We start from the raw sequence: 51,365 nt of genomic DNA, 5'->3' as shown, positions 1-51,365 counted from the left end.
AATTGCATTATGGTCTGCTGAAGCTACTGTAAGGGGAGAAATTCCTCTGTGCTGAATGTATGATGTCTTGACAGGTCATGTCGTCCCTGATTGGCCGTGTATTCACAGGGATAACACGGAATGCACTAAACAGCAGGATGATGTGGTTTTTTTAAGGGTGGATTTTTCCTTTAAAGGTAGAATGTTTTTTGTTTTTTTTTGTTTGTTTTTTTAAGAGTGACATCCAGCCCAGCTGTTGTGTTGATGACTTTTGGGGTGTCCTGTTGGATTCGAGAGCAGAGGAGTTAGCCATATTGCACACAGCATTTCTTTAGCTTTAAAGAGAAACGTGATCGGTTCAGGACCAGGAGTCTCCGCTTTGATACTCCGTTCACTTTCAAACACTCAACTGGAAATAAAGCAGCTCAATATTAAAGCGATTTCAAATGTTTAGAGTCAACACTGTAAATAGTCTACACAGACGACATATATCTAACCCACCCAATTACTTACTCTTAACTATTTATAATACAATAAATCTGTATAGAAGGAGTAGAGTATCATAGTCCAATAATTAAAAAAATATGCCTACTGATAAAAGCAGCCACCTGCTCACGATGCTTCAAACACTCTCCATGTGTGCACTGCCCCCACAATCACAGCTGGAGAACGAATGAAGGCTAAAGTCTAAAGATTTTGGGGAATAAAGTCACAATGTTCGTCATTATAAGTAAATAAAGTTGGAATTTTACATGATTAGTCATATTAGAAAAACGATACAAAAGGAAGTTATAGTACAAGATGAAGTTGTAATTGTACAAGGAAACTTGAGGGGTTTATGACCTATACTGCAGCCAGCCACCGGGGGGGGGGGTTGAGATGTTTTGGCTTCACTTTTGGAGAGCTGTCACGTCGTCCCATCTTTATATACGGTCTATGGTACACATATACTCCAGCCACAGCTTTGTGAATCAAATTCCCGTTGTAATTGCAAAAGCCGCCGGGGTCAGAGCAACCTCAGGTATTTACTTAATGAAGAATATTTATATTTCTTAGCCAAAAACCATCCTGCCAGACCTGGGTCAAAGTACTTCGTGTCCTGGGTGACCCCTTTAAACATTATCAAAGTGCCATATTAGTGGGCCAAAGGGGTGTTTTTTTTGTTTTGTTTGCTTGTTTGTTCTGTTGTTTTTTTTTTGTTTGACAGTTTCTCAGTTTGGAACTCTTCGCATCTTTTGCTCTCCGTCCCCTTTGATGTCTTTTGGTATAAATAACCACAGATAGCACAGGCTGACGATTATGAGCACGTTTCTTTTAAACACAACACGCCGCCAGGGTTGCTAAATTGTTTAGAGAGCAGCTTTCAAGACCAATTAATTAAGTGTGAGTTGTCGCTCATTTCCTGCGTTCCTGTCACGTTCTGTTTTTAGATGTCTGTAGATTCTTTTCACAAAGTGTCTGCCACACCGGGGCAGTTTTTAGTGTGGCTTTGGCCCGTCCCGGATCAAAGTCAGTCTACCGCGAGAGAAATCTGCGGTTGTTCATCCAAACCGTGGTCCTGGATTTCACTGTGAGACACGTCCGCTGGCAACGGATTTTAGAACTCCGGAGACCAAAGGCGGGACAGAAATTTAGGAGCAAATTCTCACAATGTGACTGTCTACAAACAGATCAATCAGAAAACAACGTGTGACGTGAGACAGAAAACGCCGTCTAAACTGATATGGTTGCATTAACTTCACTTTGGAAAAGAAAGAAAAAAACGGGGGAAATAGCAGGAAAACGAAAGAGTGTCATGATCAACAGCTCCTCATCGGTGAGGGATTATCGTTGTTTTATATGGCTTTTTAGAATTGAGTGGGAGTGAATGAGCCTCAATAGGTTTGGCAGAATGGTTTAGACTTTGCTCCCGTGGAAGTGCCTGAATGTAAACAAAACAACGGAAAACGTCTCAGAATGAAAGCCCACGATACACAAATTTTGTCCTTTAGTACTTTGAGCCAGGTACTAGCGAAACATTGCTGTACAGAGTTGTAAAACGTAGATTAGATAAATACGGTGGCGTGATGAGGAATCAACACAACGAGAATGAAGGTTACAGCCTGACTGCACTTGTCTGCAGCTCGTTCCTTTACTACTGTTCTTTGTTTCGTTTCGTACATTTTGTAAATGAAGCAAATCTCCTCAATGATTATTTCTGTCCTGTGATTTATAATGCAAAGCGAAAAAAAAAATTGACTGTATAACCTTTACGAGAACATGTTGGGTGAAGAACTTTTTGATTTGACATAATGAAGTCTCCTGGGTCCGTCCTGCCTCTGTCACTGTCTGAATGATGGATTGTATTTAATAATGAGCAGAATCTTTTCTCTTGAATGTTTTCTACCATTGGTTGCCAGTACAGGAGCATTGTTGACATATTTTGTGTAAATTCTGTCTCTCAACAGATTCAAGTTCAAAGTTTTCGAGCCTGTTATGTCACAGGCCACAGCTTCCTGTGGTTTTAGTTATAATCCGAAAAGTACCTCTCCATCTGATTTCTTTTTTTAGTCTTCCTCTATACTGTTGGGAGTTGGTCAAAGTGGTATGTTTGTGGTTCAGTTCAGTCAGTATACATTCTCAAATACATTTGTGATTGTACATGAGCCCAAGATGTCTGGCGAACAGAGCAATAAATGAAAGCCAACGAGAAAAAAACAAAACAAAAACAATGCTAGGTGTTGTATCACAAGAAGCACATTTAAACCATGTAACAGAGTTTTACAAAGTGAAGGTAAAGGGGTAATGGTATATGTATAACGTAGCTAGAAACAGACCCAAACAGACTGTCGTATAACTAAAAAAAGACAACCAGTTTGAGGCAGCGTCTGTAGAATGAAACTGACATGCTGGACGCAAACTAAATCGACGTATTTTAGCAACCTGCTTTCAGAATTTAGTGCAATCTGAGGCCTCAACCATTACAACAACTCGACTTGAGTCGACATGACTTGGACTCAAGGCAGACTGCAGACTAAATTTGCAACATGTGACTTGTTACTTCACTCGGACATTTTTTTAGCCTTTTGACTTGGAATGACTCAATGTCCTCCCCAAGCTCATAAGATGAACAATGATGTATTCTGGAACCTAACTGTTCATTTTCCTGCCAAACAGATGTACTTTAAATCAGTCTTGACAGTACAGTATGCAAAACGTGTGGTAGTAATTGCGTTTGTGGGAATAACACGCCGAGACACACGTGATCAGTTTGCTTTGGATATATTTTGGACTTTTGTTTGAAAGTAATAAATCACAATTTCCAAAAAGCATGAATTATGTCTGTAAATGTACCATAGTGGCGTAAAATGTAATGTTGGCATTCAATTTGTTTGCCATTTTCACACACACACACACACACACACACACACACACACACACACACACACACACACACACACTATAGACAAAAACTATACATTGTTGGACACAGAACTTGCAACACGTACAATCAATAATAATGATACAACAAATCCTACTTTTATGAAGCTCAAGAGGTGTTGATTGAACTCTGTGGTCATTTTGTGGGTCTGTAGTTAGTGGTGTGTGTGTGTGTGTGTGTGTGTGTGTGTGTGTGTGTTTTATTGGAATGGATTACATTGTCAGGTGTTCCCGTTACTTTGTCAACATCTTTTCGGTGCAGGAATGTACATGCTGGATTGCATTATATGGCAGAAGTCTAAAATAGATGACTAACTAACCGTGAACATATAATAATAATAACAGTTAATAATAGTTAATAGCATCACTATTATAGGGATAAAATGCAGAAGCAGAAGCAGAGTCATTTGAATGACAACCGTTAGCCAGCGGCAAAGGGAATTTGAATAGTTTATGCCTTCAGGCGCCTCTTTTTATGAATAGGCCACTTCCTCTGGTTGAACAGGTAATTTAAAGGTTGGACCGCTTTAATGCCAGAGGGCATATTCAAAACCACTAAATATTCTGAGACGATTCTCGCTATGTATACAAGGACATGTGCTCCACTTAATTTCGTCACACATGATTATCCCAGAGGGGCCTTATAGGAAAAAGGTGTGCATCATATATACGTTAGACTGAGGGCGTTAAACCAATACACTGTGATACTGTTGATTCCTTAGATTTCCTCAGTGTAGTTTGTATGACTTATTACAAAGCTGTGAACCCACCTCCTTGTTCCCAAAGGTGGTTGAAATGCATTACTGGATAACATAAACAATGAAGTCAAGGGGAATGACTTCAGATAATTAACAGTGATTGAGACGGGTGTGTTGCAAAACCAAACATATTTTTTTTATTAAATCGTGAACCCAGTAAGCTGCTGTTGTACTGCCATCATTTTCTAACCCTTATTAGTTTGAGTAACATAAATGCTTCAGTAACGTCAATATTGTTGGTAGTCAGTGGAAAAAATAAGTAATTAAAAAATATGTAGGATAATTCAATGTGAAACTTCAAATGTTGTACCTAAGTATAATGAGCTTTTCCAAACAAAAAAATCAGTACACATTATATTAGTGAGAGAATTCAATTATTAAGTATTATTAAACATAAAAAGTCACTCCACTTGCTGAATCGACCCGAATCGAATCTGCGGTTCCTGAAAAGGTCAGAAACTACTGACGTAAACTGTCTGCTAGTGACAGACAGTTTACGTCTTAGGGGAATGTAGTTTTCTTGTCCTCAAGAGTCTTTAAAGGCAAATATTTTCCGCGTTTGACTAAGACTTCATATCCCAGAGGTCAACGCGGGTAGCACGTCGACTGACGGGACGCATTAACTCACGCGGACTGTCTCTGGGAGTGCTGAGTCGAATATCCTCTCTGGCGTCTCACCGAGAGAAACCGGCCGCTTTATTTCACCTGAATCGGAGACAAACCATTACACTTCGAGTTGGGACGCTCTCAATTACTCCAAGGGGTGACCTTATCATCGGGTTTTGGGCGGACACTTACGTAGACCAAGAACTGCGTAGCTCAAATCTCAGAGTAGTGAAAATCCAAGACCCACGATGGACCCGAGAGACACTGCCCCTGATTCCTGGGAACAAGAGGACGATGTGGAGGCCATAATCGACGGACAACTTGAACAAGGATTCACAAACCTAAATGTGAATGCTAAACCGTTTGTGCCCAATGTAAACGCCGCCGAATTTGTTCCGTCTTTTTCCGTGAAAGCACACTCGGAAAATGTCGATTCTGCTGGTAAGTTCACAGTCACGTTGGGAAGCTAGGCTAGCTAGCTCGTTGCTAACATGAGCTTGGGCTGGGTAGTTGCTAGCTCACTAGCCACTGTAAAGACACGCGTTCCTCGAAGCGCGACAAACTAGCTAGCGGCTAGTGCTGTGTGATTTAGCAGTACTTTTAGATGGTATGCCTGACACTGTATAATTTCAACTACAACACCACTATCATGCTATTGTTACTCAGGCTTTCGGCTATAGAGCGGCGTTAGAGCTTGTTGAGCACTCCCATAACTGCCTTTTTAAAGTCACCAACCCAGCCGGCATTAGCTTGTTACAACTAACCGGCGGTAGCTAGCTAGCATTTTGGTTAGCTGGAGTGGTGTGGGAAACTGTTAAGTGTTTAGTTGATGCGTTTTAGCCAAGTAACTGCTTATTGTAAACAGTAAATGGAACCAAGCAAAGTGTGCTGCTGGTATACACGCCTGTTACTGTGGAAAAAAAACACACAAAAATGATGTCCTGATGATAAGGGCTAACTTAAGCTCGTCATTGGAAAGAAATTAGTGGGAACGTGAGTGTTTGTGTGACGTGGATGTACTGACGCACTGCTGGTCAAGAGTAGAGCAAAATGTGTCACTAGAAACCGCGTGAAGGCAGTCTAGACCTGGACGATGCTGAATGCTGGAATAATACGACAGTTCTCCCACAGGAAACATTCTTATTTTACATTAGCATGTCCCATATCCACAGAATTCCAATAAATTGTTTGACATTCACCTTGTTGCTCACACTCAGCATGTCGCTTCCACTTTTGTCCCCATATATGTCTCTATACACGTCTATGTGGAACTTGCGTTGTGCCCCTGTATGTTCTCTTTCCTCCTGCTCTCTCTTTCTCTGGTCGAGGGGCCAACCAGAGCCTGGTTCTGTTCAAGGTGTCTGCCTGTTTTTTTTAAAAGGGATTTTTCCCCCCTTGCCACTGTCGCCATGTGCTTGCTCATGGTGGGAACTGTTTGGTCTCTGTAAATAATATTATTAAGAGTACGGTCTAGACCTGCTCTACGAAAAGTGCTCACTATATAAATGAAATTGAATGGACAATATTGTCAAGTGGAAGTTTGTTCTCCAATGTATGAAGGTGCATATGCCCTGCACATGTACCAGGACCTTATGTCCTTCTCCAGCCTTGAAGGCATAATGAAATCTGTTTGTTTTCCATTTCACCCACTTTCAGTTAAGAATATCCCACACCCCCTGAGTTTGGCCTGTAGCTAGTGGAACAGGTTTTCAAATTACTTAACTTAAACATTAACTTAACCTTTTCGTTTGTTTTTCAGTTGCTGATGAAAAGATATCCACCATGGAGGTGTCGGAAAGTACTGGTATGTATAGTCTGTGTTGAAGCAGGACTCCCTTTGCGCCGCGTGTTGCATAAATGCCGCTACTGCTCGCCTCATTGTCCTGACACGTGCAGGCCCACAGCGAACGGGTAGCATAAACAAAGCCTATAGTGACTCTTGCATCATGACTTACTGAGAACCAATTGCAGAAGTTGAGTTTGCCTGAAAGCTCCACTCCCCCCTTTCCGTAGTCTTTTCGTATTGGCTTTGTGTATCTATATCTGCCACAGGATGCCTTTCTGCAAAACAAAATTTTGAGTTCACAGCGTTTGACCACAAACTAGCTGAATAGTGAGTTTCTTTGTAGATTAGCATCAGTTTGTCCTTTGTTTTGTCTCAGGCTGTCTGGATCTCGCTCCGTCACATTCACTGGGACTCTGTTTCATTATCACTTTAAACAGACATGGCCGTGTTTCAGCAGAAGATAACGACACAAAATGTGCAGGAACATCTTTAGAGTTGCTTGCAGTGAGCCCGCCATTCAACAAAGTGGGATTATTAGGAAATGCTTGTGGTTATTGCAGTGAGATATCGAATATGTAGTAATGTGCAGCTACATTGGGTATTTTGTCCCATTCATAATGTTAACGGTAAAAATAGTGAAATACAAAAAAAAATTTAACATTACATCAAAATTCAGCATCAAGTCCAATGATGCACACTGCAGCTCTGCTAGCATTGTTATTGGGTCATTCAAATTAAAGTGCTGGGACACTTTAAGCAGCTGCAGTATTTAACACTTTAGTGGAAACAGTATCACAGGGTCAGATCGTCCTGTATTGATTTTGAGTAGTGGTGTGACATTTACATGTAACAGCTCTGACAGCTCGGAGGATATATTGATGCCAAAATATTTTGATATTGCCTGTGTGGAGGTGATAAGGTGATGCCAGGGTGCCACGTCCCTTTCATACACACCAAATTTTTATAACCATAAAGTATTCTTGCGCAGATGGGTGAGGGTCCTGAAGGAGTAATAACATATCTGCATGAAGTTGCTAACATGTGGACGTCAGAATGCCTTTTTGATGTTGCCGTTTTGCTGTAGTGCAACTGCTAGACGTTAAATGAATATAGCAAAGACAATTTTGTGAAATTAAATTCATAAATGACTCCGTACCGTTCCTTTTTAATAAATCCTTCTGATCAGGATGTACGAGAAATGGGACGACTCCTTCTATTCTGGATACTACGGCCTTATTTTTCTGTGGGTATTGATAAGGGACAGTAGATGATAGTTGGAGGGGCTTTTTTTGGAGGCGATTGTCAGTTCAATGGGGGAAATGGTCGTCCACAAGTGTTTGTGGAACTCAGCAGGGAAGCTGTCCGGTCCAGGCAAGGTGTTATCGGGCATGACATTGAGTGCACTGTAAACTTCTTCAGGAGATAAGGGTTTGTCTAGAGAATTAACGTGTTCTCGTGTAAGATGTGGTAGGTTTATGGATTGATTTTTTTGGATATCATCGATATTTATGTGAGGTGTACATTTTCTTTCTCCTAAATATATCATTTATAGCTTACCGGTGACAAAGCAGAAGGCTACAAGTCATTTTCAATGGAAGCTACGCCTGACACTTGTCGCTGCATGAGGGGCTACAAATCAAAGTTGATCTGGCCTCCAATGATGCTATAAAACGTCAACCAATCATATGTTTTTGTTTCACCATCTGCAGTCCCCTTCTCTCTTTCCACAATTCCTGTTGTGTCTAAAACAAAAATGTATTCTTGCTGTTAACCAGTTCCCAGTGCTATTTAACCCTAAACCTTTTTTTTTTTTTTTTTTTTTTTTTTTACGACACTTCAAAAAAAAAAATTGGTTTAATGGTGGTGTAACCTCCAACTACTACCAAGGCCGTAGTCCATGCCAAGATCTAATATAATCTGCAGTTCTTGATCTATCTATTAACCGGTCCCAAAGTCGCCTCCTGTGATTAATTCTGAGCTGGGGAGGTTGTTGAGTAGACAGAATAGTTTGTGAAAGAGGGATGGGTCGTCTTTATTGGGGCCCATATAAATTATCAATTGTAAGTAAATTGTTGAGAACAGAGACAGTGACACACGACAACTGTCCTTCTGTGTTTGTATGGTCAAGCTGTGTTTTTAAGTTCATCTGGCTGTGTAGGTGGAACCTTGGGACACTGATTCAACAAGCGAAAATCCTCGCATCCAGAGCAGAAAGTTTATGGTCTAAAGTTTAACATCTGGGAGGCAGTTAGAAGTTTCCGTTTGGGTGAACGAGGGCGTTTGGCTGATGGAGTAGAGAACGTTGTTGATTCCATTTTTAGCCTTTTTTTGTGCCCCGCTGGTCCAAAAACGCTTGTCAATGTAATGTTCCAGGTCTTCCGTGGTTGTCGGTTGTAGACTATTAAACAGGGAAGAATTGTCCTTTAGGTCTTGGCGATATGGCCAAAATCTTTTATCATGGTTTATGTAATTTTATATCACGGAAACGATGTATATCATGATACAATAATTGTTCTGTAAATTCAGGAGAAATGGTTTAAAATAACCACACCATACTAAATGCTCTGTATTTACAATTCCACCCTCCTCCTCCTCTGTGTTTTCTTGTCACTCTCCTCCTGCGGCGGGTCTGACACCACCGTCACACTTGCGTCAACTGAGAACGTGGTGAGCAGTTCGGCTGTCCAAATCACGTTACCTTGCGAGGCACGTGGAGTCGCAGGATTATGAGAATCCAGCCCCGAACATATAGCAGACAGGTCTTTGTATTCTATCAGCTATTTGTCAAACTTTAATTTCATAGATTAAAAATGGCATCGAAATTACGTAAAAGTAAACTGGCAATAGAAAAGCTCCTCTTCCCTTTAAAACACTGTCAAGTACTTAAATAATTGGTTTGTCTAAAATTATTCAAGTGAAACAATCTGAAATGGGAACATCACTTTTAACTGTTCACAACTCATAGGCATATGCAACCTGCAGTGAGGGGTCATGAGTAGAAATTGCATCCATTCCAAATGGTCACAAGCCAAAAAAAGCAGGACTGCAAAATATGTGGAATGACGGGTCGATCCTGGTGGAAAGCCCCAGCAAGAGGCCAGTAGGTCTGGGAGAAGCAGGTGTATATGCAGCAGTTGGTTTCTCTTTGTGATCTGCTCAAAGCAGGAAAACGTGTCATGTAGTGCACACGTTCACCTCATCGAGTCCAAGTTGCCCCTCCTGGGACGACGCGCCACTCTGTTGTTTTTCATTCAGGAGCTTATTCTGACCAAGCGGTTGAAACACAGCTGAAAACAAATCGTCTTTGTTGCTTGTCGTGTAGTTAGATTTACTGTTGTTGGCGTCTGCACATGTCAATATTTTAAATGTTTTTAAAAAAAATCAGATTTAAATTGATTTGTAAGGAACCAGAACTGGCAACACTGAACCAGCCTTACCTGCAGTACTGCTGAACCGTGTAGGTGGTTTTATGTCATCGTTTCCTAATTTGTCGCCTCCTTCATCGCTGTGCTGTCAGAGCACCGTATTTCATCTAAAATCACAGCATGCCACAGTGGCCACCGCCGCTGATGCTGTCTGATATAATGGCCGCGTGAACTGTATATCAAGCTGCAGTCACAGAACTCATAAATCGGTTCCTGATTGGATGAAGGTTACATAAATGGGAATGTGGAAGGCCTCCGTTGGCAGAGGTTGCAACTGCAACACAATGTTGGTTGTTTAGCAGTCATCTGTTTGCTAATGAAAGTTTATGTACTGTGAAATCTAGTCAAATCTGGAAATCAAGCCCCCCCCCCCCCCCCCCCCCCCCTTACAAACCGGCAGACCAGATCATTAAAGATAATGAAAATAATGCTGTATTTCACCCAGTTGAGTTGTTTTGTAAGTAGCTTGTCAAAAGCAAGAAAAGGGCTGTGAATGACGACTGCCATGTTGTGTGGCTGTGCAGCACCAGTGGAGAATGGCGACGCAGAGATGAGCACCGAGGAGCCGTGGGACCAGAAAGAGGCCGAGCCGAACGAGGAGGAGCCAGGAGGCGTGGACCGGGGGCCGGCGGCACTGGTGGCGGCGGCCACAACGGAGGAGGCGGCCCCAGAAACGATGGAGGAAGAAGAGGAAGTGCCAGCGCCCAAGGTTCCGCCCACGCAGCCAGATGCCCCCAAGAAGGAACACATCAACGTTGTGTTCATCGGACACGTAGGTCAGTGCATGCACCTGTCTATTGTAGGTCATTTGCGTGGGTGTTTCAAGAAATAAATACGTGGCTCTGAAGTAATTGCACTTGATGACATTGCAGTTAAGGGAACTGGAGCACAAACAGCAATTTGAGCCTTTTTGTGCCTCTCTGATTGCTCGCATGTGCAAATCATAGCGAAGAACAGAGGGTGTAAAACAAATGCACTGTCAGTCCCTCTTCTTCCAGCTGTCCGTTGTTGTTGGTTTACTTGGCTGTCCTGTGCGCACACCTTGGCTGAGAGATTACACTCCACCTTCACACTATCGTCAGTAATGTACCCCCCTAACAACATTTACACTACGGCCTGTTATTATATGTATCGGAAACCGCCTACTATACTGGCAGTATGTACTGATTGGGCCAAAATGTAAGCAAAGCAAATATGCAGTATGTCAGAAACACCTGGATGTCGCACTGATTCTGAAAAAAATCTCCAGTATGCATCGGATCAGTCTACCTCTCCTACTGTGTACCACACTGCAAAGTGGTGGCGGGGGTATGTAGTAGGCGGTTTCCGAATACAGCCAATGTAATGGTGTTAGCATGGTACCCACTGTCGTGCAACATGAGTGTCACTCAGTGAGTCAAAGCCTGCTTCGTGAATTAAATACCATATGTGTGTCAACCTGTCAGTAGCTGGCTGCACCGCACCAGTGTCATGTAACACACGCAGCACAGCCAGTCCCATCACCACTACAGCCGAGATGTGACGGTTTTTAAACAAAGGACAAACGGAGTGATGGCGAGGAGATGACCTGTTCCAGTGGTTCCACACACCGTTAGGACAGAAAGCTCACATCTCCCGCTGAATTACTGAATTAGACAAGTAAAGGGAGTTGTGACCCAAAAAGTTTGAGCACCCCCTGCACGTCTGGTAGCACAGAATAAAGCTTAACATGAGTAATTTTTTTTACTCCCCCCTGATCTCAACCCACTCTGTGTGCTTCTCCAGATGCTGGCAAGTCCACCATTGGCGGACAAATCATGTGAGTAGCAGTCTCCAGTTTGTTTGTTTTGTTGTTGTTGTTTTTTGGTAAAGTGACATTCACCACCTCAGGTCTTTTTGACACGTCTCTGTTATGTCCTTCCTCTCCAACAGGTATCTAACAGGCATGGTAGACAAGAGGACCTTAGAGAAATATGAGAGAGAAGCCAAGGAGAAGAACCGAGAAACCTGGTGGGTGCACCGCCGTGCCTGAAGTAACGGCTCTTTTACTGCAACTAGAACATGGAAAGATGCTGTAGGGTTGTGAGATTTATATAAAAAAAAAATATGGTCAGGAACTAAGTGTGGCAGTGTTTTCAGCCGGGCAAATATAAGCTTCATCATCAGCGTAGATACTGTATATCAGGTATTGGTCTATGTCAACCCTGTAGAAACTCTCAACTCGTGAACAAATCAACAATAGAATATCACTATTCTGTCCCCCAGGTATCTGTCTTGGGCTTTAGACACCAACCAAGAGGAGAGGGACAAAGGCAAGACGGTGGAGGTGGGCCGAGCGTACTTTGAGACAGACAAAAAGCACTTTACCATCCTAGACGCTCCAGGCCACAAAAGCTTCGTGCCCAACATGATCGGAGGTGCATCACAAGCAGACTTGGCTGTTCTGGTAAGTCCAGAAATTGACTTTGACCAGTGTTGTTAAACTGTCGAAGTTTCCCCCAGATGTTCCAATTGAGCTTAACTAGTCACCTGCACCTCATGTAACAACCAGGTTGTAATTTCTTTAGTTTTTTTACCTGACAAACACACCTCAGGTATGGGGGACCCTACTCTGTTCCTCCACAGTTGGACCCTTCACAATAAAGTACCTAGAAAAAGTACCTTTTTTTGATCTGTCTGTCAATTTCTATCACCTATTAAATCGAATGGCTTCAAACAACGTTGTTTATTTAACCTCTCTATAGGTCAAGGAACATCGTTTTCCTTTTTATTTAGAATCGTTAACTTGTAGACAAAACCACTGACTGAACGTGTCGACCCTCAGGTGATCTCCGCCAGGAAAGGCGAGTTTGAAACTGGTTTTGAGAAGGGTGGACAGACGCGGGAGCACGCCATGTTGGCCAAAACAGCTGGTGTGAAGCACCTGATAGTCCTGGTGAATAAAATGGACGATCCCACAGTCAGCTGGAGCCTGGAGAGGTGGGTAGATGGATAATGCCATGGGTCACCGTTGTACAATATCAACGAGTAATGAAAGTAAAAGTATGTCACTGTGCTTCAACTTAATTGCAAAACAATTTGCATGTGATGGAACATTTTAACATGCTGGACTTCCGTGGTCCTCCACAACCGCCGGGACTACAGTGATGAAACATAACTTATTTAACTTTTTTATTTACAAGACAACTCCACTGGGCACTTTCCAAAGCTTCCCAGAGGGCCAGAGCAAATGACCAAACAATCCCAATGTGTGTCTTTTTATAAACACAAACATGCGCTCAATAGAAATCCATTCTATACTGGAACAAAGATCACCAACTCTGAAGCCAAATGCATATCATACCAGACCCTCTACACTGGTAGACTTATTCAGTATCATGTCCTCTGTATACATAGGAAATGTCTGCTGCCACTTTTGCATTCACTCCTCTTTGTGGAGGGTGACGTCTCTCTGGTGTTGAACCCTCAGGTACGAAGAGTGTAAGGAGAAACTAGTGCCATTTTTGAAGAAGGTGGGCTTCAACCCGAAGAAAGACATTCACTTCATGCCGTGCTCCGGACTGACGGGGGCGAACCTGAAGGAGCCCACCGACATGTGCTCCTGGTATACGTAAGTCTCTGTCAACTCTGCTGTCATGGCTACCGTGCAGACGGAAATGATTTTCCTTGTTCGCCCAATCCCTGCTAACTGCTGTCCACGTGTCGTGTTATTTCAGAGGTCTACCTTTCATTCCACACTTGGACAGTTTGCCAAATTTCAACAGATCAAGTGACGGCCCCGTCAGATTGCCCATCGTAGACAAATACAAGGTGAGGATCTGTGGTTTTCTACATTTACATAAAGATTGTTCGTTTCCGCTGCCTGCCACCCAGCAAAAAAAAAAAACATCAACTTTCTTTAAGCGCAGTATTGTCTAAAGTCTGCATTCAAAAAGCGTAGAGCTGTAGACGTGGATAACTGTTGCCTCTGAAACGCTGGGGGTTCGAACTCGATTAGTACACAGGGTTAGCTTCTAAAATTAGCGCGTAGGCGTCCTCAGCTGGCTCACTGTCTGTGTTTTGATGCTCGGCTTTAATTGTGTTTAAATGACTGCGATTATCCAACATGCTTTACATCATATCCAAGTCTGTACAAAGTCTTTAAATTGGTCTTCGGTCCGAACTGACACTCTCACTTTGCATTCACACTGGCTGTAGTTGCTCTCAGATATGAAGCTGAATCACCGCATCTCCACCCGACATGGGTTGAGTTTCTCCCGGCGGCTGATCTCAGAGTGTCTTCGGATTGTTGCTCTCTCACCTGCTCTGTCTCAATCTCTCTCATCAGGACATGGGCACTGTGATTCTGGGCAAACTGGAGTCAGGCTCCATCAGTAAAGCACAGCAGCTGGTCATGATGCCAAACAGGGTAAAAGGGTTGTTCTTTGTTGTAAATGCAAAAATCCAAATGCCTCACAATGGCCATCAATATGTAATTATTGACCATTTTAGAATAAGCACGCTTTGTCATGCATCATTTGTGAGAAACGCTGTGTTCCTCGTGGCTCACTCCACACGTTTTCTCCACCCGCAGCATGTGGTGGAGGTGTTGAGTCTCCTGTCAGACGACGTGGAGACGGACGACGCCGGGCCGGGCGAAAACCTCAAGCTGCGGCTGAAGGGCATCGAGGAGGAGGAGATCCTGCCCGGCTTCATCCTGTGCAACGCCGAGAACCTCTGCCACTCGGGGCGCACCTTCGACGCCCAGGTCAGGAATGAATATTGTAATAACCTGCATACAATGGAGTAATGCTCAGTGCGTAATGTAAGAACCTTTTGCACCCAAGTTATTGCATGTTGCGTCGGTCATTACAAGATCTTAAACTAATAACTGCGTCCCAAACTTCGTACCACGAGGTCCACATACTGTATTAAATGGTGATCAAATACTGTGAAGACCTGGGGTTCACTTCCCAGCAACATCTGCATCTGGTTCAGTCGGGTGATTCCAACCACCAATCACATGTGGCGTGACAGTGGCTGTATTGGAAACCGCCTACTGTGCTAGCAGCACGTACTGATTTGGCCAAAATGAAGCATGTAAGCATGTCAAAAACGCCCGGATGTCCTGATGATGTCCTAACCCTCTGAAAAATCTCCAGTCCACCTCACACACTGTGTCCCACAATGCAAAGCGCTGGTTTGCCATTAATGTTCACTTAGTCCAGCTGGTTTGTCGGGTTCAGCCCCTCCCCCCTTTTTATCACTGTCTGAATACCTTTCGAGTGGACAGGGGGGGGAAATCCGCTGGTGCATCGGGAGTGCTCATTAAAGTGACAATGTTGTTGTTTTTTTTCCCTCCCAGATCGTCATCATTGAACACAAATCCATCATCTGTCCAGGTTACAACGCAGTCCTCCACATTCACACCTGCATTGAAGAAGTGCAAATTACGGTAAGACCCTAACCTTCAGTGTCTGCACTGTAACGCTCTTGGTTTAACACGTGCTTGACGCTCCGTCGCCCTCTGCTCCGCCCGCAGGCCTTAATCTGTCTGGTAGACAAGAAGTCAGGAGAAAAGAGTAAGACACGACCACGATTTGTCAAGCAGGACCAGGTGTGCATCGCCCGCCTGCGCACGGCAGGAACCATTTGCCTCGAGACCTTTAAAGACTTTCCTCAGATGGGACGGTTTACCTTACGGGACGAAGGTAAAGCTTCTTCTGAAACTACGCACAAGACACCTGTCGCAAAAAATTCGACAGAGCCCAATGTGATGTCTTCAAATGTCTCGTCTTGTTTTTCCCTCACCACCTTCTAATATCTGGCCATCACTTCTGCTAATCGTTTTAGCTCCACTGCTAACGAATACTCGGCACCATAATCATTCTCCATTCAATTTTATTTATATAGCGCCAAATCACAACGAAAGTCATTTTACATTTTACAAATAGAGCAGGTCTAGACCGACTCTTTATAATGTTATTAGAGAGACCCAACAGTTCCCACCATGAGCAAGCACTTTGGAGACAGCGGCAAGGAAAAACTTCCTTTTAAGAGGCAGAAACCTCGAGCAGAACCAGACTCTAGGTGGGGGGGTCATCTGCTTTGACCGGTTGGGTTTGAGAGAGAGAGAGAGGGAGAGAGAGAGAGAGAGAGACATAGAAAGGGAGGGAGAAAGAGAGAGGGGGACAGACAGACAGACAGAAAGACAGAAAGAGACAGAGAGAGAGATAGACGTAGAGACACAGATAGACAGACCAACAGACAGACAGGCAGAGATGTATGGCAGCACTAGCAGTAGAAATAGCAGCTATAATTATTATAATAATGGAAATTTGACTGATAATAGTAGTTACAGCTGTAATAATAGCTGAGATTAATTAATTCTCCTGCTGCTGCTGTTAGAAAATAATCTTCAAAATGCCAAAGAATACGTCTGTCATCAAACAAATAATAAAATAGCATAGTATAGACTAAATAGTGTGTGTATAGTATAGAATAAAATATTTTTATTGCACTCTCACACTCAAACGTAGCACCTCATTCACTTCCATGTTGCGCTGCATTCCTGCTAATGTGCAAATCTTTGCATCGAAATAAGGCCGCTCCTTATTCACAAGTCATGAATACAGTTCTACCCAAACTCTTTATGGTGACGCACCGCACGCCGCCGCTGTCTGAGTTGACGCTGGACAAGGACGGCCGTTGGTTTAGGAAGCGCTCGACGTGATGCGCAGCTTCGTGATGAATATTTGATTACCTGTGCAGCCCTAATGCATACGAAAACAAAATAAAAGTGGAGATGGATACATCATAAAGGGAGGTAATTACAAGCAATGAATAAACTGCACAGAAAGATGTCTCTACATAATTCCTTTAGATTGCTCTCTCACTTGTGTTTTTACATTCATTGTAATTTCAGACATGGCCTATCCAACAACATTCCTTGACAGACGGCAAATGAATACTTTCGTTCAAGCTCAGATGCTAACGAACCTCTCCTCCAAACCCTTTTGTCTCCCCCCGCGCCTCATTAGCAAAACAGTGATGTCCAGAACATTCAGGCAGCAGCTGTAGCCATTAACGTTCATTCGGTTCATTCTGTTCATTCTGCTACAACGACAGGCTTGTCAGTCCTGCAGCTGCCGTCTGTGTTCGGACAAAGATAGTTTGTGAGCGACAAGACACATCACTCTGTGACACCGTGACATGTTTTTTTGTTGTTTGTTTCATCTTTGGCACTTTAGATACAGGATTCAAAAGGATGTGTTTTTGATACGAGATTAGATGACGGATAAAATGCCGTCGAACCCCATCCCTAGTTGAGCATTAATCACCAGTTGTAGTGAGGAGGAGACAGAAATGTGACGGTTGGTTTTGTTTGTTTGTTTGCACGTGTCTCAGGTAAGACCATCGCCATCGGTAAGGTGCTGAAGCTGGTTGCCGAGCGGGACTGAAGAGGCTGCTTGAGAGTCCTGGCGAGAAGGAAACGGGTGGAGCTCGGTCATAACCCGCCCCCCTCCCCCTCCCCCCTCCCACACTGTTGTCAGCGGCGATGGCACCTCCCGGTCGCCGCCCCACTTCTGAGCGCAGAAGATCAGCTTCAGAAAAAAGAAAAAAAAAAACTCATGTGAAAAAGAACCTGTTTTTAAGCAAAATGACAAACCAAGACGAAGTCCACACGAGTCAGCTTTCTCATATTGAGAGCTCAGCTATGCCATTTCTGGGTTAGCCCCCCCTCTTCCCTCCCCCCCACCCACCCACCTCCCTACTCTGGTCAACTCATCATTACATGATTTTTTTTTTTCTTTTCCTTTTCTTCCAGATATATTTTTTTCTTTCTTGCTTTCATAAATGACAATGACAAATGGCAGAAGTTATATCTGTAAACAGATGTGGACCAGGGGTTTGCTTGGAATATAGAAAATGATTTTCTGAAGTAAATTGCAAAAGAAATTGTTTTGAAAGAACTAAAACCAGTTGAAACCAAAATGTTTATCTTGGGTGTACATGTCTCCCTTTTTTTTTCTTTTTTTTTTGCTTTTACCCAGTTTTTGGTTTCTCATGTGGCGTTCTGGCAGTGTGCTCGAGCGTGTTCAAATGTTATTAAAACAAACAACTATGACAATAAATAATAAATTGGGACAACAAAGAGTATTCATTTTCAGCGCGCATTCCAGTGGCTGCTTTCATATTTCACTGCATTTTTATTTTTTTTGTTGTTTTTTTTTAAACTGGCTAACTTACATTTGTGGTGTTGAGTTCACAAAGCACCGATTGGTTACATGATGTTCCTGACAAATGGTTGCTTTAAAATAAATGCAGTTTTGTTGGTGAACAATTATAAATACTGTTTTTAAAATATGAAATTATGATTTTATGGAACTGTATGAAGTTTTGTTATTATTAAAATACAGTTATTCTGAATTTTCATTTTCACCAGACTTTATAATGAGTCGATATGGGCTTATCCACTCGGGACGTCTGTCTGCCTGTAGGTGACACGTTTCAGTTCAGAAATGCCAAAGTTGTGTTGGGGATATTGCATGAGCAGTTACATAGTTTGTCCACCAGAGGGCACTAACAAGGTCAGCTCAATACATGTACATGTCCACAATTCTTTGCTTCACATTTAAAGGCAACTTGGATGTTTGTGTTGATGCAAAAAAAAAGTGTTTTTTGTTCGTTTTTTTTTTAACTTCTAGTATCACCCCCAAGAATCCAGTATTTGGTATGGCTTTGCTTTCAGCATGTGGTGTTACTTGCACGTTAGGCTGACTGAATTGTATTTTATTGTGCCTAAATTCTCCTGTATTTACAGGTCAGTGTTGATGTTTTGAAAGAAAGGAAGAAGCAGACATGTCTGGAATTGGCCAACTGACTGGTGTCAGGCTAAACTAGCGAATGCATGTGAATGTTTACAGCTGCAGTACATTTAAAAGTGTTGCTGGAAATGCTAGAAATGTGAAATGACGCATTGCATTGCACTGCAGATGTGTCGCATGCTCTAACCGCTCTGCCGCTGCACAGCAGGGTTGGAAAAAGGCTATGGGAAGCCGCTTGAGCCTTTATTCCATATCCTTGATGACAGATGTCAGTTTCCTACACTCGTTGGACAGAAACTCTTGCTAATCAGTCTTTTTCAGCAACTAGTGGCAACAGTTAATGCCGGGCGCCGCACGTGTAGCACCAACTAGTTAACTAGTGAGGTCCAAAATGTTCACTAGTTAGACTTGTCAAAGCCTAAATGTTCACCAGTCACACTATCCATCCATCCATTTTCCTCTGCTTATGCGGTGGCAGCAGGCTGAGCAAGGTAGTCTAGACGTCCCTCCCCCAGCAATGCATTCCAGCTCCTCCTGGGAGGAGCCTGAGGTGTTCAGATGAGATATGTAATCCCTCCAGCATGTTCTGGGTCTACCCTGGGGTCAGCCTACCTGTTGGATGTGCCCGGGAGGCATCCTGGTCAGATGCCTGAACCACCTCAACTGGCTCCTTTTGACGCAAAGGAGCAGCAGCTCCACTCCGAGCCCAGCCACCCTGCGGAGGAAACTCATTTTGGCCGCTTGTATCTGCGATCTCATTCCCAAAGGTCGCCACGATGGTTCAGTACGTCGTCTGCATTACTGCTGATGCCGCACCAATCCGCTTGTTGATCTCATGCTCCATTTTACCCTCACTTGTGAACAAGACCCCGAGACACTTGAACTCCTTCACTTGAGGCAGTAACTCCCTCCCAACCCAGAGGTAGCAATCCACCTTTTTCTGGCAGAGAACCATGGCCTCAGACTTGGCGTTGCTGACTCTAATCCGCACTTAGCTGCAAACCGCTGTAGGTAGTGCATGCTGTAGCCAACAGAACCATGTCATCTGCAAAGAGCAGAGAGGCAATTCTGAGGTCCCCAAACCAGACACTGTCCTCCCCCGGCTGCGCCTTGAGATCCTGTCCATGTGTTGGTGGGGTTGACATCTCAACAAAGCACCACTCAGGTTCAGATCAGACAGGCCGTCCCTACCAATCCCCCCACTCCATCGTTTCCCACGTGAGTGGTGAAGTCCCCCAGCAGAACTATAGATATATAAAGAGTCCCTAGGTGGCACCTTTTCCACCCGGAGACTCCCAAGAAGGCCGGGTACTTCGAACTGCTGTTGGTGCATAAGCACGAACAGCAACAACTGTTTGACCAACTTACTTTTGCTTCAAATTCTCCCGCTTCCCCTTCACCCAGGCAGGGCTCAGGACTCCCTGCAAGCCAGTTTCTTTCACAAATGTCCCAAAAGCAAACACAATTATGTTCACAATTATTATAGCAGAGTGCATCAGATGCAAACGGTTGAACTCACAATAAAAAGCAGGGTTGCCTTCAGGGTCCACCAAATTTAAGACCTTTTTAGGACTATAAAGGGAGCTAGCTCCTTAGTTAACTTCTGTCTGTCATGTTGTTGTCGTCACGCTACTGCATTGCATTGTGGAATATTTATGCCAGTGTAGTATCCAGTGCTTGCATACTGTGTGTATTACCCAGGATATAGCGTGCAATTCACGCACTAAGGTTTCGGACATACTAAAAAAAAAACTCTTGCATACTGTTTTACCATACTAAATAGTATGTCAGTGTGGAATTTTCGACGGAGCCTTTATCAGTTGCGGTCACTGATGATCAATGTCATGGTCATTGTGGACATCAGTGTCCTCCTCGATCAGTGGATCAGGATAGATGTCCATACACTCAATGTCCATTCTTCCATCTGTCTAATCATTGACGTGTCTGGTGGGCATCTGCCCATCAAGACGCTTACCGACCGCGATATACACATCGCTCTGTAAGGCCCGACTGGACTTGGGAAGTGGGTCGAGAAATCCATGGACAGTTAAAAAGAGTACCATCGTCAGTGCTTGCTGTGTTCGATTTAAAAGATACGTATCATCAAGCTTATCTCAGGCATATAAAGAGATTCTGTACAAGACTACTTCCAGGACAGTATACCTTTTTTTTTATAGGGGCCTTTGAAACCCGTAGACCCAACGATATGTTCTATGTTCTATATGGTAATAATAATGATTATTATTATTTGTTTGGTTTTTTTTAAATGTTTTTTTTGTTAATTGTTATTGATAGTACAATTTAATTATTACTTTATTTACCAAATGATGTCAAATATTCCAGGGACAATATCGCATACTACATACTCCGGTACAATAGGTGGCGGTATAGGTAACAGTTGCAATCCACCTTAAAACGAAGAAGAAGACGTCAAACTGCGCCTTCCCTGTGACGCTCGCTAGTTAGACTCCAGACCCCAACCCACACTCGGTGGCTCGGCTACCGGACTACACGCTGCACGTCAACATCTTTAGGATATCATCGCCACCTAACAATACGGACACCGAAGTCAGAGAGGAAAATAAGATGCCTTTGCCCGTGCAAGTGTTTAACTTTCAGGTAAGTCTTAACCATTTTTTTTGCCATTTCCAACCAGCAGATGGTAGCTGGAAACCGGTCATGGTGTATTATCAGTACCAGTGGGGTAACCTTAGCTAGCATTTAGCTAACGTTAGCTAGGTTAAGCTATAGAAACTTAGCCACGGTTCAGTTTATGGTTAGAAGATCACAATTTAAGACCACGCAAGCATCACTAGTTCCATGTTGTGTCAGGCATATAAATAATTTACGAAGCAATATCTAGTTGGATTAACTAAAATGTATATTTTTTTGCTAACTGCACTGCTCTGCTCTTCCGTACATTGCATCTTATTAAAGAAAACGAAGGAATAGCTAACATAGTGAATGACATATTGACATATTTACTGCATGGTGCATTGGATTATGCCGAATTGAGGAATGGCCCTCAAAATGTCATAAAACGTTAAAATGCAAGCATGTTTGCCAGTAAACAAGCCAACCCAGTTGAAATTGAGAGAATGTTATAATGGAGTTTGGAACTGAATGCTAACAACTGAAGGCCTCCGTTGGCTAACAACATTAACAGTGACGATACCAGCATTGTCGTAACGGCACGCTGGCAAAACAACAAATGACTCCGGCGGTTAGCTGTCACCGAGCTACGGACATCTTAAGTTAGCTTTTTCACCAAAAGCAAAACATAACAGAGACCGAAGAACAGTTTGTGTTTATCGCCGTAGCCTGCAGCAAACGAACGCCAGCATTGCCAAGCCAACTTCCTGTTATTAGCAGTTTGTCACGTTAGCTCTAAATAGCAGCTAGCATCGCTTACAGTGCTACGCACACGTACCAACATCCAATACAGCTTTTTTGAAAGAGGTTTCTCTTCTCAAAGGTAGCGTTAATTCGACGCCAATAAACCCATGTCTGAATGTAACATTACCGCCATGGCCGTTAGCACCGCGTTTAAAAAGGTAACAAAGCAAGTTGTTACGTCTGTGGCGACGCCATACTACCTTTTTTACATAATCAAGTATGGTAGTTTTGCCTTGTTATTCAGTAACAGTGGAACTCCTGGGCCTTGCTGCTTAATAGTTCATCCTATGGACAGCTCTGGGTCCTGAAATGAGGTTAACAAGCAACAGAAGTTCAGCCCCGGTGATGTTTACATAGCTCAGCTGCAGCACAGTTTGTTGTGGCTGTCATTAGTAATCCATCTCACAGCAGTCAGCTGAATGTATGAAACATTTTGTATTACAGTTCCTGATGTTATACAGCTATAACGTGGATCATGTCTTGTATTGTGGTTTTTGCTCACCTCTGTGCCCGCTGTGTTTTCTCTCAGGGGTCCGTGGAGCCCATGCAGATCGACGCAGACCCCCAGGACGACCAGCAGAATGCCCCGGACACCAACTACATAGTGGAGAACCCGACACTGGTATTGACCTTGCAAGACTCGCATTTCAACACTAACCCTTGATGGCGGCACACATTGTACCCGTTTGTTGTACGATGGCAGGTCGTTATTTACATTATGCCTTTGTGGCAGTTACGTCAATCCCCGTTATGTCAGTTGTAAATCCGATGTTTTCCCATCATAGATGACGAACAAGGGCATTAACAGGTAAAACATGAGATGCATGCAGGCCGGTTATAGGAGTTGAGTGTGGTGCACATGACTGTAACTGGCCAGAAATAACATTTCTCACAAGGAAACTACCGTGACGTCACTCCAAACTCGAATGTGACCTGAACATTTCAGCGGAGCACTTTTGACATTGTTTTGACAATAATACCCCCCCCCCCCCCCCGTGTGTAGGACCTGGAGCAGTATGCGACCAGCTACAGCGGATTAATGCGCATTGAGAGGCTTCAGTTCATCGCCGAGCATTGCCCTCAGCTCCGGGTGGAAGCCCTGAAGATGGCCCTCACGTTCGTCCAGAGGACCTTCAACGTTGACACCTATGAAGAGATACACCGCAAACTTACAGAGGCCACACGGTATGACAGTTAATGATCCCCCGGAGTGCCTCTTCTGATAGAGTTGTCGTTGAGTTCCCATAGTGTCCCATAACACCTTGGCTGTTGTACGAGTCCTGTGAGAATCAACAACCTTGAGGAAGAAGGTAAATGATGATGATGATGTTGTTGTTGTTGTTACGTACAGGGAAGTGCAGGGCGTGCCGGACACAGTACCCGAAGGCGGGGTCGTCCCCCCTCCCCTGGACTCGGCCTGGGCCGAGTCCACCAGGAAAAAGGCTCTTCTCAAACTGGAGAAACTGGATACTGATCTCAAGAACTACAAGGGAAACTCCATTAAAGAGAGCATCAGGTACGATGGCGTGGTTGTCGAGTTTATTAGCATCAACGTTCTTCCGGAAAGAGATTTTTTAGTCACCACTTTTCATGAATTTTGACTTAAAGAAGATGAAAATGTCGTTAAATTAGTGAATAGTAGTGGGATACAGCCGAGATTTGAAGATTTAGGTTAAACGAGGTAGATACACAAACGGCAAACGTTGTGTCCTCCCCTCCCCAGGAGAGGCCATGATGACTTGGGGGACCATTACCTGGACTGTGGTGACCTCAGTAACGCCCTCAAGTGCTACTCCCGAGCCAGAGACTACTGCACCAGCGCTAAGCACGTCATTAACATGTGTCTGAATGTCATCAAGGTACAGCATTAAGCACCTTTTTTTAAACTTGAGATATGCCGTTTACCCGCTTTGTGTCACATAATCGTAAAAGCAACGCGGGGTAGACGCCACAAACAAAGTGTATGGAGGAGTAAATCCTCTCCTCCTGTGCCCGCAGGTTAGTGTTTACCTCCAGAACTGGTCCCATGTGCTGAGCTACGTCAACAAAGCAGAATCCACACCAGAGATAGCAGAGGTGAGCGCCGCCCTCGCACGGCCTTCAGCGCCTGGACTATGAAGCTTTTAACGACTTAACTCGCGTTCATTTTGAGGGATGGGTATACCGTTACCGTGAACATTCCAGCCTTCCTATTGCGTTTCACAGCGTGTTACTCAGATGACAAATGCCTTCAGCTGACGTCGTTTTTTTTTTTTGTTTGTTTCTTTGTGTTTTAGCAAAGAGGAGAGCGAGACAGCCAAAATCAAGCAGTCCTCACCAAACTAAAGTGTGCCGCAGGTAAGACGGTATTATTCTCTGTGATGGTAATGTCACCCAGCGCAACCTGAAGTCTGGAGATATATATCTATAGATATAGATATAGATATGAGCAGATTTCTTACACTTCTACATGAAAAGTGCCAGCTGCCACAATGAAAACCGTTGTTTATTGGTGTTTCAGGCCTGGCAGAGTTGGCCTCTCGCAAATATAAACCAGCTGCCAAGTGCTTCCTGCAGGCTTCTTTTGACCACTGTGACTGTCCAGAGGTGAGTGCCATCACACAGAGGTACCTCCAAAGGAACCCCTAAAGGATAGGTTTGCATCTTTTTCAAGTCTTATCTAAAAAAAAAACAAAAAAACAAACAAACTATATTTTTATGCTCATTTTAGGTCCAAGAGATTCAGGCCTAAAGCAATTTCAGTGGAAGTGATGGAGGGACCCTTTCCCACCCTCCCCCCATCTGTTTTTTTGACCAAAAAAATCCCCGTTATGTTACTATTCCTCCACTGCAGAGACTTTTACTTTGAAAAATACCCATACCCATCTCGGTTGCCTTTTTGGCTGAAGTTTTGAAAAGAGTTATTGCACAGAATGAGAAGAGTGTTTTCGAAATAGTCTTTTGTGAGCTTTCTTTTATAAAAAAAAAAAAAAAAAAGTTTGAGCAAGAGGATGCCTGAAGCCTGTAATGTATGTGTGAGAATTTACGGGGAAAGGCTCATTTAACTTGGGCTAAAGCACAGTGGACACAAACAATTTTCCCCTCGCCTCTCCTGACGCTGCGCAGACCAAATCCAAAAGAAAATATTGCTGTTTTTGTGCGTATTTTGGAGGTTTCGTTTATTGACTTCACCTTGTGCAATGGTGCCAAATCTTACTGCCTTTAGCGCTTGCAACCTCCGAAATGGTATCGTGTAGCTTTATGTAACACATTTCTTGTCAACATACCCTTTCTGCAAACATCTGATTAATAACATGTGTTCCCTGCAGCTCCTGTCACCCAGTAACGTTGCTGTGTATGGAGGCTTGTGCGCCCTGGCCACATTTGACAGACAGGAGCTCCAACGTAACGTCATCTCCAGCAGGTAGGAGGTAGCCATCCAGTAAGTGGATGACCGGAAAATATCTTATAGAAGTCTCTTATTGATGATCTTTTTTTTTTGTTACTGTCCTCAGCTCCTTTAAGCTATTTCTAGAGTTGGAACCTCAGATCCGCGACATCATCTTTAAGTTCTACGAGTCCAAGTACGCGTCTTGTCTCAAGCTGCTGGATGAAATGAAGGTGAGAGCGGAAACCTCTGTGAAACCAGTTTTGAGACAGAGCTTTATGGCAAGTGTGATTATGTGTGATCACTTTTGAGTGACAGTGGTGGTATTCTCCAGGATAACCTTCTGTTGGACATGTACCTGGCCCCACACGTCAAGACACTGTACAGCCAGATCAGGAACAGAGCCCTCATTCAGGTGAGACGTGCGCTCTGTTTCGTTTCCATCCGACCTGTTTGTGTCCACCCTTGAGGCTAATATGTGGTTTATGATATTGTGCTGTATATCAAACAGACTGGGCACGCTGCTTTAAATTAGTATTGATATTATATTTAATATTCTGAAGTTGCCCCATCTGAGGCCTGTGCTACAAAGCAGGATTTGAGGTTAGCTTTTTTTTTTTTTTTTTAGGCTTACGATGGTAACTTACGCTGCAAAACATAACCTGCTCCGACTGAGACTGACTCAAGCACTAAATCCTTGTACTTGTTGTACTTTTAAGATATGAAAGTAAGCCTACTCACTGCTTTGAAGTATGCTTTTGTATTTATTTTTGATCTGCTCCCAAGTCCATTTGAAACACGGGCGTTGCAGCTGACAGAAGGAGACTACTGTCAAACTGTCAAACGCGCCATAAGAATACATCTAAGCAATGTGCGAATTTCATAGAAAACCATACATATGCCGCTCTGCTGCTAGTAGGCGTGTCCAGGCCTCAGTTTTTCTTTTTCAAAGGTTCTTTACAAGTAGGTTTTGATGACTTGTAAGCTGTCTTTATAGTAGCATGACAGACATTTGACAGTGTGTGTGTGTGTGTGTGTGTGTGTGTGTGTGTGTGTGTGTGTGTGTGTGTGTGTGTGTGTGTGTGTGTGTGTGTGTGTGTGTGTGTGTGTGTGTGTGTGTGTGTGATCAGTATTTCAGCCCCTACGTGTCAGCAGACATGACTAAAATGGCTCAGGCCTTCAATACCACAGTAGCAGCCCTGGAGGACGAGCTCACCCAGCTCATACTGGAGGGGCTTATCAACGCTCGGATCGACTCCCATAGCAAGGTGAGACGCACACACACACGAGGAAATGTTGACGTTTCTCATTTCAATCATTACAATTACAATAAAAATAATTTCTTTCTGACACGTTGATAGATTCTGTATGCGAGGGACGTGGACCAGAGGAGCACCACGTTCGAGAAGTCGCTCCATATGGGCAAAGAGTTCCAGAGACGAGCCAAAGCCATGATCCTCCGAGCTGCTGTGCTGCGCAACCAGATCCACGTCAAGGTAGGCGCCCCTCACCGCAGCTTACACTGAATTTATTCATCTTGGTTAAAAGTCGAGATGAAACGGAATTTTCAAGACGATGCAGTAGCTCACGTGTGAAGGAGGGGCCCGCCAGTCTTCTCCGCGCGGTCTCGCTTGACACTGATCGTATAGCAGCTTTGAAATGCAAACACATGTAACGGTGCGTCCCTCGTGTTTATGTCCACCCCTCAGTCTCCACCCAGAGAGGGCAGCCAGGGTGAACTGACGCCAGCCAACAGCCAGACCAGGATGAGCACCAACATGTGAGGAGATGAAGTCCTCTTCAAAACAGCCGCAGACTGGAGGGCAAGGATCAGCCAATCATTCATCAACACAGCCCACCCACCACCACAACAACCGCCCCACCTCCCGTTCCTCTGCTGAAGACAGAAACGACACACAATAATATAAACACTTGTTCTGAGATGATCTCTTGTTATCCCCATCAGAAGATATGGGGAGGGGGGGGGGGTTGGACAAGAAGAAAATGTGTTTCTATGAATGCTCAGCACTTGAGCCTGTCCGTTACTGGTAGATGCACTTTGCTCACATATTGTGGAGGCCTCATTAACAGAAATAACGTTTTAAAATAAAAACACCTACCAAAACATACACAACTCGGCTGGTTGTTTTTTATGCTTTTGACCCCCAGGTTGGGAACCGCTGGGGTAAAGGACCAAAGTACAATGCGTAACCACTGCCTGCCGCTTAGTATGTAAGAAGTTGAGTGAAATCAATAATTGTAAGCAAACCGATCAACATCACAGGATTCACACAGGTCATTAGGTGTGGAATATTTTTAATTTGAACCTCTTTCCAGTGTATACACTCTTAATACTGCATATGCATTATAATATAATAACCTCCAGCAGTTGGTTCAGTTGAACAGTGAAGGCACAAGAGTCACTACGACAATGTTAGAAACCTCTCTTTCTCTCTGTGGGGTTTAAGTGCACAAATGCGAAATAAAGTGAAACGACACACTGAGAGGGAGGGGGGGCAGGGGGCAGTACAGTATCCAAGTCACACTGAAAGGCAGGATAGAGTATTCATAGTGGGCTTATGGGTACTGTAGTCTTTTTTATTTATTTTTTTTTCTCCAGGAAGTCATTAGGCATCTCATCACTAATGGCATCATGTTGAATGGTTGGTTTATCTGTGACTAGGAGGATTACGGGGCAGTGACGGGGTGGGAAGGGGGGTGAAGTGGTGCTGACTTTCAGTAGGCGTGGTCGGCCACAAACAGAGACTCCTGAGCCGCTGCTCCTCCCGTGCCTCCAGCGGACACGTACTTCCCCAGAGCAGCCTGGCTGTTATTCTGTGGAGAGATCGCCAAGCAAAGGAGGATTCATTCAAATAGGTTTGGGTTTTTTTATTATTATTATTGTCATTATTAGTATTATCAAAACTCCATCCAATCTCCATTTTCCAGGACTTGACTTGGTTGGAACTCTTAATGACTGATGATCTGTTTTTTTTTTTTTGTAAAGCATGTGTTCGTATAGCAGTCACAACAACAGAGAAACAAAATATACACATACATACCAGCACAAATATGGCTACCCTTTTACTGTATGTACATACATATTTAAAGTAAGTGTTACAGTACATATTCCTCCCAATACATACAGTACCATGTTAGGTAGTGAGAATTATTAATAGTTTAACCAAATGTAACACTAATATATAACACCCCCCCCCCCCTTCTTACCAGGGCTCTCTTGACATACTCCTCCTGGCAGGCCTTGCCGTTCTCCTTCTTGCCTCCCCAGGCCTTCAGTGCTGAGGCCTGCAGGGCCCGGCCGTAAGAGAAGGTGAGGGCCCAGGGGCGGTGCAGGGGACACCTGTTGATGGCGTTCAGGTTGACGGTGGCCTCCTCCTCACTCTGACCGCCCGACAGGAAGGTCACACCTGACAGAAAGGAGAATGCTCAGGCATGAGGAGGTCGGGTGGAAATAGGGTACACTTTGGGACAGCAGACGTCTAAATGTCCATCTCACCTGGCACAGCTGGGGGCACGGTGCGACGCAGGGCGGTGACCGTTGCCATGGCAATCTCTTGTGGGCTGTACTTTTTGGGGCACGAGTGTCCGGCGGTCACCATGTTGGGTTTGAGCAGCGTGCCCTCCAGATAGACGTGGTGGTCAGACAGCGCCTTGTAGACAGCTGCCAACACCTGAGGGAGGAACACCGATTTCCTTGGTTGAACCTGAACCTGAACCCCAATACACTTCAACCCCCCACCCCCCCGCCCCGCCCCGCCCCGCCCCATCTGCATCACCACTGAAGAGACCACGCCGGGACTACTCCACAGGTGACTCAAGCTATGGTCCTGTGTCTTAAACGTTCTTTAATTTAACATGTGACGCGTCGTCTGTGTGTGTGTGCAAATATATCCTAAATTTTAATTCATGAGGCTGGGTTTGAACCCAACCATGAGCCTTTCTGTGTGCATTGAATTGAGTTTGCAGGGAGTGGGCTACCGGCATGGCTACAGCAGAGCCATGCAGAGACGAGAGTCGCATCAAGGAAGTCCAAAACGCTTAATTATCGTGTAGACTTCAGGTAGTTCCAGGAAGTTCTTGGCGAGCGATTTGAATGCCTAAATATGATACAGCAATGGTAACACAGAGAGACAGAAGTGCGTTGACGTTGAGGCAACTCTCTCTCTACATGGCACTGGGGGGAAAAAACCCTGTAAGCATTCGCCAGAAGGGGGAGACAAAGTGTCCTACAGATCCTGTCCACAACCAAGCTTTTGATCTCAAGTGTAATGCCACCCCCCCCACCCCGCTGGATCTGTTGCCACCATCACTCACCTTCTCAGTCACATACTGGCAGCGCTGCAGGTCGTGCTCGCCGTCTGGAAGGATCTCAGGCTCCACGATGGGCACAATGCCATGCTGAAGGGGAAGGGGGGGGGGTGTTAGGTAGTGGATGGAGGAGGACATAGCAACCAGCGTCATGACAACAGACAATAGCACTTCCTCTCTTTTCATTATACAGTTAGTAAGAAGGGAACCTGATGGGCCAACTGTGCACTGACTTGTGTAATGGCTGTTTGTGTTACATCACTGCATTGAGAAAACAGGCTTCTTTAACCGAGCTGTACGGCTTTGTGTGTGTGTGTGTGTGTGTGTGTGTGTGTGTGTGTGTGTGTGTGTGTGTGTGTGTGTGTGTCTCTCACCATCTGGCAGACGCTGGCGTAGCGGGCCAGCACGTTGGCGTTCTCCATGATGGCCAGCTGGGACGGGGTGGTGGGGGTGATCTTCAACACGCATCGCCACTTGGCAAAGTCGGCGCCGTCCTTCTTGTACTGAGCACAGCGCTCGTAGAGCCCGTCCAGACCTTTACAAGAGACACAGCACAGGCGGTGCGGGTTTTGAGCGACGACAGGCAATGTTTTCACTTTCTATGGACTAAACGATTAATCGATTAATCACGCAAAACAACCGGCCAATCGATAATGAAAATAATCGTTAGTCGCAGCCCTACTTAACACAGGCCATTGTTGCCTTATCAGACACTCTCCTCCTGTAATTATTAGCTGTCATTTGTCTGTGCTTGTTTGGTTTTATTTTTCTCATTGATATTATATGTGGCTGTTTGAACCATTTATTGATATCATCGATAGTTTCGTGGTGTTAACGATTTATCCGTGTTGTGTCAAGATCAGCTGCTTTGTTTGATCTATTTTTTTTTTTTTATCTTTTGACTATTGTATTGTGTTTTATTTGGTCATTTTGTGTGTGAAGATTAGCAAATGGTATAGCAAAAGCTATTGGGGATCCAATAAAATAAATAAATAAGTATATTTTTTGTAGAGACCAGGCACTACGTTGCATATACAATAATATATGAGTTTATCTGCAGCATCCCTTCACTGTGCATCCTGATGACAGTGAACCCAGCAGTAATCAGTACCCTTGTTTTTTTTTTCCTGCCCTCAATGTAGTAAAGAGCACATCTGTACCTTGAGTGGTGGTCTCTCCGTTGGTGCCAGCGAGGGGAACCACGCCCTTGTCCACCTTGATGCCCACCACCATGCCCTTCTCTTTGACCAGCTGGGGGAAGAGCTTGCCATCGTCCGTCTTCTGGTAGAGCGTCTCGTGGAAGAAGATCACCCCGCCGATGCAGGGGTTGACCCGGTCGTCAGCGGTGAAGAGGAGCTGGCGGTAGAGTCTCCTGTTCTCCTCCGTGTTCTCGGCGTTGATGCTCTGGAAGCGCTTTGCCATGCTGCCTGGAGGCGCCAGGAGACGGGGAGAAGACGGGTGGAGTTAGAGACAGTACTGCTTTTAATGGAGAAGCCTACATTACAAACCTGGAGTTTAAAAAGACATGGGAGTTTACCAGTCAGGGGAGGGTCTAACAAAAAGACTATCAAAGGTCTACCCAAACTTTCAGAAGGCTTCTATTCTGATCCTTTAAAGCCGAATCATGCCTTTTCCTGACCCCTCGTCACAGGTTATGTCCATGAGCTCAACAAAAGAGCGATGATCCCCACTCAGATTGTCTCTTTTTAGAGTCCTCAAGAGGTAAAACGCTCCAGTGTTCCACAAGAAAAAGCAATGGTTTGGGAAACGTCACAATATAAAACAGTACTGCATTTTGTGTAGCAGAAGTGTTTTTCTTCTTCTCATTCTGTTAATCATCTTGCGACCCCTTCCATTTATCATGCACCTCCTTGGGGGTGATTTCTACATTGATGCAATACATCTGTGAAGAGTCAAACTCAGCCAATGATACCTGCCATGCTGATGTGTCAGTCGGGTTTAGCAGTAATCTGATAAACATCCTAATGTTTTCAACTGTGAGTCTCAAACCCGCAGACAGACCTTCGAGCTGTCTTTAATGCGATTACTGTGTTACTGGACTGGATTGTGTGTTGGTCGTTGTGGTTAACAGGATGAGCGTGACCCTGTTGCCATGCCATTGGTTAGTCAGTCTGCAGCTGCTGCAGTCGTACCTGTGGATTCATCGGCCGCCAGGATCCCTTTTCCGGCGGCTACAATCCTCTGAGCGATATCGCTGAGCTCCTTCTTCTGCTCGGTACTCAGGAAGGGATACGCGTGAGTCATATTGTCTGGGATGGAGACAAGAATAGAAAAAGAGAGAGAGAGAGAGAGAGACCAATATTTACTTATTTCTCCATAGGAGTCCACACCGGTCTAACGGAAACAGAAGGAGATTGTGCAGTCTTACAAAATCTAACCACAAGATGTCTACACTATATACTGAAAAGAAAATGCAAAGAGAGACCCTAGAACTTATTTTTTTCTTTCTTTCTTTAAAAAAAACCCAAACTATTGTCCCATGTAAGTTTTCTTGACGAGGTCTAGACGCTATCTACTGACAGTGTTCAGGAATCAGGAATCCGATCTATTTATTCACTTATACAGTGCATTTCTTTATTTTTATTTTTAGGTTACATTTCATCCTCCATGTGTAAAACTCCAAACAGAAAAGCAGCACCTGCACGCACTCTATGTTAATTCCTACCCCTATAAACACACACGGCCTATTAAAATAAAATAATAATAAAATACAATAAGGAAGACAGGAAAATAGTACAATTTAAGGGCACTGAATACAACACTACATTTGCATTCACATGGCAAAATGCAATTGTTGGATGTAACTAATTACATTTTCTCAAGTAAAGCACTTAGGTACAATTTTGAGGTACTTGTACCTGAGTATTTCTGTTCTACACCACTTTGTGCTTCTTCTCCACTACATAATTCATCTGACAGCTAAAGCTACTTTCAGATTAAGATTGTTTTTAAGATTATTTTTGGCCATTTTTACCTTTTATTTATTGGATAGGACAGTATAGAGCCAGACAGAAAACAAGGGGAGTGGGGTATGGCTATATGGTATACCACAGCATGCCCCAGATTGTATAAAGACTGTATATAAAACATACAGTGCTTAACAAATGTATTAAACCCCCTCCCACCTAAATTAACAGTATTGCTGATTACCAAAATATTTGATGTTTCTGTAATGGTTAATCCACCAGTATGTGCAAGCCAAGCTCTTTAATCAAAATCATATCTTTAATGCTAAAATATAATTATTGTTGTTATCCATGAATTTTCAAATTTACTGTTTTACAAAAAAACAGAAAAAAATAGTAAAGCACATTATTATTTTTTGGTTGAGATGCCAAATCACAGTTATTTACTTGCATTCCTGAACAGAAACATTTGTTTTGTGGTTACAAAGAATGCAAGCTGTTATCAGGGCCAAAGGAGGTCATACAAAATATTAAGATTTTTGGTTAATATATGTGAATAAGCACTATTTAGTTGTTCCAGTTTGTTATTTGCCTAATAAATAACAACACAATTTTTAGTTTGAAACAAGTTTTTGACAGATTTCTAAAATATTTGTGTTTTCTCATTTTTATGACAGGTGGTCTAATACATTTGTTAAGCACTGTGTGTATATATATATATAATTTGATCACCTTATAAAACACGAGGTGTTATTAAAGATTAATCCAGTGGCTCCAAACGTTTTAGCTTGTGATCCTTTACAAACAAAAAGACGAGAGACAGTTCCCCTCTAAACTTCTCACATCCTGTATTTCAGTTATTGTTCTAGGACAAAAGTGGTCAAACCCTTCAATATTCCACATTAAAAAATATAAGAATATTTGTGTTTTGCTTCTTTTCTCTCACATGAATCACCTCAGAGACCCCCCCCCTCAGATTTCTCTTGACGCCCAGGCTGGGAACGAGCTACGCCAAACTACCTGTGCACCGTGCACACACACACAGTGATTCAACTTCAAGGAGTAGCTACATTTAGCTGCTAATACTTCAGTTGGCCACTTGAAATTGAGCACTTTGTTGTATTATCATTTTCTTCTTAACGTTAGCTTAAGTATTTGAAAAGCTATTTAAAAAAAAAAAAAAGTTAAACTCCAAACACCACTTTGACGACGACAACGAACCCACCGGGGAAAACTGCGTCACGGCTCGCCCTCTGATGAATAACTGTCACACTCTCCCAGAAAGTCACTGTCGGACATTGGCTGCTTTAGAAGCTGTTACCAACTTCAGCAACGCCATTTTCCGTCTTGTACTACACAATAATTCATACAGCCGTATTAATACAGTACGGAACACCATGTAGCAGCGTCTCATGATGGCACTTCCGCGTCCTTGTCAATGCCAAATGACTTTGAATTGTACTGGGAGTTCCCGAATACAAGTGGGCCAAACTTCAGGGGGGAAAAAAAACAAACAAAAAAAACCGATTTCATTATTTGTTAAGCTACTGTATTGTGGCAAAGTAGTATGTTGTGGCTTGAGGAAAACGTTATCATTTGTAATGCTGTGATAAACATATCAATGTTAGGCTACATGTTGCTTGAAACAGTAAAGACGAGACAAGCTGGACTAATACACCACATATGAAGAGAACACCCAGTGTCCTATTCTCTGTTTATATTTTAATATTCTTAGAAGGAGAAAGTAAAACTCACCGGATTGTTGCTACGTGCAGTTACAGGAGGCAGCGGGGAGATGACAGGAAGCTGTCGTCGTAAAAGTGGAGAGATGGAGAAGGAGAGAAGGATGGACTGTACAAAAAGCAGAGCCGAGGGGCGAGACCCCAGCCGGGATCGTCCAATCAGAGCTCAGGGGGACTGACGCAAGGCGTCATCCAGTAGGAGGATGTTGTAGTTGTGTCGCCGGGCTCTAACGGGTTGAACGGTGATGCTGATTTGGGCCTATTTAAACCCTCTTCGTGTCTTACAGGCAATTGGTTTAGGGAGACACTAATTAATAGTTTTTAGCTAACTTAACACATTATTAAACACTGTCAAGACAACCAGATGTAAGTGTATAAATGAAGCCAGATGTTGCTGCCCTTTGACGGGAGAGTTTCCAACCTTTTCAAAATATCTTGTTATCCTACGTTTTTTGATGAGCGTTTCTCTAGGGTTGACAGGTTTTTGTGTGCAATCCTCACAGAGAGCCCTGCCTGAGTGACAGTCAATGTACAATCAAGCTTGTATTTTGGATGGATCGCTCTGGGGAGCTTATCTGGAGGCATACATGTTCAAACATGTTGCGGTACAGAAAATGCACTCGTTTCATAAGCCAACGTGAAAGGCTTTAGAAATGAACAGACTGTTGGTCTAAGATCTGTGTGTTCGCCCTCTCGATTGTGAAGTTCAGTTAAAAGTGATTGTTGCCTGTAAGACAGGGCTGAGGGCTGCCAATACCAAATTTCTCTTGGTGTACGTGAGGAGCCTCACATGCAGGATGCATGGGTGACACCAGAGCATCATCACACTGAGGAAACCCCACTGCTGCAGAGCCAGCCACCCAGAGTGACACAATGTCAATATTCAGTAATGCGTTTCCACCTGCATTTGTTTTGAGCCCTAACCCGCTACAGTTGTACTCCCCCGTGAATACTGATACAGGTAAACACACGTCTCCACCTCTATCATAGATGGTATCTGCCTTTGAAACATGAATAATGACTTTATCCGCCGACTCATTCTTTGCCATACATTTGTTCAGCCGCCTCAGTAGAATCTGACACAACCACTTCACATTAATCATATGATGAAGAACCATTGGCAGGATAAGGCATCAGTTTCAGTCTGTGACCCTCAGTCTTTCAGACAGTGTTATGTAACGCTACCCCCCGGATTTTCAATGCAGAAAATGTCACATCTCAAATGCTGGTCCAGAGGCTTCTCTGCCCTAAAGGGGCTACTGCAGCGATGTAGTATCGCCGTCTATAGCAGCCTTTGAAAACTAATTTTAAGTTGAGAGTTTAACACGTGGGAAGCAAGACGAGAGTGGACACTGTACTGGCACTGTGCCACTGCCGGGCGCTGCTCTCTGCTGCAACTTATTGAGCTGTAGGCCATATCTCCATTGTGTCTACCGATAACCTTCAAGTGTAGACTTGAAGCGTGTTTGCCCTGCCCTCTCTCTCACACACACACACACACACACACACTCACGCTTCCTCCTCCCTCCTAGAGGAGAGAAACGTGGGCTGTGTGCCTTCAAGTTTGTTTTGGCAACCTCGAAGCTTGTTATGCAGGTACTCACGAGAAGCATTTCACTCTCCGCTGTACTGTGTATGATTGTGTATGTGACAAGAAACTTTCGATTTGATTCGATGCCGACAGCACTTCACCATGTCATACTATTCATCAGGTTTATTTCTGTTCACTTCCTTTGTTACTAACTCGTGACCTCTGTTATATCCTTTTTTACTAGCTTGTTACTTCCTTTCCTTCCTTTGTTATTAGCTTGTTACTTCCTTTCCTTCCTTTCCTGCCTTTGTTACTAGCTTGTTACTTCTGTTATTTCCTCTGTTACTAGCTTGTTACTTCCTTTCCTTCCTTTGTTACTAGCTTGTTACTTCCTTTCCTTACTTTGTTACTAGCTTGTTACTTCCTTTCCTATTACTAGCTTGTTACTTCTGTTATTTCCTCTGTTACTATCTTGTTACTTCCTTTCCTTCCTTTGTTACTAGCTTGTTACTTCCTTTCCTTCCTTTCCTGCCTTTGTTACTAGCTTGTTACTTCTGTTATTTCCTCTGTTACTAGCTTGTTGCTTCCTTTCCTTCCTTTGTCACTAGCTTGTTACATCCTTTCCTTCCTTTGTTATTAGCTTGTTACTTCTGTTATTTCCTCTGTTACTATCTTGTTACGTCCTTTCCTTCGTCACTAGCTTGTTACTTCTGTTATTTCCTCTGTTACTATCTTGTTACTTCCTTTCCTTCCTTTGTCACTAGCTTGTTACTTCTGTTATTTCCTCTGTTACTATCTTGTTACCTCCTTTCCTTCCTTTGTTACTAGCTTGTTACTTAGTTCATGTCCGTTGTGTCATTTGTGAAGAATCTGTTGCTTCTTTTCTTGTGTCCTTCCTTCCTGTCTCTCCTTCCTCCCTTTGCAGCAGCAACCCCCCGGGGGCCATGTCCCTGTAGATGTTTATCACAACCTCATTGTGGTTTACAGGAATGTCTTTCTCAAAATGCTGATGTTGCACATGTCCCTATCATTTCCACCAGTGTTGGAAACATATCCTGTCCACTGTTGTCTCTCTGTGTTTTTAACATTCCCATCATGGCGGATGTGTCTGGGAAAGAAGCATTCAAAACCCCCTGAATTGCCTCAACAGAGTCAGGACCCATGGTATCTTTGTCTAGCCAGTTGCTCGCCTTCGTCACACCGTGGAGTGCATTGAGAACGTTACTAGTCTCCCCATCTCCCCTCAGCCTCCCATGTAGTTCCTGAGAAAGAACGCCAATGAACAGATAGTACATCTTCCCTCTATAGTAGGAGGAATGGCTCTCCATGGCTGCAGCAGTACTCTATGTCTATACTTTTCAGTCACCTTCTTCTGCCTTTGCTGTCCTGGGGGGGGGGGGGGGGGGGGGGACTGTGGGGATGAATTGTATTGACCACACATGCTTTGGATCTGTGGGCCATCGCTCCATAGAAAGTCAAGACCTGTCCTCTCCATCGCCTCACCTGCTGTTCCTGACACATTACAGACTTGGAAGAAGTGCTCCTTGACATCCATTTCAGATACATCAGCGGTTTCGCCTATGAGTGAATTGGCCTCCTCCATTTCTTTCGCCACCTCTCTTTTTGTGAATGTGGCCAGGGCTTTGTGTTCTGTTTGAGAGGAGTGGAACCTGACACCTCTTCTCATCCATTTTCTTCTCTTTGACATTATCCACATGTAGCTTGAGTACACCGTTGTACTGGTTAAACATTTTTTAAGTTCAAGGAAGTTGCACCGGTCTTACCTTGCGGCAGACGTGTCTTCTCCTGTTGTGCAAGATGTGAAAAGATGTCAATCAATCCGGTCAAGATGTCTCTGTTTCTTTGTTTCTCTTGCTCTCTTATCGCCTTGCCTTGAACATATAATAGATAAAAAGCTGCTTGCCCCAGCCACTCTCCAATCCAGTCTTGCTACCTTACTCTTTTTATTAAGAAAAAGCAGACAGCCGAAGCAGTACATAGTGTCCCTGCCTGGCGAATAATCCGACGATCGGCTAAGAACGTCTGAGAACGGGTCGACATGGTCCTCTATCGAGACACATTTTGACATAGCTGGCATTACACTTGAGACCAAAGCTTGGTTGTGGAGAGGGTCTGTAGGATACTTTTAGGATGCAAGTTTCAATAGGGCCTCTTCTACACTACATGTAGTTTCCTCAACCTAACTTGTAGATTTATTTACATGGGACATGACATCCAACACACAACACAGTAATTTGCTACAAGCCTCAAGACGCTGAACAGGCGAAACGCTTGAGAAAATGTATGCATGTATGTATGCCTGGATGATACTGTGCGTGATGCTACAGAGATCTACCACTTGGTGGCAGTGTTGACAAAGTTTTGGCCTGACGGCACTCTGGGAGGCTCTCACTCTGAGCCTTCTTGTGTTGACAGTATCAACAACTCTCTGCCTCCTGGATTTACACCTTGGGGGATAACTTGGAGAGGTTGAGGAAAGTTGATGAAAGTGAACTGCCATTTTTCTTTTTCGCTTTTCAATAACGAACCTGACAACATCTCTGTAGGCATTTAAAAATGTTTCTTCCAAGTCATTTTATAGATTTTGTTCATGTTTTTTTTTTTTTGACCTTTTAGAAAGAGCCCCTCCATCCTCCAACTGCAAACACTAGATAGACATGCAGATAGATTGATAAATGACTAGAGTAGAGACTAAACATGTGAAGATATAAAATACGGATGCTGTAAATTCATACTGTAAACTTTTTTGGCGGCTGTCATTTGCTCAAAGTGAGTTAGAAATACTTTTACAACAGTCGTATAAAGGACATGAGTCCAGTCCTAACCTTATTTGTAAAATAATGAAAAGAATCCAGTGCATTCATTTATATAATCCCCGATAGCAGTAGGGGTGGGTAACCTTTTGTTCATTGCTGGTTGCAGTTTTATCTTTGATTTAGGAGTTCAGGAATGTTATTTGCATTTTTGCCTTGCGGATAAGTACATTTGTTGATGGATATGGGTGGCTCGGGGGAATGTGACAAGGAGATTGAACCATGCAAGGGTTCACACGTAAAAAAAAACAACCAAAAACACAAATGAACAATGAGGGTGTGGAAATAAAGCAATGTTAGCCATGACAGGAATGCATGGATGTGTGGGTTATGTGCTGTGGAGCTGCTGTATGGTGTAAAAGGAAAATTAAGGTGATGCAGGGTGCAAGGTCAGATGGAGGGAAGAGAGGACTGAGCACATGGGCCAGCTTTTATAGCCAGGAAGGCCCACGGTGAAGGGGATTAACTGATAACCCTTCACTGTCAGCCAGCTGTCCACCTGAGGTTGGCAAGGACGTCCTCTAAGACAGTGGGGGAGGGGCGTCACAAGGGGTGTCAGTAACAACATTCTTGTTACCATCATCACCGCAACATTCTTCCCAATACTCACACATTTTATTGCATAAACGTCAGGCCGCCTCTCGACTCTTGGTGGGGGCGCTGACCCGTCACAGGCCGGATCAAAACCAAACCCTAAGGAGGGGTCTGGTCATCAGGGATTGGCAGATGTACTTAAGCCCGGCGCCAGTGTCCCCCTTGGTGACTTTGGCACCCACCTGCTGCTAAGTCCTTGAGAGCTCAGTGATGTCCCACTGTGAAACTGAAAGTTGTCCCAGGCTAAATATTTCCTGTGAAATGCACTGATGCGCATTCATGTGTGCATGCGTTCTATACCCTTGTACCTGTTACCAATTCATCTATTAAGCCAAGTACTTTGTTCGTCCTGCAGACTGCCTCCAGTCTGCCTGTACGTGTCATGTATTGGCTGGTCTTCAACCAAAGTTCTCCCACACTGCACCGCTCCTCCGCACCCTGCACCGGCTACTGGTGGCTGCTCGAATCCGATTCAAGACACCGGTACTTGACCGTGGCCCATCCTACATCCAGGACATGGTCAAATCATACACCCCCCAGCCAGTCCACCACACGCTCTGCTACTGCTAATCAACTGTTTGCGGTCCTGGCTCCACAATGGTGGAACGAGCTCCCCACTGACTGACTGACTGCACCCTGGCCCATGAAAAACTCAAAAAGAAGCTCTTTTTTTCGATCTCTCACTGTTTCTAAATGTTTCTTCAGCGTATGTGCTGAAGTTGATGTACTCGCTATTTTTGGATTCCACGTGGCTGAAGTGAACTTATTGTAATAAATGTAATGTGATGTAGAAAAAGACAGGCAAAGCTGCTCCACCGTTCAGCGTGACCCTGAACTGGAGTCTTTGTTGTCACATGAATCAACATCACTTGGAGTCCTTTCAAGATGAGGTCGTTGCCCTCTGAAAAAAAAAAAACAACAACAACTCACTTCTACACTTACGTAATGATTGATGACAAAATTGAGACACACCGAGGTACATTTTCAAGGACCGCAAGTGATTTAAGTTGAAGAGTTTGAACGGTAACACAATTGCAAATTGTAGAGACGCTGAATGATGTATTGCGGTTGAGTCCCCCCACCCCCCACCCCCCCACTTCAAATGGCTATGTGACATTTTTTTGCTTGTAATGCACCTCTCTCTCTCTTTTTTCTTTTTAACACAAGGAAAGGAGGAGGTCTTTTTCGAAATTGTCTTTCCGAGGCCAAGAAGATCGCTGCTGATTTTTCATTTATCCTCCACGCGACTTTGTCTCCGAAAGTATTCCTGGTGATGACTTTGGTCCAAGCTCAATGAAGCGAGAAGGTAATAACAACTATTTAAGTGAGACCATTCTCCGTTCTCATATTATTCAGAGACTTGCTCAGAGACGGACAGATTGATAACTGCTTCTCACATTATGTGGGGTACGCTGAGAGAGACGGACAGATTGATAACTGCCGCACATCGCTCTGAAAGCATGGCTGGAGAGAGGAAATGGTTTCTGAAAAATGAGAAATTAAAGGGACGAGAGAGACAAGGCAAGGGTATAAAGTAAGTACTTTTTTTTCCCCAGGGCTCTTAGGATAATTTAAAATATACATAAACGCAACATTTCAGTACAATTTCATACTTTGCCAAGTGCAAATAATGAGCCTATATTAATTGAGGACAAAAAAAAGTGAATAATGGAAACCCAGGAGAAATAATGTATTTGCTCATCTCTTCAAAGGGCAGGACAGAATGGAATGATGGGTAGATGAGGAAAGATTAAAAAAGGATAAGAAAGCACACAACTAGCAGAACAAATGGACGAATGTGAGATGGAGAGGCAGAAACAAACAGGCAATTAAAATCAGACTAACTCCATCCATCCATCCATCCATCCATCCATCCCCGGCCAGGGCCGGATATACATCGGGTATCCGCGTAAGGTCGACATCGGCGCATATGCTCGGGGCGCTCAGACTGAAAACAGCACTGTGTTAAAACAACGCAAGGTGCTGTGTAGGTGGAGGCGTGCTGTTTCGGGTAACCAGTGAGAGATGACGATGAAGTCCAGATTGAGTAACGGAGACACACGAAACACTGCACAGAGGGTAAATCCTGTAACAACTTTGGAAAGTCGTCACAGCAGCAGTCATTTTATCTTTTGTTGCAACGGTTGTGAGGTGAACAGTAGATAACTTGGTAGTACACTGTCGGTTTTTGTTACACACTGACCTGCTAAATGTTGATTTGGAACCCTAACCCTCTCCATCAAGCGAATGCCCGTCATTCTCTCTCTCCCCCTCTTCGCCTTCTTCGCCTCCTCCAACGGGGCTCTTCTTCTTTCTTTTGCCGGGTAGAGTTTCCACAGTTACTATGGGTCTTCCACCATTGGGATAGCTATCGGTAGCTACTGGGGGGAGAACATAAGCGCTATCCTCTTTTTTTTTTTTTTTTTTTTTGGGACTATACTGACATGCTGATGTTTAGCAGGCCGTGTTACCGTGGTCACCATGTATCATTTTGATGTGATGATGGCACTGGAGGGGAAAAAGTCAGGGCATCACCGAAGTCATTAGGTTACATCCTTTAGGGATCTGCCATTGTGACAAGTGAGGTCACACATAAAATTGATATATGATATAGGGTTATATATATATATATATATACCATCCACTTACTGCACCAGCTCTACTCTGTGCTCCTTCTGAATCTCTAAGCTCCTCACCCTACCTCTCTAGGTGAGCCCAAACACTTTGTGAAGGAAACTCTTTTTGGCCCCTATCTGTGGTTTTATTTATTGATATGGTTTCTATGCTAAAGCTCATGACTAAAGGTGAGGGTTGAAATGATCCCTCTGCGCCACAGCAGTCTGCTGGTACGGCTGATAATACTGCTCCAATTCTTAGAACTAGTTTTTTTTTTTTTTTCCCCAGCCAGGGTTTAGCATGCCAAGGCCCGCACCATTGCCTGTCATCCGATTGGTCCTCTAGTTTCCCCTTTGCGGATGGTGGACCCAACCAACAGTCCAGTCGTCAGTGGATGTTCCGAAAAAAAGATCAAGGAGGACATTCACATTTGACCATTCCTAAACAAAGACAGACCTCTCTCCCCCATGTAAGATCCACTTTGCTGATGCTCCACACGTCCAGTTAAAGACCGTGAAATTCAGTTGAACTGCTCGGAACAAAATGGCATTTTTCTTCCCACCAAAATGCTTCTTTAACTGCCTGCCCGTTCTTCCTCATGTTGAGGTAAATGTTTTCAGGTTTGGGTAAACCCGCAGAGGCTTGGACTAATAAATCACTGTCCGGTCCATCAGTGCTACACAGTCAACACAGCTCATTCAATAGTAATATTCTAATTCAGATGCCTGTGTGCAGCGTGCGTAAACGTTTCGATTCCTGCAGCCCACAACAAACCGATTGTGGTGCAGTCTGGCAGGACCAATGCTCAGGCATAATCACGTGGGTTCGCAGCAGCTTGGTAAGCCTTGTTAATAAGTGAGGACATGGCTTGTTGGACGGGGAACGCCTTAGGTTGGAATGGCAGGGCACCAGACTGCTGCTGCACAAATAATTAGCTTCCCATTAACTGGCTTTATCTGGTGTGATGATGTTTGCATATGTGCTTGTTTTTGCATTTGCAAAAATGTGTGTGTGTGTGTGTGTGTGTGTGTATGTCCAGAGGTTGTGTATTTTTGCATGCCTATATTTCACTTTCCTTTAATTCCAGACTACAGAGAGCCCTGATAAGGAAGCCATTACCCCAACAGCAAAAACATCAGAACTGGTGGTATTTTTATACCCAGAGAAAACAGATTTATTTTTATGGCATTTCTGCCTCAGTGGAGGACTTGGGATTGGGTGGTTAGAGAAGGAGTCTCTGTGCCCCTTCCTTCCTTCCTTTCCCTCCTACCCTCTCCTTCACACATGTAAATGCGACTCTACACATGCTCCAATAGATGGATGGATTTTTGTAAAACTGAAATGATACAGAAGGATAGCACCAATTACTGGATGCTATTTAAACGGCATCACGCGTCCAGAGACGTCAAATTCAGTCAAATTCAGCTACAAAGTCGTAATAACGTGCAAATACCACATTTAAAGGATTTGCAAATAGCTGTACAAAACGTGAGTATCTGTAAATAATGTGCATAAACGTCACATGTTCACATGTAAATAAACGAAATATTTCAATGTAACATTCAAGCACAGTGCATTTATATAGCAATAGGGGAATAAAGAACTTGTTGATCAAGAGACACAGACACAGATGTAGCTGTCGCGGCGCTGCGGAAATTACTAGGGAGGAGATTGGGATGGGCGGATGGATGGGTCAGCAAAGCGCGTGACTTTGACACATGACCACCTTAACCAAGCAGTTCTTGTGCCTAAACCGAACCAAAGAAGCGGCAGACCAGTTATAATGAGCCCACTGACAAGTCATCCAGTTGGGTCACATGGATCATTTCGGAACAGTGTATTTTATCATTTAGTTTGGACGACGTTGTGACTATGTGGCGCTGTTAAAAAGTCAATATCATTCCCCACTCAGGGCTCAATATACGCTAACTTCTGTCAATACATCTCCATTCATTCATCCAATAAGTGACATCCATTCACCTGACAGCTGACATGGCTAAATCTACACAGGTAATAATGGCCAGAGTCTGGCCGCGGGTCCCATCCTACTTTCTGACTTTCTGGCATAGCCAAAACTGTGCACATTTGAGCCAAGCTCTACGAAGTTATCAGTCCTGCCGGAGCCCGGGAGCATTCTCCATTCTTGTCGTTCTCGCCTCTGACGGAGAAAGGCTGGAGCAGCTACATCCCAGCTGACTAACTGCAGATTGACAGGCAGGGAACTCCGCCCTGACCGGTAACCACAAAAGATTGTGGTTTTTGGGGGAAGGGCTTACACTATTGCTCCTATTTTGGAGAGCTAGGTGAACTACCTGAAAAAAAAAACGTTTCTTTGATTCTTTTTGGGAACTTATCCAAAATCCGGAGATGTACAGTAATGCGTACCTGTGGTGCCCCTGGAATCAACCCTTCCCGCTTCGTTCCTTGTTGCATTGAATGACTTGTGTCTGTATACAAAATTACAAGACAAATTGAATATGCCTGTTGCTGCATGGAATGTTGATTTAAAAGACCTTTGCTTCAAAAAACGTTACCTGACACCAAGAAAAAGATGACCTAAAATTCCTTATATACCTTGTGTGCTCAAAAATCAGTTGGTACGTATATGCGTACAATGCGGAAATGCTCCACAGTGCGCACCTTTTGGGCTGAAGTTGCTTTCATCCTCTGATATATTGGATAGTTCTGTCTACAAATCAAACAGTGAATCAACCCTGAGCCGATCTGCACATAAGAAGAGAGTCTTGTTTTCAGGATTAACAACCCCCCCCCCCCCCCCCCCCAATGAACCCAGCAAATTTCAAGAAAGCAAACAAGGCGAGTACAGTCTCCTTAATCTGTTGTTGACTGTGGACACCAAGATCCATTCAGTAGACTGTAAACTGCTGTGTGTATTGTAAATTGGTGTGTATGTGTACTTGATACTCTAAGCTTGGCAGCTACAGCAAACTACCCCCCCCCCCCTTCATGTTAATAATTTGATGCCGTATTAAATTTCCCCAATCACTTACACTGAAAGGGCAATAGCAAGGGATCTTGGATATAAACGGGGAAGGATTACAGCAAGCAAAAACTATATATATATATATATATTACCACCTGACTATTGCTATAAGGCAGACTTGAAAAATGTAGGAAAAACCATACAGACATGGGGAGAACATGTCAACGCCGCAGAGAAAGGTGTGCCTAATTTTAGATTGAAACATTTTAATTATTGTCAATAAAAATATTAAGATACGGCAACCAGTCTTGGACACGGTGGACGCTTCTGGTCTGAACTTCTCTCTGTCTAATTTAACAACATTGGGACTGACTACAACATACCCCAGCAATTTGACTGTAATTATGTCCGCCTGGTGGTTTTGTGTGTGTGTGTGGGTGTGTGTGTGTGTGTTTTGTATTGTGTTTGTAAAGTTGTGACTGTTTTTGTGTTTTGTTAGAAGTTGTTCAAAAATGTGAAAAAAGTGGTTCTGTACATATTTGGAACTGAAAGTAAATGCAATTGATGCCAGAACCTCTATAAAAGACCCCCCCCCACCCCCCCCCACCGCCACCACATTAACCACATTATCCTGAAACTACAAACCATCGAAGTCATCTGGCACTAACCCACGTCGCAAGAATAGTTTTCCTCTCATCTACAGCTGCAGCTCTAAGGACGCCCCCCCCCGCCCCCCCACTGACTCTTATTCCATCCCATACACACTACACCTTACATTAATGTACAGTCTCCACATCTGTCTCAATGCGTTACATCACACACATCTTTTAGACGATTATCTCTGTACATTGCAAATATTCCTCATACTTCAGACTGTGATTTTCTTTTGGCCAGTCTTCATTCTAAAAACACACTTACATACTTTTCATAATATTTGTATTTCTTGACTTTTACAGAACTTAAATTTCTCTTACTGTGTTTATTGTTATGCACCAAAATGCCAAAGCAAATGCCTTGTACATGAAAACCAGATGTCCAACACCGACGCTGGGTGACAAGGCAACCAGTTCCAGTTCATCCCAAAGGTGCTGGATGGGTGTGATGTGTGGATAGGACCCAAATACAGACAAATAGGCAGTGTTTCAGTTTAGGGATTTGTTGCCACAATGAAGGCATATACAGGCTTACAGACAGGTGCAGCTAGACAGTCAGTCAGGCAGACAGGCAGGCAGGCAACGATAACGGTAGGCCGGAAATGGGAACAGGTGTGAATGGGTGGTGCAGTCAGGTGATGGGGAAAGGAGGGTAAGTCAAAGGGCATGTGGTGGATCGATGGAAAATGCCAATGAAGGGGCCTGGTGATCTTCCCAGCGAAGTTTTTCAGACATATTTCAGACCCGTCAGCAAAGGGCGACCTACGAGCCATGAAACACGTTTAATACACTAACATAACAACAGAACAATGAATGATAGGCCAGTGTGGACGGGGCTCTGGGGACCAGAATGACCTCCGGTTCAAGTGGGGGGGGGGGGGCGAGGAGCGAGGCGGTATCACAGTTTTGCTGTGGATTAGCAATTAGCAAGTCGCCAACCGAGAAAGTTGCATGTTCAATGTCTTTGGTCCCCCTCTGCGAAGCGCCGTGCCTGGGGAAGTGTGTATCCATTATACATATTTTATGAAAAAGAGAGGGGCTGAAAAGATTAAACAGTGCTTCTTGCGGTTTATACAAAAAAAAAACAGAAAAAAAAACAACCTTGAAAGGAAAAAACGAATATGTAAAAAGCTACCAGGGCGCTGTGACACGTTGTTTACTGTCAGTGTGGTGTTCAGCACCACGGAGAGCGCACAAAGCACTCTGCGTCGCCATAGTAGTGTTGTTAGTTAAACGTCCATATGCCCCCCCCCCCCCCCCCCCCCCCCCCCCCCCCACACCTTTCCCCTCTCTCTCTCTCTCCACCCTTCCTCTTCTGTTTTCTCCCTCCTTTGACCATTACTCTGTCTCTCTCGTGTCATAGTGTTTTATGGTGTTTTGTTGCTGCTGGGGCATCGAGAGACTCTTCAATCCTCCGGAAAAAAAAAAATGTCCCAGCTGTCCCTCACACAAACACACACACGCACGCACGCACACACACACACACACACACACACACACACACACACACACACACTGTCCTTACCTTTCTCCTTCCTTTTTCCTTCACTAATTTCTCTTCCTCACTTCTCTCTCTCTCTGTCTCTCTCTCTCTCTCTCTCTCTTCCTCCTCCCTTTTTTTTTTTTTTTTTTTGCATTTCCTCCCCATCCACCTTCCTCGCTTCTTCTCTCCCTACCTGTCCTCGTCCCCTCTCCTCACTTCTCCCCCTTCCTTTTTACGATGTGTTTTGACATCTGGGTCATTCCAGTTCAGTGCTTCCTCATCCGGGCTGAGCTGGGATGCGAGGCGTTTGAGGTTAGCGGCAAGTAAAAACACCACATCTACTTCAAAAGCAAAAACCCCCCCAAAAAACCCAGTAATAATCTAACCAACGGGCTCTTCCTGTATTTTTAATTGTCATTCATACCAACTGCATGTGTTGTTGTCGTCTGGGGGGTCCAACATTTTCACAAGGTGCCATTATAACGCTCCAGGTTTCTAGACCTAAGAATGTTCTTTTTGGCTCAGTTCTGATTTCCCCACGAGGATATCCTGCTGATGGGCTGACGATGCAGGATGACATCACCAAAGCGGTCCAATGAGCACAAAGGTATCTACATACAAGACTACGGTACGTGCACTTTTTTTTTTTTTTTTGCACATCTTGTCACCATCATTTCACAGGTTCCTGATCAAAAACATAACATTACACTATAAACGCTATATTACGGCACAATTGCTTGCTTTAATTACAAATATCTGAGATGTGGAATTTCTTTCTCTTTCGCCGAATATGTGTGTGTGTGTGTGTGTACCTGTGCAGTTGTGTGTCCTTGTGGGCCCTAATTCCTTTTTTTAATGTAGAAGTTTTTCAATTACAAGGAAAGACACCCCACTGTTTGTAAAACTGCCCTCAGTTTGAACTCCTTTACTGAACTGTAGATAGGGAACATTCAAATCACTTCTTCTACATTAGAGGGCAGAAGGAGAGTCCTCGGTTATCAAAGTGATAATGCTCAAATACTCAGTACGACGAACTGAATAGAACAACCCTAATCTGAAGGCTAAACGTTTTTTCGGCAATGATCTCAACTAACCTCGGTTCAGTGAATTTTCACATTTCCTCCTCCATCTATCTGTCTTCTTCCCCTTTGTCTTTTCTCGTGTCTTCCTCCTCATTTCCCATTTCCCTCGTTCACCCCCCCCCAGGCCTAATTTCTTGTTCTTGTCCTCCCTGCCGCCGCTTTTCAGCCGAGCATTTCATTTCTTTATTTCCTCGGGTACCTCTGTGTCTGTGTTTTATTTGCGTGTGTGTGTGTGTGAAAGGGAGAGACAGCAACAGATGGAGTGTGTATGTTTATGTCTGAGTGTGAGTGAATGTGTGTGTGTGTGTGTGTGTGTTGGGTGGAAGCTGTGGTTCCGGGGTCCAAATAAGAAAAGGCTTATTTTGAACTCAAGGGGGCGTCGAATGTCATTGTCAAACTTCAGATGGTTTCCTATGCAGCTTTGATCACATCAGCAAATAGATCAATTTATTTTCAGTCATATGTTATTAGAGTAAATATTCTGAAACAAACGCTGTCTCCATATTCCAAGTTACTTCTAAGAAAGCAGCTATTTAAAGCTGTGACGAAGACCAGGTCCACTTCCTGTGGCTTCGAAGGCCCTTCAACCTGCCGATGTCCGTCCTGCTGCTCCTCCTCAAACGGTACACGGCACTGAACATGTGTACAACTTATCCCCAAGCACTGCAGGACTGGCAAAGGCGAAAGTGGCGGGCTGCAGCTCCTGTCACTGCTACCCAACGGGCTATCAGGCCAAAGCCATCAGGCCAGAAGCAGCTTTTTCCAAAGCCTCCTGCTTCTGGTCCTATGTTTGTCTTCCCCCAAACAACCCCTGTCTGTCCTCAAGCCTCAGCCCCTTTCAGTTTTCTTGCTATTCCAGCACCTGCATACCATGCCCCCCATACTCCTGTTGCCCCTCTTGCCCCACCTCCCCCTCCACCTGCAGAGACTGGGCACTAAAACTTGAAGGAAGTAATTTCTTTGATTCTTAAATTCAATATTTTTTTCTTTTTAAACAAATGTTAAACCTTAAAAGTCACTACACATGCCAGTTGTTTTTGAATTGATGAGGTCTTGATTTCAATCTCGCCCGAAATAGTCATTACTAAATAAATACTGACCTGCAGTTCTAATCTAAATAATTTGTCAATCTCAAATTTATTGAGAATTTGTTTCACAAGAATTCTAAAAATAACTAAATAAACCAAAACACCAATGTTAGGTACAACAACACAGTAATGGACTGTGACTGGACTTTCTAAGGTGTTAAGACAACTCACTAAGCTCACCAATAAGCTTTAGGCCCTCTGTGCTGCATGGGACTCGAACCGGTGACCCTTGGATCCACGTCAATCCTCCCTTATCCAAGAGAAACTACAATTTCAGCAATGAAATAAAAATTTCACAAAGCAGCAACTTTGTAACAGTTACGCAACTTTAGTTGTTCAGCCTCTCACTCATCTTTTCTCTCCTTCTTTCTTTTTTCTTCCTTTTTCCTCTTTCCCCTTCTTCCCCCCTCCTTACGGACATTTGTTCCACAGCTTTGGCGCAGCGGAAGTGTGCTGGAAAGAGGTCGATAGGTTGAAACTATCCTCTGCTAACAGTATTTTACTAGCTGCATCATCACATGAAGAGTCACCAATGTGATACTCAATATTTAATGTGGAAAGTGGCCAGTGGTTCATCTGTAGTTACTCTGAATGGGTACCAATGTCATGTGACTGTGGTCAACCCGTTCACGCCATTCCGAGTTGTGTTTTTACTAAGCCTGACCAATGCAGCGACATTGGTAAGGCCTCAACTCTAGTCAATCTGAAAGGATACCAATGTGATTGTACAGTGGTGAGCCTGTTTACACCTTTTGAACTTGCATCTTCACTGAGCCACTGAATGTGGGTTTGAGGCGTTTAAGAGTGGCAACAGAGCAGAGTTTAAGGAAGCCAAGTACAAGTTTAGCAAGGCGGTGAGGGAAGCTAAACGACTGTACTCAGAGAGACTGCAAGTTGACTGCCAGTTCTCCTCCAATGACTCTGCTTCTGTGTGGAGGGGGCTCAGGCAGATCACCAACTACAAGCCAAGAGCCCCCAACTCTGCTAACGACCGACGCCTCGCCAACAGCCTCAACGACTTCTACTGTCGCTTTGAAAGACAATGGGACAGTCCTGACACCATCCCCCACACCATCACCCACCAGCTCCTGCCCAACAGCCCCAACCCCCTCATCACACCTGGGGCTGAACTCTCACACCTCCTACCACCACAGCTGCCCCCCACAGCGCCCCCCACTCCTCCAGCATCGACACCTCTGTCTGTCCTTGAAAGAGATGTGAACAGACTCTTCAAGAGACAAAACCCGCGTAAAGCTGCTGGACCAGACTCCATCTCCCCATCCTGCCTGAAGCGCTGCGCCGATCAGCTGTCTCCGGTGTTCACGGACATCTTCAACACCTCACTGGAGACATGCCACGTGCCAGCCTGTTTCAAGGCCTCCACCATCATCCCCGTCCCCAAAAAACCAGGGCCCACAGGATTAAATGACTACAGACCCGTCGCCCTGACCTCTGTGGTCATGAAATCATTTGAACGCCTGGTCCTGTCCCACCTCAAATCCATCACAGACTCTCTGCTGGACCCCCTGCAGTTCGCCTACAGAGCCAACAGGTCTGTAGACGCCGCCGTCAACCTGGCTCTACACTTCATCCTCCAGCACCTGGACTCCGCAGGATCCTATGCCAGGATCCTGTTTGTGGACTTCAGCTCTGCCTTCAACACGATCGTCCCGGCTCTTCTTCAGGACAAGCTCTTCCAGCTGAACGTGCCTGACCCCACCTGCAGGTGGATCACAGATTTCCTGTCTGACAGGAAGCAGCACGTGAAGCTGGGGAAACACGTCTCAGACTCGCGGACGATCAGCACCGGCTCCCCTCAAGGCTGCGTTCTTTCTCCTCTACTCTTCTCCCTCTACACCAACAGCTGCACCTCCAGTCACCAGTCCGTCAAGCTCCTGAAGTTCGCGGACGACACCACCCTCATCGGACTCATCTCTGGTGAGGATGAGTCTGCCTACAGGTGGGAGATTGACCACCTGGTGACCTGGTGCAACAACAACAACCTGGAGCTTAACGCTT

General features: G+C 44.2%; 3 protein-coding genes across 5 annotated transcripts; 2 read left to right on the top strand and 1 right to left on the bottom strand.

Moving 5' to 3' along the window:
- Positions 1–4,810: 4,810 nt before the first annotated feature.
- Positions 4,811–18,481, top strand: gspt1l (G1 to S phase transition 1, like). The gene is made up of 14 exons (XM_070922645.1): positions 4,811–5,204; positions 6,523–6,567; positions 10,499–10,750; positions 11,739–11,772; positions 11,886–11,963; positions 12,219–12,399; positions 12,778–12,932; positions 13,423–13,563; positions 13,670–13,763; positions 14,281–14,361; positions 14,527–14,700; positions 15,298–15,387; positions 15,475–15,643; positions 17,340–18,481. The coding sequence occupies exons 1-14, from the start codon at positions 5,012–5,014 to the stop codon at positions 17,390–17,392; spliced, it is 1,740 nt and encodes a 579-aa protein (XP_070778746.1). The 5' UTR covers positions 4,811–5,011; the 3' UTR covers positions 17,393–18,481.
- A 2,779-nt stretch (positions 18,482–21,260) lies between these two features.
- Positions 21,261–27,657, top strand: gps1 (G protein pathway suppressor 1). Of its 3 annotated transcripts, XM_070922629.1 has the most exons (14): positions 21,261–21,379; positions 22,686–22,778; positions 23,160–23,341; positions 23,508–23,672; positions 23,880–24,015; positions 24,155–24,232; positions 24,433–24,493; positions 24,657–24,742; positions 25,465–25,559; positions 25,651–25,756; positions 25,858–25,938; positions 26,654–26,791; positions 26,885–27,019; positions 27,233–27,657. In XM_070922629.1, exons 1-14 carry the CDS (start codon positions 21,347–21,349, stop codon positions 27,305–27,307), a joined length of 1,464 nt encoding a protein of 487 aa, XP_070778730.1. In that variant the 5' UTR covers positions 21,261–21,346; the 3' UTR covers positions 27,308–27,657. The 3 variants fall into 3 exon arrangements, with proteins under 3 accessions (XP_070778730.1, XP_070778731.1, XP_070778732.1); XM_070922630.1 differs by lacking the exon at positions 25,858–25,938; XM_070922631.1 differs by lacking the exon at positions 26,885–27,019.
- A 165-nt stretch (positions 27,658–27,822) lies between these two features.
- LOC139299721 (fructose-bisphosphate aldolase A-like) lies at positions 27,823–34,621 on the bottom strand. The gene is made up of 8 exons (XM_070922583.1): positions 34,535–34,621; positions 32,006–32,122; positions 31,013–31,279; positions 30,227–30,387; positions 29,859–29,942; positions 29,041–29,215; positions 28,752–28,951; positions 27,823–28,358 (listed from the first exon to the last, which is right to left on the bottom strand). Exons 2-8 carry the CDS (start codon positions 32,115–32,117, stop codon positions 28,260–28,262), a joined length of 1,098 nt encoding a protein of 365 aa, XP_070778684.1. The 5' UTR covers positions 32,118–32,122; positions 34,535–34,621; the 3' UTR covers positions 27,823–28,259.
- Positions 34,622–51,365: the final 16,744 nt, after the last annotated feature.

This window comes from Enoplosus armatus, chromosome 17, assembly GCF_043641665.1.
Source record: "Enoplosus armatus isolate fEnoArm2 chromosome 17, fEnoArm2.hap1, whole genome shotgun sequence".
Taxonomy (NCBI): domain Eukaryota; kingdom Metazoa; phylum Chordata; class Actinopteri; order Centrarchiformes; family Enoplosidae; genus Enoplosus; species Enoplosus armatus.
Note: the sequence above shows the minus strand (reverse complement) of the source record. Positions and strands in the feature narration are given on the sequence as shown.

Excerpts from the sequence above, each read along its gene's own strand:
- LOC139299721 (XM_070922583.1), bottom strand. The coding sequence starts at position 32,117 with ATGACTCACGCGTATCCCTTCCTGAGTACCGAGCAGAAGAAGGAGCTC. Across the intron at positions 30,388-31,012 it reads CGGAGAGACCACCACTCAAG|GTCTGGACGGGCTCTACGAG; the intron begins GTACAGATGTGC and ends TCTCTTGTAAAG. Across the intron at positions 29,216-29,858 it reads GCCAGTATGTGACTGAGAAG|GTGTTGGCAGCTGTCTACAA; the intron begins GTGAGTGATGGT and ends TTCCTCCCTCAG.
- gspt1l (XM_070922645.1), top strand. The coding sequence starts at position 5,012 with ATGGACCCGAGAGACACTGCCCCTGATTCCTGGGAACAAGAGGACGAT. Across the intron at positions 11,773-11,885 it reads ACCATTGGCGGACAAATCAT|GTATCTAACAGGCATGGTAG; the intron begins GTGAGTAGCAGT and ends CCTCTCCAACAG. Across the intron at positions 14,362-14,526 it reads TGGTCATGATGCCAAACAGG|CATGTGGTGGAGGTGTTGAG; the intron begins GTAAAAGGGTTG and ends CTCCACCCGCAG.
- gps1 (XM_070922629.1), top strand. The coding sequence starts at position 21,347 with ATGCCTTTGCCCGTGCAAGTGTTTAACTTTCAG. Across the intron at positions 25,757-25,857 it reads AGCTGCTGGATGAAATGAAG|GATAACCTTCTGTTGGACAT; the intron begins GTGAGAGCGGAA and ends GGTATTCTCCAG. Across the intron at positions 27,020-27,232 it reads GCAACCAGATCCACGTCAAG|TCTCCACCCAGAGAGGGCAG; the intron begins GTAGGCGCCCCT and ends TCCACCCCTCAG.